The 67,834-nt window shown below is 36.4% G+C and overlaps 1 protein-coding gene across 1 annotated transcript; it reads left to right on the top strand.

The window, feature by feature from the left end:
- The first annotated feature begins 7,423 nt into the window (after positions 1 to 7,423).
- Positions 7,424 to 31,312, top strand: LOC149082598 (tetraspanin-9-like). Its single transcript, XM_089235865.1, has 7 exons — positions 7,424 to 7,999; positions 15,169 to 15,366; positions 19,941 to 20,021; positions 20,822 to 20,920; positions 21,731 to 21,826; positions 27,102 to 27,185; positions 30,782 to 31,312. The coding sequence occupies exons 1-7, from the start codon at positions 7,598 to 7,600 to the stop codon at positions 30,848 to 30,850; spliced, it is 1,029 nt and encodes a 342-aa protein (XP_089091991.1). The 5' UTR covers positions 7,424 to 7,597; the 3' UTR covers positions 30,851 to 31,312.
- The last annotated feature ends 36,522 nt before the right edge of the window (positions 31,313 to 67,834 follow it).

The following is a 67,834-nucleotide window of genomic DNA, read 5'->3' as shown; positions in this document are numbered from 1 at the left end:
TGTATTTGCATCGTGGCTGCCAAAGAAAGCATTTCTATGAAATTTCAGCATGTGTAAGAACACCGAAAAAAAAACCATGAAAACAAAAACGAAAGTGTCCAAATATATTTGTTTTTTAATATGTTCGAGTCGGGCATGCGGTCGAAAAAAAATATATATATATATCCGGTCAAAATTTTTACATGCCCAGGGTATGTCGAGAAATAGACGCTCCGTAATATATAATATATAACTTCACCATCGCGCGACATTCTGCATGTGGAATGACCATATATATGACCAGTATTTTACAAGACATGGTTTTCTTTTAATTGGAGCTTTTGAAAATAATTCTCTTTTAATTTTATGAAATTCGTTTGATAAAAAGTAGAGTCTGGCTCGATTAACCGATTAATCGGAGGAATTAATCGATCAATTGTTAATCGCAATTAAACAACAGCAAGTTGAGTTAATCGACTCGACTAATCCGATTAAAACTTTTATTTAAAGTTTGTGAATTAACTTAATTTGTTTTTAAGAAACTGATTAGATGTCTTACAAATTCTTCCTGTATATAAAATTTTGGATAAATGATTATATTTCAACGAGGGACTATATTGGGATAAATCGAGAAGCTAGCCATACTTACATGAGGCAACTATAATTTTTTATGGGCAGTATATTTATATGTTATCATGAATAATTGGTTCTTTATTGTTCTTATTGGGTTACTGTATTTTTGATATAGTTTAGATATTTATCGGAAATTCGTATTTTTTTTATGGCTTATGTCTTTTCCAGACACCTCGTTGGGCATTTTCGCTGTAGTGGCCTTTGCATTTGAAAGCAAAAGTATTTCAATCATTATGTCCTTCAAACTCTTTTCGTCAAGTCGATCCAACGAAAACTACTTCTTAACCATACATGCAGTTCGTACACTCTTCTAACGAACCGGCACATGCCGGAATGTGAGTTCTGAGTGTATTTGTTGCCCTAACTAACGCATCTATGTTGTCGAGTTGTTCAGTGTTTGTGCTGCCATCTGTCTTCTATTTCCCGAAGTAAAGATGGAAACGCTTGAATTTTCATGTTATGTCATTATCGTGTTGTAGGTCTGCCTGCTCTTTGCGGCGAGTTTTGTTCCAACGAAAACTGATAATTTCGTTTCATATTTAGTTTGATGGAAGTTTTAGAAAAAGTTTAGAATCAAAATTTATTAATCGTTAATCTCACAATTGAACAAAACAAATTTTCGTATTGTTGGGAAGCATCAGCTCCTTTTTCTCACAAGTGCTGTTTGGTAGGAGTTTCTAAGAAAACACGCAACAGTATGATCGAAAGTAGTTTCGAAATCGAGCTTGCCTGAAAATAACCGATTAAAAAAAGAAGAGATTCAAGGAAAAAAATTACAGGTTTTGACAAAATTATGTTAAGCATATTACATTGCTTCAAGTAGGCAGCCTTAATTTCTTAATCTATTCCTACATTTGTTTACATCTGTCGAATAGGGGCGTGAAATGAATAAAATATTGTTTATCATCAAATAAGATATTGTTCATCATTTTTTTTCTTTAATGCAAAATACTTTTTGTAAGCCTTTCGGGCACCAAATTGCTGCTCGCGAGATCTTGATGGTGCTCTCTGGGATACGATGTATATGTATGAGATTTTTCTCCCATTGAGAAAATAAATGCTCCCTCTAGGGAAGGCCCGTATGGCGAATCATATTCGCCGGGCCGCTTGAGTTACTAATTCTTTATCATCAATTAATATTATATGGTTGCGAAAAATATTCGAAAAAAAATTCAATTAATCAGTCGATCAATCGTTTGAGCATATTTGATTAACCAGTTAAAAATTTTAAGCGATTCTCAGCCCTAATTAAAAGTAATTCAATGGAATCAAGTTGGTATCAAATTCATTTGAGGAATTAAATTAATGACTTAAAATTTTCTAGGGGATTTTTTAGCTCCTTCTTCGGAAGCCGTCCCTGTCTGAATGAGACTAGCATAGGAATACAACAACCTTGAAGCCATGACGAAGTCCCTTCTGGTAGTTTTCGAATTCTAAATCGCAATCGAAAACTTCGAGATCGACAACTATATTCTTATGGACATCTTATTTTCAGCCACCTCGTTGGGCATTTTGTATGCTGTGACATTTGTATTTGTATTTGAATTCATGGTCATCATAAAGCATTATTACTCGATTACAAACTCTCATAATCGAATACTGTAAACACTAGAAATCATCATTATCAACTAATGATTAACTCGTGGCATACGAAAAAACCACAATATTTTGATGCAAAATGACTATCTCCGTCGAACTTCTGACATTTACCCTAATTAATTAAGATTATTAATAACCTCATAGTTTAATGATGAATAATTTTGCATATTTAAATAGTAACATTCTTTCATTAATGATACTCATATTGCAAACATGACCTTTATTTTTAATACAATAATTCAGTTTTATCCCCAAATGAAGAATCTGGCATTAGAGTTGCATAACCGTTATGACACTAATTAACAAAATATCATTCGATCTACGAGTCCATCATCAATAGGAAAAAGGTTTTAATTACCATCCCCTGTAAGAGAAAAAAAAAATTATATATAATATCTATCATCAGTTACCGTATTACAATATCAAGTTATAATTACAATTGCATCACATAGGAACCTCGTGACCTCGTCGATCGACACACCCTTGCCGTTTGACCCGATCTTCGGACATCATCTGGATGTTGATCAGTATCATTTACTCGGGGGATATAGTATTTTTCTCTCTGGTAATGGATTCGGATAGAATGTCCTTAAAATATCCAACCTGAGGTGACCCGGTTTCGTTACTGAAATACCATTTCCGTTCTCCATTAACACGAGGGTACAATCCCTGTTGATAAAAATATTAATCCGAATACAAGAATAATCGAAATACACGAGTTATCAACGAATATGTTCATATCCGTTCGCGTTATTTGAGTATATATATCAATCACCAATATATCCTTGCAAAGTATTACAAGGCTTAACTGCAAATAGCCATGGCTAATAAACACAGGAAATGATAGTCTCTGGAATGACCGGAATGGCAGTCATCCACGGATGTACAGGCTGTTATTAATAATGAAGTTAGAAGTTTGGTATAGATTTCTTTTTCTCCACAATGCTGTAAAGAATCAAAACTACACACACGTGGAGGATTATCATAATAATATTTCATTATCTCAAGTCGCATTTTTTGGAAATCCATTAATGTCCATCCCGTTTAATTTTTATACCTTCCGCTACACTGACTTGAATTTGAAGTTTCGAGTGCTAGAGGAAATTCGATTTAGGGATGAGAAAAACCATTGTTATAATGATGAGATTATTTATGGAGACGGGGGTTAAATTATCTGATATCGATTGACGTCTGTGGAATTCCTGATAATGACGTTTGTTAACGAGATTGATTGATTGGCTACTGAAAAGAAGAGAAGACAGAGAGATGGGGGAAAAAGAAGCTAAAAAACATGTGTCTCCCACGTTTTCATTATCAGCTCCGACAATGGCGTCAGCGCACGAAAAATTTGGAAATTCGTCCATTGTTATAGATGATTTCGAAAAGAAATTCTTTCACGAATATCATCTTTTAATACACTGCTGGCCACCGTAAATGCAACACCCTGAAGAAAGCATGCAAATAATATGAAATTTACAACATGCATTAGCGGAGGTGAGATATGCAAATGATTAGAATTTCAGCGCAGACGCACATCACGCGCGCCTGTGGCGCCACTTCAAAGCGCTATTTAAGGCTTGGAGATTTCGACGATTTGAAGTACGGCAATTGTGTTTTTCTTGTGGTTTTTTCAAAAAAACGATCAATTATGCCTCGTAGAAAACAGCGATCATCTTTTGATCAAGTATCCGAGTTCGACAGAGGAAGGATAGTGGTCTACCGAGATTGTGGATTATCTTTCAGGGAAATCGGTAGTCGTGTTGGACGAAACCAAACAACTGTAATGCGGATATGTGATCGTTGGATGCAGGAGGGTACGACGGACCGACGTGTTCGATCGCATCCACCTCAGTGCACCACTTCACGTGATGACAGGCGTATTGTGCGTATGGCAGTGACGGATCGCTCAGCCACATCACGAACCATAGCACAGCACATTCAGTCTGTACCGCATCATCCAGTGTCTGCGCGTACCATTCGACGCCGTTTACAGCAGAGTGGTCTGTCCGCAAGACGTCCACTGCTTCGTCTACCCTTGACGCAGAACCACAGACGTCTCCGCCGACAATGGTGCGATGAAAGAAGGATGTGGACGGCACAATGGAATGAAATTGTCTTTACTGACGAGTCACGCTTCTGTCTGCAACACCACGATGGTCGGATTCGAGTCTGGAGACACCGTGGAGGGAGGATGCTGAACAGCTGCGTTATGCACCGTCACACTGGTCCTGCACCGGGTATTATGGTATGGGGCGGTATTGGATATCACTCTCGCACTCCTCTAGTACGCATTACCGGTACTTTAAAAAGCCAGCGCTACATCTCCGAGGTGTTGGAGCCAGTTGTCCTTCCTTACCTTCAGGGCTTGCCCACAGCCATATTTCAACAGGATAATGCGCGACCACAAGTGGCACGCATTGTCCAAAGGTTCTTCGTCAATCGCCAGATTGAATTGCTTCCCTGGCCAGCTCGCTCTCCGGATCTTTCGCCGATAGAAAACATGTGGTCCATGGTTGCTCAACGATTGACCCAGATTACATCTCCAGCTGCCACACCAGATCAACTTTGGCAACGCGTGGAAGCTGCTTGGTCTGCTGTACCCCAAGAACACATCCAAAGTCTCTTTGAATCAATGCCGAGGCGTGTGGCAGCGGTGATCTCCAACAATGGCGGCTACTCTGGCTACTGATTTTGGCAGGAACCACACTTCACAGAAGTCTATAAATTTAATCATTTGATGCTTGGTCAACATGTTATCTACAAAATAAATATTGTTGCGATATCTCTTGTCTTTCTTGGTGTTGCAATTTGGGTGGCCAGCAGTGTACATGTGAAGATTGTAAAATCATTGCCTTTTTGATCTAAAAATTTCTTTTCAATTGCATAGTACCCTCACCCTCATGCTTATAATAGGTGTTTCAAAAAGAATCACCCGATTTGAAATGCGCATATTACGAAAAATATTGAACTTAGACACTTAAGATTAATTTTATATTAATGTCTAATTATGTCTAATCATATAATCATAAAGTTTTTACAAACCAAATTAAAGGTTGATCAGGTTTTGTCAAATTAAGGTTTTCATCAAATTAAAGGTGCTCAATATGCCCCCCCCCCTTGGGATGCACGGCATATGTCTATACGGTAGTAAAATTCGTCCCAAACTTTTGCGAGCATGATTTCATCCACTACGAGTTGATTTCTGTCGACTACGTGCGAAACTCTGTCGGATGGGCTCCACATTTTCGTCTGACATGAGGGAACGGCAAGGGGATCTCCCATTACACAGACAGCCCGTGCCTCGGAATTGTTTATACCATCGTCTAATGCTTTGAGTGGTAGGAAGTTCAACACCAGGGTATTGTCGAAGAAACGCACGATGAAGAGTTGTTAGGGACTTACACTTTGCGAAGCTTATAACACTAAACGATTTATGTTGATTTATGGTGTGCAGTCACCATCTTGACAAACACTGAAGTGGCGGCCGAAGGAAGAGCGTTAGCGCTACCTGTCGGCAACTGCGTGAAACTCGAGATTTCCCTATTTCTACCTATACGTTATTCGACAAAAACGGATTAAAAGCTGAATAGTTATGATTTTTTAAATCGAATGATCCTTTTTGAAACACCCTGTATATTATTTTATCAGAAATATGTGAAACTCCATGAATTCGTGGCACGTTTAAGCCTTCAACAAATACCTGATTGAAGCTTTAATTTTTTACGAGATTATTTCAATAAAGAAATTTCAAAATTAACAATGAGTCTTCTTCATCGGTTGCCATAAATTTAGTTTCCTGAAGCACTTTTAGGAGTATTCGATACAAAATGAATAGAAATAAGTATATTGAAGTATATGATAAATCCCCCTATGAACAATACTTCTGGCAGTTCATTTTTTTAACAATACTTATTCTAGCAGTTCATTTTTTAACAATAGCTCTGCTGGCAGTTTAGTTTTTTCAACAATATTTCTTCTGACAGTTTATTTTTTAGATAATAAATTGATAAAATGATAGTAAATTTCTAAAAAATATATATTTTATAATCCGGGATCGACTTTGACAGGAGAGGGCCCTGGGCAAAGTAGTAATATGGTGTCCCCTGGGGACACCACATAAATTTGGGGTTAAAGATACTTTCCTAAATTAGTGTATATATATATATTGTTTATATTTCGAGGCTCTTAAATTTATGAGGCCCTGAAAAATTGCTCCACTTACCCAGGCAGAAATTTGGCTTTGCTTTTGATAGCTGTATTGTAGAAAAATTGAATTTCTAATAGTTTTGATCTATAAATGTTTCTTTTTGCAACAATTGATTTTTAAACAATACATTTCTTTTGACAGCTATTTTCTAAAAAAATTTCTCCTGGCAGTATAATGTGGAAAGCCTTTCTTGATTTCTAAACAAAGTGCATTCCAAGAAAAGTCTTTCTAATCATGGTTTCTTTTGATTTATTGATTTTTAAATATTTCTTTTCATGACAACTTATTTAAAATGTCAATCATTTAAATGACAATTAATTAAAACAAAGCTTTTATTTAAAAAAAAAAAGTTTTTTACAACAACAGTTTTTAATCAACGAGTATGGGACAAATTCTTCTACGGCGTCTCAAACACCGCTCAATTACTACTATTTTCCCTTCGAATACTGTACACGTGAAATTTCAACGACTAATTGCACAAACTATTTTAGTGGCGATTGTCAACAATGACGGTTGAAAAAAGAATAGAGGCTTCTCGTTCTGTATTTGCTGACTACGATTTACACAAAAATTCATAGTGGCATCTAGAGTATTTGCCATTCTGGAAGAAACAATTCTGTGCCGAAATCGGTTCCAATGCATGTCTGAAAAACTAATTTTATGAGGGATTTTTGTAAAATGGATCATTAACTCTGAAGAATCAAACGGGCTCAAAGTGTGTGAGGTTTTTATTTTCATAGAGTCCTGAATGTTCGGTTGAACGTTATTCTGAACGAAAAATAGTATTTACAAATTAGCAAACGAAGTACTTCTCAATACTTTTTTTTCCCACTCTGTTGAGTATCTAGAAAGAGTATCTCTTTTACTCTATCAGTGAAAACAGAGCAGAATTAATTCTATTCTTATCGGTAGGGAAAAAATCGTATATTATTTTTATCTAATGTTTCCTAGGGCAACTGTTATGATAAGCAAAACAGGAGGAGAGGCCTCGCAAAATAAGCGAGGCTGTCTGCACTTTGCACATGTTGAATGCAGGACCGAAATTATCACTCAAAATCACCTTTGAGGAGAAAGGAAAAAAAGGCATAAAAATAACACAAAGACACTCAGAAAGAAAGAGAGACACATCCAATATCTGTTATTGTCAAGGTACTTTGTTGCTTCTTTTTTCTTCTCCAAATGGAACCGAGCAAAGGTGAGAATCACGGAGTCGACATCGTCATCTCCGAACATGATCCAGTCGCGGAACAGAAAGATTGCGATCTCCAAGAGGTATCTTTAGCTGATGACAAAGCGGTAAATGCTGCACCAACTGCGCCAGAATTGACAGAAGAAGCAGAAGAGCAGAACGTAAACAACAGAACAGCGACAATTCCTGTCCAAAGGCGGAAATCCATCGAGTTACAGAAAATCGACATCATCGATCACCCGAAATCGGTTGAGGCTGACAGAACCGATATTCCACCGAAACCACCGAGAGAATCTTTCACGAAACCCGAAGTCATATACGCTCCAGAGAGACTCGCCAACAAAATGGGCTGCCTCAAGTGTGCGTTACTGGTGATTACTTTCCCACTGATGGTAAGTACCAAAAATCACGCGATCATTCATACAAAGCAACGTTGGGTGTCTCTCATTCGGTCATGATTACGGAATCTTTTACTTTCAGATTGCATACTGCATGGATTAGAGCAAGTGTGATCAACATTCTGATGAGCGCGGCCATTTGAGTGATGTTTTAGCTGTTCACAGGCACTAATGAAATTAGATGTCACTAAATTACCCATTTAGTACCATAATGTAAATTTCTTTCTTCTTACGTTGGGAATTCCTAGGAATTCTGTACGCCTAGAAATTCAGAAAATATTAATAGAAGTCTGGAAATATGCGCAGGAGATTTGCGTGTGCTTGAAAATGCACAAAGGTATTTTATAAAAAAGCTTACGTATTTTGCAGAAAAGCTTATGCATCTGAAGAAATTTAAGGGGAACTTATGTACATCCAGAAATTTGTAAGGGGTTTGACCATGCTTCGAAATGCGTCGGGGGAGTTTGTTTATTAAGGGTCCTTACTGCTAGTAAAGGGTTTGCTTTTTCAGGGGTATTTATTGCTAGTAGGGGATTTAATGTGTGAGGTCTTTTTTTTTCTACCCCAGCGCTGTGAAGATATTTGTAATGAATTCCGTACCGTAAACACGGGCTACTTTGGCCCCTGATAGTCATCCTTTGTCCCAAAACGTTAAAATAGTACTCTAATTACTGAAGAAAATAATTTTCGGAACAAGTTTTTGTCGGATGAATTTCTACAGTATTTAGAGTAGGTTTCGTCATATTGCCGTTTTGGAACAAAGAAGAACCCCCCCTCTCCCCCAGGGCCGAAACAACCCGTGTTGACGGTACAAAATTTGATGGATCCTCACTATGCGGTAAAGCACATACACCTCGTCCACATTCCTCTTCCGAATTTCCAGCGAATTGGTACATGATGTAATGTGCGTGTTGTTAACTTAACGTGTAGTTTGTTACTATGTTACGCTAGTTATGTGTAGTGCTGCCAACTGACATCAAATTTTCAGACTATGCATAAAGTGTAATGATTGAGGACTGGAACCGTTGTAGATCTGTTGCTCTCTGTGGCGAGACTTTTTAACTTTTTAACCAGGTGATCGGCTCGCATTTGCGCCTCGAAGTTGGAGGGGGCGAGGGGTGTGAGGAAAAAGAGTTGAAAAACAACAGAAAAGACCACTCTTTATAGATATCGCCTCTCGAGCTTCTTGGTGATACCTATAAAAACCACACACACACTTCTTCTCACGCTTTCTTCCAGATTCTCTTGTAGAAATACTACATAGTTTTATTATTTTTTCTCTGTCTTTGTCTGTGCTGTACCTGATCACGTTCAATTGACGTCACTCCAACACTATAGGGTGTTGCGGGATTCTTTAATTTATTCTTGGCTTCTGTGTTGGCGTTAGGCATATTAATATTTACATTTTCTTTAAGTGACCAATAATAATTCCACCGGATTTTTTTAAATATTTTTGTGCGTATTTAAATAAAAAGAATCAGTGGCAATTTCACCAAAACTTTTGGAAGACTTCATCTTGGGTACCTGAAGCATAAGAGAACAAGCTCTTGAGCAAAAAAAAAACTCTTGGATAATAACTATTATAAGTAATGGAATCTCGTTCTCCAAATTCTCTTGTTCCTAGAACCCCTTTATCATCCAGTATCGGGGGGGGGGGGGAAATCATTACTTTGTACGTTGGAATAACGGCAGCCTTTGCTGGATTAATTGCGTAATTACCCGTTATTCCGTCCTTTAACGGTTATTGACTTTGATTGCGACAAGGTACGAAGCTGAAAAAAAAAGACCAAAAAAGGTCCTTTTCCATCTAATGTTGAAATGAATTGTAGTGCCGTTCTTAGAAAAAAGGGAGGAGATACCATTAAAACAGTCTTATATACAGTAAGCTACTGGTTACAAGTGTCCTCAACGAGTTCCATACTTTACGGCGACTACGAAGTGATTTATAATCAACGGTAGAGAAGTTAATTAATAATAATTAGTTTGGTCGGTCATAATGATGATGAATAGGTCGGTTCTGCGTCTCTCGCAACACTTCACGCAGACGAAAGTTATTTTTTTCCCCAAAAGCCTTTGGATCTCAATTACGGTATAACAAATGAACTTTACAATTTAAAAATAGCGCGGTAAAAATGGCCATACGTAGTACAGTGAAATACAGGTTGTTAAGTCATACCCTTATATACCCGTTACTTCTTGAACCTCTTGATGGTACAAACCATACCTTAAAAAAAAAAAAAATTACCCACTTAACGTGCCCATTTTAGACATGTCATTTCTTCCACTAGGGGCCGTATATGTACTGAGATAGAACGAACTGGTTCAAAAGATAAAGGTGTGTATATAACTTTACATCCTATATATACACTGGTGTTCAGTAATTAAGAGGTTAGGACTTTCTAGAATTTCTAGAAAAATATCGGACAGAATTTAATGGAACTTGATGAAATGTAAAATAGATAGACAGGAATTCATATCATACAATTGTGAAGAAACCCAATCATGATCGTGGGTAATGATCCCGGAATTTCAGGCACTAAAAATTCCCGAAATGGGCAGGCAAAAGGGCACTAAAAGTGCCTAAATCAGGCATTAAAAAAGAATATATTTATAATTAATTCACAAAAAAGGAAAAGTAACTAAAACCTATGATCTTTAAGTTTCGAAAACTGGCTAAAAATTCACCGCACTCACTGAATCTGCTGTTCCAATAATACTGTAGATTAGAATAAGGCGTGGAACTAGAAAAAAGGTGTGGAAAATAATTAGAAAATATATGTAAAAATATTACGAAAAAATGAGAAAGTAGACGCCGATGAAAATGGTACACGAAATTTACAATTCGGAATTAGTTCATAATCACGAGCCGGAAGATAATCTCCAGACAAATGTATAATATGGCTTCTAACGTTTTTCAAAAAACCATCATGAAACCACGGGAAATTCCGATGAGCATTAGTGAAAGTTGGGACCACGAAAATAAGTCGTGCTAAGCGGGAAAACGTACAGTGGGAACGTTATAAGCGGGATTCGCTGTATAGAAATGACGCCAAAAGAAATGCGGTGGGAAGTCTTTTTAGAAAATCGTCCAAGTAGGAATGAATGATTCTCGCCATACCGAAAATGTCAACGTTAAAGACTTGAAATATGCAGGAAAAATGGAAAATGTAGCATTTTACATCATTTGCATAAATTTTTAGCATTCTACATCATTTGCATAAATTTTTAGCATTCTACATCATTTGCATAAATTTTTAGCATTTTACATCATTTGCATAAATTTTTAGCATTCTACATCATTTGCATAAATGTTTAGCATTTTTACATCGAAAGAAGCAAACTTATAGGCATATGGAGAAATGACGCCAAAATTTCATATTACCGGGCAAAATTTTTACATGCCCTGAGTATGTCGGACAATAATGTCCAGGCCATTGTATATACTGCAAAAAAAAAGGTAAAGATATCGCATGCGTCGACCTGCTATATCCGATGGCAATAGGTGAAATGGTCTTCTTCAGTGACGTGACGAGCTTCGTGCGGAGGCCTTGTTCTATAGGACCGAGCCCCTTAATACTTTTATAAACATTAATAACTTACCCCTTAATAAATATTATTAACTTGGATAAAAACTCCTGGAATAATCTTGTAAAGTTTTGCATTTTCGAAAATTACTTACATAATGGCATCGATATATTTAATCAGATCAAAGGTATACCCATGGGCACTTGCTTCTCTAGTGTTTTTGCAAATATTTTTCTACATTTCCATGAAGCTAAAATTTTCACTAAACATAAAATCATGGGCTTTAGATATATCGATGATCTCATTATTTTTAATTTTTAGAATTTTCTTGATTTTAGCGGTGAAATTTACCCTACGGATTTGACACTCAAGAAAACCAATCACAACCCCCCTATCTACGGACTTCCTGGATCTTATAATTTGCTTATCTAATAACATAGCTTTTATTGGTATTTTCGACAAAAGGAAAGAATTTCAATTTAAAGTCAATTTTCTGACTAATTTCAATTCTAATATTAGTATTACCGTTTTGAAAAATATATTTTTTGGACAACTTTCAAGAATCAAAAAAACTTGCAATAATGCTAAAGATTTTTTAGAAGCATATTCTGAATTTTTAAATATCTTGAGTGGCAACGGATTTCCATCTTCTTTTCTGGGTTTCAAAATTTCACCCAAACACTTCTAATAGTCAATTCAGGAGGCACGCTTTTAAAATTTTATATATATATATATATATATATATATATATAGAGAGAGAGAGATACGATGTGTGAGAAAGTGAAGAATGTGTGTAAAGGGTGCGAAGATCAGAGAGTGAGAAGAGTTGGGGATGGGATTGATTGTGAACGATATTGAGACACTGAATAGCTTTAAACTGTTTTTCCAATGATTTGCATAAGCATTTAGGGACACAATGTCATTTTGTCCATTGTTCCTCTTTCTCAGCGACCCCTTTGAAAGTTACAATGGTCTACGTCCATTCAAGGGAGTTAAACATTTTCTTACACCAGCTCTTATTTTTGGGCTGGGAGCTGCCCAGTCCCTTTCAAACTGAAATTACCATAAAATACGTACGTACTGTAGCACAGTACTACGTACAAAAAAAAATAGCTGGGTTCTTGGAAGGAAAAAAAAGAGAAAAAGAGGGTCTCAAAAAGGCAATTTGAAAACTTTCAGTGCCTCGGATTATCCGGATTTTTTCGGGGGCTCGGATTTTCGAGACTCTACTATAACTATAAGTCCCTGTGGCATTTAACCCGTTTCATCACCAAAGCAGTTATTTTGGTTCCTCTGACCGATTCTCGGAGGTGTGCGACGATCTGCAATTGCCGTCCCGACTGCATTCTTGGGCATGCTCAGATCTGCGGTTATGATGAGCTGGCCCATCGGCAGTGTAACATCACTTCTAAGATAACCGACCATAAGAATTTAGCTCTATGTGAACGAACATTGTTTTGTCTTTTAGGGTGCAGCCTGAAAGATGCACATAGAGCTTTAAAGTTTTCTCTCTGTACCGCTCCAATGTCAAAGGAGCCTCTTTCAAATACATGGAATGGTGAGAGCACACCCAATATGTGTCTGCCGAGATTATTACACCTTGACTACCATTATAATTCCTATTCCTGATATTGGAGAAATTGCATAATCACATACTTAAAACTACATCCACTTCATTATTATAACATAAACTTTCCAGTTTCGGTTCAGTTCAATGTATTATTGAGACTTTCAGAAATAATTTTTTATTGTATAAATTTCGAATACACCAGTGCAGGATACTTGTTGAAAAACAATACAATGACTGCAATGTCTTCAAGATCCGGTTACGGTAATAGTGCGATAAGGCCATGGACTGTAAAAATTGCAATCATTTCTTATTTTCTTCGAATACAAACAGTGAAAGATAAGTTCGTAAATGGAGTCAGTTAAATAAGCTCATGGTAAGTATTGACTACAGTTTACACAACCTGATAAGCATTTAGTTTGTTTCAGCTTAGCTCAGGCACCGAAAAAAATCCTAATTCGACTTTTTTTTTTGCGCGTGTAGTTGCAATGCAACTTAGATAACGGGATAGTGAAGTGATTATGCTCGATCAGATGCAACGTGTGAAATATTAATTCGGGAGAAATATAGAAATCAATTTTTTTTATACCGCTCTCCTTTGAAAAATGTCAATTAATAAGATTTGGGATCCTCGGCTATCTTGGAAAACATTCACCCCGTAGCATTTGGATGAAAATCCACCGAGGTAACGATAATGGAAATTATTGATTCTTGCTATTTTTTAAATGCTAGAAATAACTGTCTTGAAAATAATATTAAAATGGTAGTAAAAAGTGACGATAAGTGATCTAAGTCACATATTATAGCCTTGGCTCTCTCTCCCCCCTCGTAAGTTATATAGGGTTGAAAATACTTTGCTACAGGGTGTTCCAAAATTGACAGGTCATTTGAAAAATGAATGGAAATTGAATGGGAAGCGATAGCAACGCTACGTTTGGTGCATTGGGCGGGGTAGCCCGGATCGATAAGATACTCACCTAAAGTACCAAAGGATGCTTAGAGGTATCGCGAGTTCAGTACCTGATTCGTCCTTGTCAGAAAACGTGCTGACGCGGGATACAACAGAACCGGCGACAACATAACCACTACACAGAAAATGATTGCTACCTCAGGTAGCTACCCGCATCGAGGGATTAACGCACCAACCTCTCGGTAGCAAAATTTCGTTAACAGATGGCGTTCTAATCTGGAAAACTAAACTATGGTATTTGTAAAATTTTAACTGAAAGACTTTCATTGGTTTATGCGAATTTTGTGCTGAGACTACACCATGTTGCTGTTGCAATTGGTGGATATCTTGAAAATATTGTATTTCAGTTTTTTTTCAGACTGCTGCTACTGAAGTACTACTAAACAATACATATACCTCGCCCATACTCCTCTATGCAATCTCTAACGAATGAGTACATGCTGGAATGTGCGTATATGTGTTGTGTGAACTAACATGAAGTATGTTTCTGTGTGTAATTGTTGTTACTGCACTGCTATCTGCCATCTCTTTCTCCAACTATGAGTCAAATGTAATTCTTGAACATTTGTGGATTGCAGCCCCATCTGTTACAAAATTTTTAAACTAATTTTGAAATTCTGTCTGAAAATTAACCGTTTTCCCGAACACGATGCAGCGACCGGTGCATTTCTATGACTTCTTCTGTTTTATTTAATTTTCAACAATGACCTGTGAATTTCAGGATACCCTCTATACACTTTGATATTTCCACAAGTCAGCGGTTCTCAACCGGTGCTCCGCAGATCCCTTGGGCATCCGTGTTAAATCCTCAGGGATTCCGCGGCAGCTTGATAAAAATACAAAAAAAAAGAAACAGTAAATTTTCGAAAAAAAAAAAATAAGCATTTTTGAATAAAATAATAATAAATCAGTACCTTTGATGAATAAATGAAAAATAGACCTACGAGGCTCCTCCATAGAAATTATATACCAGAAAGGGCTCCGCGAGTCAAAAAAGGTCGAGAACCGCTGCTATAAGGTAATCGAGAAATCTTTTCGATATTTTAATAATGAATGAGTTCAAAAACAGGGTGACAATAAAAATATCGTTATTATCTGCAGATTATTGGCATAGTCCTGATAGGCGTGGCAGCATGGCTGAAAGCAGATCCAGATTTCTGGAATATCCGAACAGGGATGGACCTGTCGCAGTTTTCATCGTCGGCCAACATAGTGATAGCAGTTGGCATACTGGTCGTTGTCATCGGTTTCATCGGATTCTGCGGTGCCTCCAGAGAAAATTCCTGTTTGCTGATGACGGTAACTATAAGAAAATCCTCTTTCTTTTTTCAAAATGCTACATAAATCCATTGTATTCACCATGTATTCATGTTGGTCGTAAATCCTCTCGATCTATAGAGGAGGATCCCATAATTTCCCTTGCCGCATTGTATAAGTGATAACGTAAGTGATCTCTGGAACAGCACCTCAGGCTATTTAAGTGCCCTGTAAATGTGCCACTTGAGTATCTGGCACTGTGACGCGGGAGACTTAATTTATAAATGTGCCACGGACCATTTGAGTGATGTGGTAATATGTCACGGGTCACGCAAGTGATGTTGTACTGCACTACAGGTCACTTAACACTTTCACTCCCATCGGGACATACATTCTCCATACATGTTCTAAAATCTACAAGTAGTGAAAGGGTTAAATGATCTGGAAATTTACCGCTTGGTTAATTTTTACAAACTTATGTTTGAGGTCGCGGGTGATTTAGCCTGCGGGCCATAGGTTGAGCATGTATGATTTAGAACAGGGATTGCCATCTTCTCTATATTCGAGGGCCAACGTAATGGTCAGCTGCAGCGTCAAGGGCCACACTAAGAGTAACAATCCGTCGTATAAGCCCCATCAGTATAATGTCCCTGAGTACTCGAAAATCTGCCTCCGCCACAGGACCGTCTTAAGAGCATCATGGGCCCCCCCCCCCACGGGCCAAGTGATTTTTCTGAGGCCCTACAAGGCAAATTCTCAAAAATTTCAACCAGATCTCATTTTTGTGAGGACTCTAATCTTGAGGCCCCCGGGAAGTGCCCAGGTGGGCCCATGCCTTGAGACGACACTGCTCCGCCATAAGTAGTATGATTAAGCACTGGCAATTTCGTCGTTGAAGTTTCACCCTGGGCGTGGAATTCTTCCACTTCTTCTTAAACTGATATGTATTTATTTTTTGTCTGGTTCTGTTCCCACCTAGATGCAATGCATAGAAAATTGGAGTCTCGTCCGCAAATTATTTAATCTAATTATATGCATAGTTTGAATTTCATATACAATTTTGTTTTGCGACTGAACACCCAAGGAATCAATCCACGGCGTTTATTATGGAAATCGTGCCAAAAACCAGTCGTGTGGGCAGTGTTGACTATCCATAAACGCGTGATGGTACCAAGATAAGATAGATCAACTTCGCATGAACCAGGCAGATCACTGGTTGAAAATTATGCTGCATAATTACGGGTGGAAGACCCACACTTGTTGCTTCTGTACGAATTCCATCCGGGCTCGAGCTGTGCCCATGGGTAAAACAGTGATAATAAAGCTTCTTTCATCGTGCGACATTGTACCAGTGAATGCAATGGCGTAGAAGCGAAAAGATCCATAAAACGTGAAAAATGAATCGAATAACGTGCGGCGATCAATTTCTTTGAAAGTACTTTTTTAAAAGTATACCTTTGAATAGTACAAAATGGGCATGGCAAACACATGATAGAACATCTATTCTCCCAATATTAATGTTAGTATAAGAAGACTGCCCATTTCAGTCATGTTTCGCATGTTTTGCAATCACATTAGTTGAATATCCCTGTACTAATACTCTTCATACTACTGTTGTTGTAGGTAGAACTTCATTTTACCACTAACCTACGATATTCAGAACATCTATATTTTGTGAATTTAAGAGTCTTAACAAGATGAGAAAAGTCACGAAATTTCAACAACGTGAGATAAACCATTTGGTTGTAACTGCATGTCAAAGTAGCTTAGCGGTCAAAATGCTTCCGTCGTTCTAATGTTAAAATCTCAAAATTTGTTTGAGGGGTCGTATACATAAAAATAAAGAAATTACCTTTTTATACAGTCTCCGTGTACAGATTCATTCTTATCCTATTGATATGCAGATCCCACTCTGCAACGTCAGGTGCAACAATTTTCATATTTTTAATTGCAATATTGATTGAGATACTAATTATACAGGGTTCCCTGTAAGTCCTAATACGGCCTTTATCTCATTAGCTGTTCGTGGTAGAAGTGTGGTTGTAGTTTGAGAAATGCTCCAAATGTGTTCAAAATCACCCTGTGCCAGTTTTAAGAGTGAAAATACAGCGTGTCATAAAAAGAAAAGAAATCTACATCATTTTTATATGGACATCCTGTCCTAAAAAACCCAATTACAAAGTTTTATTCATGTCTCTCCAGAGGCCATAAAGAAAATTCTACGTTTCCTAGTGCAATATTCACTGAGATCTTCGAATTTAAAAACCATAGAAATGTATGAGAAGAAGAGCATAAATGAGGGAAAAAGTGTAGTCCGTTAGTTTTTGCTGTACTTTCACAACTTTTCCCCGTTTTTGAACTCAAATATCTCAGTGAATATTGCACTTAGAAACGTTGAATTTTCTTTGTTGTTCTCAGAAGAGACAGGGCAACAAATTTCTAATTGAGTTTTTAGGACAGGGTTGTTCATACAAGAGTTTAGAATTTTTTTATTTTGTAACACGCCGTATCTTCACTCTAAAAACTGGTACAAAATGATTTTCGAACACATTTTGAACATTTTGTTAAATTGGAACCATAACTCTATGGCTAACGTTTGATGATATAAAGCCCGCATTAGAACTCACGGGAAACCCTGTATAAAATGACTGTTTTGGCTAATGAACTCAATCACTTCACAATGAATAGAAATTGAAATTTATAACAATTATATTCTGACAATTACAGAATTTGTACAACTTTGAATTTATTTTACGTCTCGTAATTTGTAAATCACGCCCTCAGACATTTGCGATAAATACTGAAAACTTCATCTTCGTTAATATTGCATTTAAAAATATGCAATTTGTTGAAGGCGGCGAAAGTCCAGCTTTAACAAGTCCCTAAATGCATCCTCCAAAGACAAAAAATCCATTGCATGTCTAGCTTAACTACATTGCTATTTATTTTGGTAATTTTCAGAGTCGCTTTTACACTTCACTAAGACAAATACAAATACAACGCCACAACAGGCAAATTGCCCAACGAGGTGGCTGACTTAAAAACATCATGGATCCACGAGCCATTTTTTGGAGGCCCTACCTACTACTGCTACACCACACATTATCCGCTATGCAACGTTTGGATGTTGGACTAATACCCATCCAACATCTCACCAAAATTGTTGTGCTATTGAGGAATGAATTCGATATAAACAAACGCGTTTGTGTGAAGACAACAAACTATCAGTCAACAAAAGTGACTAACATCACATGACATGTTTCTTCTCAACGTAGGTAACGTGGAATAAAAAATATATCATTACATTGAATTATAAGCGATATAAAACAGTTAATAAATACTGCATTGTTCAACAAAAATGCAAATTTCGTAAATCTTAATTGCAAATTTTGCGTGGTAAGCATTATCTAAATACATGAATTTCAGTGTTTTACCATTGCATCTCAGGTTGCTATACTTGCGTTATTATCAACGTAGCATAAGTAACAAAAGCGCCAATCGATGTCAAAAATGTTACAATTGGTAATTTTTACCATATTTCCAGCTGACTTCTCTGTCGATTATTACCTTCAAAAACTGCGATTTACAATCTTTTACCCCCCGTTTAGAATAGACGCGGTCTTCGTAGATGTTCCTATAGATGTCTCTTAGATGTCTTGTTGAGAAAAGGGTATTCGTGATGACGAAATTATGGTTCCAAACAAGCAGCAGATACCATACGGCATGAAACCCGGTATTGTGGCTACATGCTCTACGTTTCCGAAAACGCTGGGATGAAATATTAGAACTGACAGCAAGAGAAACAAGTTAAAGAATTGATAAGTAAACATAATGAGTATCGGCACTGGAAAAGCATTCTGAAGTTGCCGGACGATACTTAGTTTCCGTTTGTGCTGGTAAAACATGACGTCGATATTTTCCTCAGATATACGTAGATTCATCAGATAGATTCATCAGATAGATTTCCTCATTCACAGATCTTATTGGGAACGAATCTAATATGAAGCAAATGCGTTCACTTAGATAATTGTACACAAACGAAAGTACTGTAGTCTCACCGACCACTACGAAGAATATCGATAAACTTGAGGGATTAATTATGACACCAAAATTATAATGCATGCGGTTGGAGTCATCGTAGCCGCTAACGTGATTACATGCCATTGTGTCATGCGATGTTATAATATTTAAGAAAAAAAGAAATAATAGCATTTTGCATATTTCATGAAAGTACTGCATGGATGTGTACACTGTACAAGACCTTCAAAATACAGACATCTGTCAGAAAACATGAACACAATATGGTTAATGGGTAACCTTATTTTCACGCTATCATGCATTCTACATCAGAGAGAGTAACTTCAGAAATACTATGGCTAAATTGCAACTTTTTTTTCGTCATTGATGATTGTTTTCTGGTTCTCCTGAATGGCTCGCCACGTACTCCAGGGTGGAAACAATTATTCCGTAACAAAATGTTTTCTTTCCAATTTCACATACGATGTAGTTTCAGGAGTTTCGTGGTTTTTTTTTAATGTCATTTCATTGGTCAATGAATAAAAGTGTAAAAACGTTCACACAATTCACTCATTCAAAATTTCATTTTTTTATTTCAGTATTGCGTTATAGGTCTAATTCTAGTGATACTGGAAGCAACAGCTGTCGGAGTGGTTTGGTCGGCAACAAACAACCCACAAGTAAGGAAAAAATGACTTGCATACATACAGGGTGCCCCGTAAGTCTTAGTTCGGACTTTATCTCATCAACCGTTGGTCATAGACGTATGATTCGAATTTGAAAAAAAGGTTCGAAACGTGTTCACTTGTACCAGTTTCGAGAGTGAAAATATAATTGTCATAAAATAAAAGAAATCTAAATTTCTATAATGTCCTCTTCCCCCGTCTTGTTTCTCCGAATTAGAAAGTTGTTCCCTGCCTGTCCTGGGTCCAACGAAAACATTTTCATGTTTCTAAGTGCAACATTCGCTGAGGTATTCAAATTTCAAAAGAGGGTGAAAAGTTTGGGAAGATCAGCATAAATGAGGGAAAGAAGCATTGTCCATTAGTTAATAAATGTTCTTTCCCAACTTTTCTCTAATTTTCGAACTCAAATGTTTCAACGGAGATTGCACTTAGAAACGTGGAATTTTCTTTACTGGGTCTCAGGTGAGGCATATATGGCAACAATTTTTTAATTGAGTTTATTAGGACAGGTTTCCATATAAGAAATTAGTTTTTACTTCATTTTATGTCACACTGTAAAAACCCAAACCCAAACTGGTATCCACCCAAAACTGAGTTATCCCTCCCAAAACTGGTATAGGGTGATTTTTCAACACATTTAGAGAATTTTGTAAATTAGAACTACACCTCTACGATGAATGGTTGATGAGAAAAAAAAGGCCGAATCCGGACTACAGGACTCTCTGTACATTCCTAATTGAATGCTTGTATTCCAACATTTTATGGATACCTATTTTCATTTATGTCCTTGATAGATGCGAGACAAATTGGCAGACGCCCTGCAGAAAGGAATCGATGGTCTAGAAGATAAGAATTTGCCTGTGGGTAACCTAATAAACATCGTGCAAGAGAAGGTAACGTTATTTTTCATTTGATCAATATGCTATATCTCTCGAAAAATAATTTCAGTTTAAACATGCGAGAAACAAATTATATGTGGCAACGGATTCGCGTGCCCGGAATCACCCTTGACTTTAGAATTAATACATATTTTTGGTGGGAGGGGGGGAGGGTTAAGTCAATATACAAAAATCATTCGCACACATGCTTACAGAATGTGCAGAAATGCTAAAAAATATCACCTCAAAACTATTCGCGCAATAAATAAAATTTTAATAAAATTAATTAACAGGAGAGATAATTTCAGGAGGAATAAAAATTTGAAATAGGTGAAAGGAATAGTTTCAGAATTGATGGAAGAAATCATTTTTTGATGAATGAAAATTCAGAACTAATGAAAGACAAAATTTCATAATGAATGGATATTAAACATGAAAAAAAAATTCAAAATTAATAAAAAAAAATTGAAATTAATGGGAGAAATAATTTCAGAATTCATAAAGGAATTAGTTTCGGAATTGATGAAAGAAAAAGTTCCTGAATAGCGATAAAAAAATAATTTTAGAATGACCGAGAGAAAAGTTTCTATGGACTTTTATGTAGCGTCCTCTATCGACAAAAATTTAAACTGATTTTTTTCTTTTTTTTGTACCATAAGAAATCCTTTTTCTCGTGAGAATAACTTTTTTCTTACAAACAGGCATTCAAATATATCAATTCCTTCAATTTTATGAATTTTTCAAAATATTTACGAATTTATTGGACACCCTGTAAAATAATAGATATCATTCAATATCATTATTTTTTCTTTCCATTTTATGTAGCTCGAATGTTGTGGCGTCAAAGGACTTGCTGACTATGCAGACAAACAACTCCCGAATTCTTGTACGGATAAAAGTACTGGTTATCCTTACAGCGAGGTACTGTATTAAAATACTACAATTGTTTTGATGCACCCATCCTTCGGGGCTGAAGCGGAATGCGTCTAATACTTTTTAATGCATTTTTGTTCAAGTTCCATATAGGACCTCTCTGAAGGGCTACCTACTGATGTAATTTATTCCAATCTGGTGCATTTCCCCCCCCCCCCCTCACATTTTCGCTCACCTTTATTCACCCTTTAAGCGGCAATGACGAGATATCACACCTCCATGAAAGCCTCTTATTTTAGCATTGACAAGCCCAGATGTTTTGTAAAGTTCATTTCTCAATGGAAAACTTTTCCCTATAGTTTTCTCCTGCCTAAAATCGGAGAAGAAAGCCTACTTCATTAAAAAAGATATGGCATTTTGAAAGGGAGGTTTAGTAATTTCTAATTGCCGCTTAAAGGGTTAAGAAGGGGGATACCTCTCCTCGGAGTGCCAGTTTTCTAAAAAATGGGATACGAGCATCATGGAGTAGGGGTGTTACGCTCTTTCCAGTACCAGGGCAAATATGAGCTATTTCTGCCGCTCGCAAGACGGGGAAACCGGTATACATAGGATAACTCTCTCAGCCACCTCGTTGGTCATTTTGCCTGTTGTGGCGTTGTATTTGTATTTGTATAACTGTATGATCTGCAATTTTATTCGCATACTCCTGTAGAATTTTGATTTTTTTTTTATGTCGGGTTTTCCCTAAAATTCAACAAAACACTTGAATTTCTGAAATCAAGATAATTTTCATGATTCATAAATTAATGCTTTTGGCATTTTTATTTTTAATTGTGATTAGCAACTTTACCTACTTTTGTCAATTTGTTTGACTGCGATTGGAAACTTTACTGGTCTTTGATAATTTTTTGGCTGTAATTGTTGACTTCACTTGAATTTGACACAATTTTTGCGATAACACTGTTCCACAAGAAATTTTTTTTTTCATATGGAAATATCTGTTTCTAACGGTTTATGGTGTAGAAAATTCAAATATGAAAATATAAATTTTTTTATCAGACATAGTTTTTTAGTTATTCAACAATGTAGGCCTAATTTAATTGATATACACACATTATATACACCGAAGAGCCAAAAGTCATGGGATACCTCTTTATATCGTGTGGGATCTCCTTTTACCCATCGAAGTGCAGCAATATTAAGAGTAAGAGGTATCCCATGACTTTTGGCACTTCAGTGTACAAGCCAGGCACAAAAATTACCTTTATTCTTCCTCATTTTGTAAATGACAACATGATGACGTTCTGCAATGTTATTTGGGCTTAATGAATGCTTTTAAATTCGAATACGAGACACAGGAATAAATATTTCTTTTTTTATATCTGCCTCAAAATATAGTCTAAAGCAGGGGTCGGCGCTGTCGTGAAAGAGGGACACTTCCTGTAATCTATGAGTGAATATCTGAATTCGTTGGATTCTATTTTCGGGAGAAAAAAAAACTGATTGAATATTCGTCTGGGTGTGTAGGCCTATAACTACATGCAAAACTGAATGAAAAATTGTATCTATTGGGAAATTCAACAAAATGACGATATAATATATATATATATATATATATAATTATGCAAACAAAAAAAAAAGCACGACAGTGATATTGGCAAGGAAAATTTCTTGGAAATCGCGCCAAAGTTTTCTTGAGCTCGCCATGGATTTTTGATAATGGTAACCAATATTTTTTCTAATTTAAAAATTTCAAACGAATATACATTGGTTCAAACCGGTATTTTTTCAGTATCTTTTTCGAAATCATAAAAAAAATTGAAATATTCTATATAAATGATCATCAGAAACCTCCGATGTATGGGTACTATATTTTGCGGCGAAGGAATACACTCTCTACCTTTCTCTTCACTGCAAAGTTAACCTGAAACAAACTATAGTAATCATAGGTTTATCATAAAGTCACGTAAAAGTTATAAATCGCATGCAGTGCCATCTTTTGGTAAGATTCAATACAAAATCTGCACAGCGTCCCAAATATCAAACTCAATTTGGTTCTGGGCCATTGGCTCCAAAATTACCTCTTAAGAGGGCCGCCAGTTATTAAAATTTACCAACCAAAAAATCTGTTGATTAAGAATGAAAATTTTGTTGATTTTGCTTTAAAAATTTAAAACAAAATTTTAAAACATTTCAAAACTTGCTCAGTAGGAATTGTAGGGAAGTGAAAGAATCATAAATATACAATAAAACTGATTCTAGCTACCTACCAACCAAAATTTTTATTGATCAACTCTGTTGACACATAGAAAAATAATCGAGGTTATTAACTCTTCTTGATGTGTTTGGCACAAATCCAATTCCCACTTTAATTTGTCCTTGCCTGAAAAATATGCGTTGCTAGCTGATCTTTTTCTTGAAATTGGGTATTAAAGTCATTCAAAAGTCCCGCAATATCAATTAAGAATGCACACTCGTATCATTATGAAACGAAAAATCTTGATGTTTCACTTCTAGGAATAGTTTTACTGAGAATTAACAAGCAGAAACAAAAATAATGTTTGAAATTTTACGGCAAGGCAACCAATATATTTCTTTGTAATGAGGCAGCCATTTGAATCTACTCTCCGAGTCTGAGAGAAATTGTGAGAATAAGCGCAGCTTGAGGCCTCTGGATCAGGTGAAATTCAAAGTGTTCGTTTCATTCTTGAAGCGCTGCTGCTTATTACTAACTCTTTATAGCAAAGGACCTGTTGATAAATGACGTAATAAAAACATTGTAGTTCAAAAGTTTTCTGGATGCATTTCCTTCAATTTTTTTGCTAGTCCTGAAGCAAAATGTATATTTTTGCCAGCCATTGCTGACGTACCACCCTTTCTCACTGCTACGAGTGTTTGTTCAAAAGAAGTTGATATTTTTCCTCAGTGAATAATTTGATGCATTTTGCCATGGCACCGGAAATATCTTCCCCCTTTTTGTGGTTTCATGAATAGAAAATATTTCTGAAAATTCTTCAGTGATGTACATATTGTCATCGCAAACTCGAAGAAACAGCGTCATTTGACCATGTGTTGAATACCTGAAATTTCATTGAGTGCTATTGAAAAACACTGTACATTTCAAGACATTGCTTCCAACTTGGCACGCAACTTTTCACATATTGCTGTTATTCTTTCGGCCATACGTCTCGGTGTAAAAATATCATGAAATGCTTGCACATATTTAAGACACGTTTTCTGCATCATTTATCGTTCATTTCTTAGCTACTGAACCGTCGCTAAAAAGCTCGTCGTTTTTGATGTAAATATACTTCATACTTTTTATGAATAAAAAAATTATTCGAAATTTCTTTTTTGATTTGAAGGGGGAAAAACCATTATGTTTTGTAGCTAGTTGGGACGTCGCGGGCCGGGATTTTGACACCTTTGGTGTAAAGGGAGTTGTTCTTCATATTGGGAACGTAATACTTTCTGTTACAAACGCCTATATAAACACGACTAAAGAGTCATACGATAATTTGAAAGATATGCACGAATTTGTGAAATTTAATAAGCACAAATGCAAATATGCAGTGATTTGAAAGTAATTTCCATGATATTAGGTATGCAACAAGACTACACCGAAATTGGATGTTTTCTGCGTGAGTGGAATATCCGGGGAAGAAATTTCCAGTACGAAAGAAAGATTTGGCCTCAACGGATATATGGAAAGTGAGAAGAAAAAATATGCACAATAAGAAATTGGTAGGCAGTGATGACGTCCTGCTGCCCGCCCCCCTTCATATTAAGATAGGTCATATGAAACAGTTTATCAAAGCCATGAATCCATCTGGAAAGGAGTTTGTACTTCTCACAAAAGTTTCCTCGTCTGTCGGCCGCAAAAATTAAAGAGAGTGTGCTTGTGGGTTCCCCAAATTGGAGAACTTCAGAAAGACACACATATTTTGAACAATGCCTGGCACCGAAAGAGAGAAAAGTGCATGGGTATGTTTCAAGAATGTAACGCAAAATTTTCTAGGAAAGAAAAGAGCTAACAAGTGTGAAGAATGGGTGCAACAGCTGATAAATGCATTCGGGTGTTTAGGATGCAACATGTCTCTAAAATTGCATTTCTTATATTCATATCTGCATTATTTCCCCGAGAATTGCAGTGATGTTTTTAATGAACATGGTGTGAAAGATTTCATGAAGACATAATAACCATAGAAAAGCGGTATGAAAGGAAATAGATGCTTGCAATGTTTGCTGAAACATTATTTGACAGAGCAAACGTGATCACAGAAGCGAGAGAAAATAAAGCTTTTTAAATTCTTGAGGAAAACATAGATTAGTTGATATTTTCTATCAGTATATAACTTTTTTTTTATAAAATTTATATGATATAATTCTGTTCTGGAATGTTGCGATACAATTTTAAAAGTGACTATAATAATCATTATCACATATTTTTACACACACTTGCATAGATACACAAAAAAATAAAAAATCTGAAATCGCTTATTACTTGAAAACTATGATGGAGACACGGAGAAACAAATCACAGATTTGAATACAAGAGGCATAAGAATCGCGGCTGCTACACCTATAAAAATGGTTTGTAGAACAGTGTAATTGGCGTCGATCAATTTCCGGTATTTTTATGAAGCAAATATGGTCAATCTAGGACTCTAGGTATACAGGGTATTACACTGTAAGTACTAATGCGGTCTTTATCTCAACAACGTTCGTTGTAGAGTTATGGTTTTATGTAAAGAATGCTCAAAATGCATTCATAAATCACCCTGTACTAGTTTCGGAGCTAAAAATACAATTTATCGCAAAATAAAAAATCTAGATTTTCATAAAGTATCCCCCCCCCGTTCCCTAACTACACTGTATTTCCAAAAGTTGTACAAGGTAATTTTTGAACGCATTTTGAGACTTTTTAAAATTGAAATCATACCTCTACGGCGAACGGTTCATGAAATAAAGACCGCATTGGAATTTACAGGACAACCTGTATATCGTGTTTTGGGGAAGCCTATATCGATACTTTTATAACGAAACACCCGGATAGATCCTCTTTGCTGTCCGCAACTGGACTACGGGCCGAAAACTGCGCAATTCTGCGCTCGAGAGTCTTTACTGCGCATAAAATTAAGTTGTGATCTTTTCTATTATCACCTGAAGAAATAAATTGAATATCATCATTTTTTATAATATAAATTGTTTTTGATAATATAATTTTTTTTTCCTGAAAACACTGGACAACCATTTTATAAAGAATTACAAAATTGTTTTGTTATCAATCGATCATCAATTAATAGATTGAATTTTGTTTTAGGGTTGTTTGGACAAACTATTGAATTACTTGAAATCGAAAGCGTCTTTGATTGGTGGAATCACTGTTGCCATCCTTCTACTGCAGGTAATTTTGTTCATACTTCGTAGTTTCGATATATCATTAAGAATGGCGTCGTTTAAAGTGATAAATTACACGCATGTTACGGTAAATCCAGTTATTATGCATTCTTACCAGTCGTCTTGGTAAGTTTGATAAATTCATCACTTTTGTCGGTGATTATGCGTAACATCCAAGCGTCGTTGGTAAATTTGATGAAAACTTGAAATTTATCGTCTTCATCTGCGATTATGTATAATACCCTGTGTAATTGGCGAGTTTGATAACCATGAAAAATGTTCCAAATAAAATACGTGTGTGATGGAAATCGGATACCTATATAATGATAACAAATTTTACGATCGTACCCGATACAATGTTGCATTACATGTATGAATTATCATACATAGTATATACGATTTATTATGTTTACAATGGACGCGACACTTGGTTGTTATGCGCCGGAAAGAGTGATTTATTTAGGCAAATTTATCAAATTCACCAACGATGTTGGGATATTATGCGAAAATCACCGGTTAAAGTGATAAATTTAGGGAAATTTATAAAACTTGCCGCGAAATTATCGGTGATTATGCATAATAACCAAATTAATAGCATTTACCGTGACATATATATTTAAAAAGACGATAGATTCTTTCTCTACGGTTTCTTTAAATCAAGTAGGGCTATACTTAAAAACTGGAATCTGTCAACCATAGATATAATGAGCCTAACCATCACGAGCACCATCTATGAATATGGAAGACCACCCATTTGAAAATTCTGACGTGCGCTCAAACGTTAATATGTTATTCATAATCCCCGACAATTTTGGTAAGTTTGATAAATTTCCCTAAATTTAGCACTTTTACTGGCAATTATGCATAATTCCCACAAGCGTCATTGGTAAATTTACTATATACTTGAAAATTTATCACTTCAGCCGGCGATTATACATAATGTCCAAGCGTCGTTGTAAAACGACAAATCGTAAATTCACCACATTTTATGGTTATTATCCATAATCAGTATTTAGTATTGGTAAATATAATAACTCGGTCTCACTGCCGTGCTAAGATTTATTATTTAGATGACCGCGCTTTTGATCGAGAATCTGAACCGGATATAATGAACGCTGATTTAACGAATTTTTCCGAACATTCCAGAAACAAATTTTATTCGTCGAATTCTCAAATCGGACCTCGATGCAACAAACTCGTATTTAACAAAATTTACGACCGTACCTCGGTATAACTTTCATTTAACCAATTTTTTGATTTCACGAATTTTTAAAAGCTTCTATGGGTATACAATCAAAGACCCCAATTTCATAAACTCTTATTTATCATCTCATGATAATGAGATAGGAATCGATAGAAATATCGATTTGCCCGGAGGCGTTATTCTATCCTATACCTAAGATTTTAATATGCAGTTACGCTCATTGGCTAAGATCATAATTACGTCACTGAAAAGTGAGGCAAGCTGTGGTTCTTTTTATGATTATCGCACTATCTGGATTGGCACTCAACTAAAACTTGCTTGTACTATTATGGTTTTATGTACGAGCAATTTTTTGAAATACGGGTTCCGACTGTCTCACTCAAATGGAAATCGAAAAAATAACCCACAAAACTCTTCTTTGCTATTCATAAGCCAATATAAAACCGACAATTATGCAATAATCACCGGATTTATTACGTTATATTGCGTGATAAATGTGATAAATCTGGTTATTATGCATAATAGCGGGTTGTAATGCAAATCACCGGCCATTTTGCTAACTTTTATGAATTTCCCTAAATTTATCACTTTTACCGGTGATTATGCATAACATCCAAGCGTCGTTGGTAAACATGATAAATTGTTCTAAATTCATCGCATTTGATAAATTTCATGTATTTATCAAATTAACCAGGTACGCTTGTGCTTCTTATCATGCACATCTCCAGTAAATTTGAGTATTTTTTTATATTCATCAAATTTACTAACTATGCTCGAGTATTATGCATAATCGCCGCAAAAAATTATCAAACTTATGGAGACGATCAGCAATTAAATCGATTAGTTATGCATTATAACCGAACCGATTTATTACATTTGCTATAACATATAATACTAAAACATTTTGAGCCCTCTTCCCTCTTTCGTTTTTGGCCCCACCTCCGCTTTTAGTGACGTAATAGTGATCTCGGCCAATGCGCGTAACCCCGTGTTAAAATCCTAGGTGTAGGATGGAATAATGCTGCCCGGGGGTGGGGACATGATGCTCTTAAGCCTGATTTGTTCTCAAGATGGATGTTGTGGTTTTCTTCTTCTATGGTTGTTAATCGTAGATAATTCATGCCACAATGAGAGAGTTGGGGTCGTGACTATATCTGATTTTTAAAAATGCATCTTGGGTTCTTCTTTTCTGCGAATTTTCGCTGCGATCTGTCAAAGCGTGTAAAGATGTGTAGAACAAAATCAAATAAATACTCGGGTGTTTCTATCTCTGGTGAAAAGAAAGATACAACTGTCACAGAAGGAAAAAATACACTGCAAGCCTAAACCATTGTGGGTCTCTCTCTCTCTTGCTTATTTATATTTATCTGGAGAGATACCGAAGGGGCATCTGGAGGTACAGCCTCTGCTGTGGGGGAGAAGATGGCGTGTTGGTGTGGGTGCAAAAGAGACATTACTTATGTCAACACCCTCCGCTATCGGCTATTCGAATTCAGAAACCACCCCATCCTACGAACTCGGCAAGAAATAAATAATTTTAAGAAAAGGGGGGGGGGTGCCTGGAACCGTAACCTACACCCATAAAGAGAGCCTCTCACAACGGTATCGGCGCTGTCGTGAAAGAGGGACACTTCCTGTAATCTATGAGTGAATATCTGAATTCGTTGGATTCTATTTTCGGGAGAAAAAAAAACTGATTGAATATTCGTCTGGGTGTGTAGGCCTATAACTACATGCAAAACTGAATGGAAAATTGTATCTATTGGGAAATTCAACAAAATGACGATATAACATATATATATATATAATTATGCAACCAAAAAAAAAGCACGACAGTGATATTGGCGAGGAAAATTTCTTGGAAATCGCGCCAAAGTTTTCTTGAGCTCGCCATGGATTTTTGATAATGGTAACCAATATTTTTTTATAATTTAAAAATTTTAAACGAATATACATTGGTTCAAAACGGTATTTTTTCAGTATCTTTTTCGAAATCATAAAAAAAATTGAAATATTCTATATAAATGATCATCAGAAACCTCCGATGTATGGGAACTATATTTTGCGGCGAAGGAATACACTCTCTACCTTTCTCTTCACTGCAAAGTTAACCTGAAACAAACTATAGTAACCATAGGTTTATCATAAAGTCACGTAAAAGTTATAAATCGCATGCAGTGCCATCGTTTGGTAAGATTCAATACAAAATCTGCACAGCGTCCCAAATAAATTATGTGGCCTATTCACCAAATCTGCTGCCCGAACCCAAGGCGTTCTCCGGATATTTTTTTCTTGAAAAACCGTCAGTCCATTTTAGGACATTCTTGTGTTAAACATTACTCTTAATATTATGTGATTATATGACGTGATCGTAAATTTTTGTATACTCTTTTTTATAGTTTGGTGGATTATCATTGGCTCTTCTATTCTTTTGCGCCATTAGACAAGGTGGTAGTAAAGTCTTCTAACTGGAAAAAAAATGCTTGTTGATATGAACTATTTTGATTGCTTGGTTTTTGATATCATTGCGGGAACAAATATTATTATTTTCATCGTGAAATTGTTGCTTTTATTGTATGTCGTTTTTTTTTACATTCATTACCGAAATTGTATGTTTTATCAGACTGGTGTTAATAAATAAGTTTTTCTGTGATTTTCGCCTCTTTTTTTTTACCTTGAAACTTCGAATCGAAAACTCCTTGAAAGAAATACCATGGAACACATCGGAGATACGAGTTGTGTTCGAACCTTTTCCTAATTGTAAAATCAATATCAAAGCTTGGTTTTCTTTTGTGAACGTTTTCTGATACCTTGTGACGCGTGTTTTTGTATGAAAGTATTTTTTTGTCTTTTCTTTATAAGAAAAAAAAATAGATCCCATTATTCTTGTTCAATAAAAGATAAGACGACGAAATGCTGCTTGAAATCTACCATGTTTTTTGTGTCAGTTACTTGATATTGGTTACACGTATACAGGGCGATGGTAAACTCTTTCCGCAAAGATAGAAGGATGATAACAGGCATCGAACAACAATATTTGTAATGTAATCTAGGATAGCATTCCAGTAAAAATGCCAGGCTGTATGCGGATGTGTGGGCATCGTACTAGACCCTCATCATTTGCATATATATGGTGTATATCACTGGAGTGTACATCACCAATTAGTGAACTATATGTCATTACAGATTGTCCACCATGGAGCCAATTGATGAATTATGAAACGCAATGAGCCTGTTGTTAACGTATACACCAACCAGCAAAGGTTGATGAGTTAAACTTTGATCCAGAAGAATACGGGCACAGGAAAAACAAATAACTATCCACCCATCGGAAGATCTGCATCAACACCAAGTATCTATCGAGAATAAACAAGATAAAGAAATAGGAGACCGAAGAACTCATATATATATACAGATGGCTCGAAAACTATCGCAGGAACAGCAGCAGCATATGCAGTAGCGAAATATCATAGGACCATCTAGTGCTGGAGTAGTATACGAAGCTAGAAAACGACAATAGTATCTTCCAAGCTAAATTATTAGCGTTACATATGGCGATCATGAAAGCTCAAGAACTTCAACAAGCAACTATAATCTATAGCGAAAGCCTTTCAAGTATATACGCAATAGAGAACCCTATGTCTAACCACGAGATGGCAAGGGATATTCTGGCGGTCCTCCACAAAAGCCTGCGAATTAGCATATCTTGGATCAAAGGACGTGGGTGAGTAGGGGAACGAAGAAGCAGACGCAACGGCAAAAGCAGCGGTAATCAATAGAGCGCAATTAATCAAAATATTATTACCAACATCGATAGCAAAAAAAAAAGGCAAGTAAAGAAATAATCTATGGCAAACCGGATGGAATGATGTGAAAACAAGAAGAAGTATCCACAAAATAGTACTAAGTTTCATGCGAAGCAAAAACTTGGAGCAGAGAGCTTGTATTTTTTACAACCAATCAGGGATTCTTTTGAAATTACCTTCATTGCTTAAAAAAAACGAAAAACTTTTGTGAAAAATCGGTACTCCTATCCACTATTCAACGACATGTAAATTAATCCCACATCTAAAGTACATGGCTATGCCCGCTGCTAAAAATGTCACACTCTGGATCAGAGAGATCTTCAAAAACAAAAGGGGAGTGAATAAAGTCAAGAAATTTATTAGGTGAATATGACCTAAAGACAATGAAGACAAAGTGAACCCACAGATGTCATTCCAACCAATAGTACAAGTACAGGCTACACCACATCGCCGTTCTCAAAGAAAAAAAAGAAAGTGATCAACTATAAAGAAGACTGGTGGAAAAAGAACAGTATAATGACGTAGAAATTAAATTTTGAAGCTGAACCCGATTATTATTCTATATCAGATTCATTATTTATATGAATATTTATGATTTCAATATACAATTTATTATTTTCATATTCGAATTAAGATTTAACATGCAATATAGAATTATATATTTGCGTTATGATTGTATATGTAGATTAGGCCCGTAACTAGGCTGGGGTCTCCAAGACAAATGTGGTCCCCCCACAAAAGCATACACTTATTTTGCATACAAATAACCCTTTCAAAGGAGCCCCAAGAAAAAGTACCCCGAAAAGACACGCTACGATCCTGACGTAGATCATGATCTAGTTACTTGATTTTATACGTACATTGTGATTTTATACTTCTTATGGTTATATTACATTTTGTAAAATGTATGCTTTTATATATAAAAACATTTCCAGAGGTACATAGTCCGTGAGGATAATGAACCGATATTTCTATATGGCGATGTGGCCTGGGTATCCCTAGATTTAACAGACTCTCATCGTGAGTATCCAGGTTCGAACTCCATTGGCGGCACAGTGGTGATTGGTTGAGGTTGCCTTTTTATGTTTTCCAACTTGAAATTGGTCTCCCCTTCGATTTTTAAAAAAATATGGGATGTTGCACTTCAGAGAATACACTGTATTTATATGATTTACGTAGATTTGAATAGCATAAAAATGTCATTTATTGTTTACCAACTTACTTTCTTATCATAGTTGAAGAATGCGTGGCAATCTGGCTCCTCTACACATGTATTTCCCTCCAAAATGAAGGGTCAAAAATCCTGCTTGCTCAGCATATCAAGAAATAGGAGACACGTGTACCTTTGAGCCATTCTGCTGGTAATTATCGAAACTTCATGAACAGTTCACAAGTAAAAAATCGAATGTTTAGGAGTTGCTTAGAAGAGTCAATGCCGAAATGAGCTCAAAATATAATAAAGTAATACGTTTTGCTTGAAAGCTACACTGCCAAATAAAGGGTTGAGAAAAAATAGACGGCCACATTGGCGATAAAACGAGAAGTCCGTTATTGAACAATGTTTCATTCTAAATTACCCTATAACAACAATTAAACATCAACCGATAATATCGGCTTGAACGCCATCGATTCAACCTTGTGAGAAGTTATTAAAGATTACAATTAAGGAACTGAATCACATGCCGAATCAGATAACTTCCTATGATTTGTTTCGATCGCGTCTTTCCTTTTACCATAATGACTTTTCAGACTTCATAAAAGAATTTTGATTGGCGTAATTGTAGTGATGTCATTGAACAGAAACATCAATCAGGTATTACGGTATCTCCGAAGGTACTTCAAATGGTTCATAGGCTTTTTCTCTTCCAATCACCGTGTTCCAACTAATAACATAATTTTTTTTTTAAGGACCAGTATTTTTAGGACCAGAGACGACCTTTGCCAAGACTCTATTGGAAGTCTGCTTTTGGAATTAAAAAAAAGCTATTTATCGAAAACTTTTAATGAAGGATAGAAATAATTTTTTTATGTTCCGCGAATTTTTTACCCTTTATCACCAAGCTCGGAATAGCCCGCAAATGATGCTGTTACTTATCACCGAAAGCGGAATAATCCGTCCGCACCGAAAGTCACTTAGTTCCAAATTTTAGATAATCTACGATTTGTGTCTAGAAGTAAAGAAAAATAATTGGAAGCTACAATTTAACTCGGCTCCTTGAACCTTCGTATATCGGGGGTGCCGTAGATGAAACGTTAACCACTCATACCCCACCATCATCGCTCTTCCAGTTAAATGCAGTAGTGCATTGAAGCCATGGCTGGTATAAGAGAATAGGGTTGATGACAATTTAAAAGTCACCTCACATAATCTATAATATAGCGAAAATTTTGAAAAAGAAATGTAGCTGGAAGTACATCTTCACCCCAGGAGTTAGTTACCAGTCACCTCCACAGGAACGAATGGATAACATATATATTAATGATAATTGACGCTAACTGATTATACGTGATAATATGATTCTATATGAATAAATGATGATAAAGTCACACCATAGATGAGAAAAATGCTGAAGATGCAACGTGTTAATATTGATGCGATTAATTTAATGCTTAATGAATATGATAATGAAGATATGTAAATAATGATGAATAATCAACTTGAGGTTAAATACGGAATATAATATGGGTAAGTCGTAAAGTATTTGCAATGGCATATGAAGTGCATCAGTTCTGACAGTACCAGAAGAGAAACATTTGCCATAAAATACAAGTACATGTCACAGAGGCGGACCATTGGGACTAGACATTTCAAGAAAATTTTTAGCCATGTCAAGTCTAAAAGTATCAATGCTATTGTAATTGGAGATTTCACGAAGGTGTTCATTTTCAGAGTTGAGAAGAAAATCATAGCAGTGTGAGAGCTTTTTGGCATAATTTATGATCGTTTCAATCTTGGTATCTCTACGTATATGCTTCTTTCTGATGAACCAATGGGAACCTGGTAGAACTTCGGAGCGTTACGTTATGTTTATATAAAATTATACCAAGTTACTTATATGTATCAGATGGATGAATGAAACAGCTAAAATGAAAACAGTTTTTCTAGTTCTCTTCAAGTCTTTACCTGTACAAATGGCGTTCTTTCCGGAATAGACGGATTCTTCCACGTTATTTAGCTCATAAGAAAAAAAAAAACCAATCGATATCCAAAGCCCTATATTCATAATTGAAGAGGGAAGAACAATACAACTTAGGAACAGAAGAAAAAAAAAAGAAACAAATAGCGTCAATTAATATTAAAAGAACGAGCGTACTGCCCACTCGATCCACGCACTTCCTTAACCTTCGACATTGTTCTGGCCGCGGCAATACCCTTTTCTTTCTTTTGCATCTACCCCACATAAGAATAACTAAACGGAATCAATTCGTTATATACGGAAGAGGAATATCACTATTTTATATTTCAAAAAAAAAAAAAAAAAAAATTGAACATGTTCAATACACCCTAGTATTATTAGGGGTGACACTTGAACCCATCTGATAGCCCTTTTAACGTCAGCGATTAAACGTATTTCCAATCATAAATAATAGCCCTATATAAGACTATAATATATAATAATAAAAAAAAACTTAGGAGCAATTATTATTGCTCGAAAGAAAAATTAGGAATTTTTTGGAGAAGGTACAGGAAAAAGCCATTGATTAACGAGGCTTTGATTTCAACGTGAGCTGACGATAGTGAAATGAAATATTTAAAAAAAAAACGTGGAAATTATATATATGAGAGAATGAGAGAGATTAATTTTCCCTTTAATTTGAAGTAAAAGGAAAAAACGCGGTCTGGTCATTCGTCGTTGTTGGTATTATTATGGATGGTGTCATTCGGACCTTGAGGCTATGGGAGAAATACTAAAAGAAAGCGAAAACTCCTTTTTATCCTCAATTATTTCTGTCTCGTCATCGAATACATGATGACCCTTAGGGCTCTGGTTACTAGTCTTTTTTTTTTTCCACCTGTGCTGGTCATCATCCCGAAACCCACTCGCGAATTGAACCTTTAGAACTTCCTAATTTAGTTCTGCTATAAGATGTATTATGTATTTAGAGAGAGAAAAGCGTAGGTAGATTCTTTTCCGAGGAGAAAGTATTGGTGGTCTTTTCTTTTAGCTGGTCTTTTTGTGTGTGTGTTGGAACGTTCCTGGTTCAATGTACTTCGGTATTGAAAAAAAACACACACACACTTTTATTTTTCCCCCTTGATTTAGCATCGGTGTTTAATCAATTTTGACTAATCAGCAAATTAATTTGGTTTCATGTAGGATTCTGAATTTTTTATTGAAAATATTGTTTTGTGAAATGAGTATCATTTATAAAAATTAGCGCGAATATATAGTCAAACTCGGTTGTATAAGAACACCGTAGCTATAACGGCACTAATTGGTTGTCTCAGCTGATTCCAACTGAGCAGTGGTTCTCGAACTTTTGCCACCTGCTGTAAGGGAGTCTCAGTCATTGTTTGTCTGTGACTACCCAGAATAGTCTCGAACAGACCCACACATCAATGTGAAAATCTCACTGCAACGCCTCTGACAAACGTTGGTGACACCCCTAGGAGCCGCAGCACACACTTTGAAAAATATGACCATAGAAAATAATTTAATGAGCGTTGCGTATAGCGTCGATACAAAAGCTACGGAATCGGACATACAATTTCTCAAAGCGTTTGCTTCCGTTTTTATGGCATTTTTCCAAGAAATTTCTATAACTGGAGCTCATCACATTGAACAGCTCACCATCAAAGGAGAACGCATGTTTCTACTCGGACATTTACCAGAAACTAAACGCAGCATTTGCAACTTATATGACAATATTTTATAGGAGAACTCATCAGTACTCGCCAAGTACGAAATCGCACATAAGCAACAGGTACTCTTAAATATTCTGGGAAGCACCTCGGAAATCGTAAGCCGCATTGAACATTAAAATATCAGACACACCTCACTTCACATCTCAGAGAGATATCGATGTATATAAGCCGCAGGATGAAGATGCCTGATGCCTGGTTTGGTGGCACCTATTAAATTAGTACATGAAATGCATTTGAAGGTCTTGTCCCTGTTAGTAGCATTAGTTTAAAAAAAAATGTTCCCCATTGAAATTAAATTACAATATACGTGCAAAAGAGGAAGAGGATTTGACTTTGATTTGGTCCCACATGCGTTTTTGGTTCCAAATTAGCATTTTTTCTCGGCATGATTTTATCCATGAAGTAATGCCTCAAAGTGCTTCCATCAATTGATATTATTTCGAGTAGCAGAAAATAAAAAAACTGGAGTTTCAAATTGCTTCAAGATATCGAGAATTTATAGTTATAAGCGGGGGACTTACCAACGTTTGCTTGTTATTTGATATTTTTCTGGCACCGATCCGATTAGAAACAACCGGCAGAGAACGTTCCACATTAATAAATATCTGTGAATTGTGGTCAGCCGTGGGTGTCCATAATTTGTGAGTTGAAATTCTGGTAACCCGATTTCAGCCACATTCAAAGGACACATAGTAGGTTAAAAATAAAATTACCAACTAATGAAATATAATACATGTATTCACAGAGTATCATAAAGGAAAGTAAAATCTATCGACTTAGGTGTGTATCATATCATTCTATTTTGTCATACCTTTCTTTCTCTGTCCATCCACAAACCCAGTATTAAAGAAAAGACTTCAAAGGAAAGACTGAAAACAATAATAAATCAAGTACAGTTGATATAAGGAAAGTTCGAGAGAAGGAAGTTCGAAGCAACGATATTGTTATTCAATTATAAACATTACGCAGCTGCCAAGAAACAAAGCGAATGAAAATTTCTGGTTATATCTTTAACACGTTCAAAGACCCTTGAGTGACCCTCTTTAACCTCTCTGTCACACATGTGTATAACCTTTACTAAAATAAGCATCTACTGATTTTCTAATTAGGGTCTTTGATATCATAGACACTTTACTTGTATAACTATTTCGTGTTGCTTCTAGAAATAGAAACGTCTTTAAGTAAAGAAAAGTAGAATAAGTAGTTTGTCTCTAAAACGTGGCACGCCCAGGCACGATAGAAGCTTCTAGAGAGAGAAACTTGTCTTATTCCATCACAACTATTGACGCCTTTCTTCTGAGAAGACACGAAAATAAAATATACAAGAAAACACTTTTTTCCCCCAATGGATTACTTGCATTCTTTGGATATTTTCTTTCAAACAAGAAACAATAGGCAGTATTTTTAGTTCGCGGGAAATGAACGTTAGTTATATAATTACTGTAACTTCATATTACAATATCATTAGTCATACGGATGGGAATGTATTTACAGTTATTCGACGAGGTCGTTTAACCGCTTCTAGGCCCTTTGGCTCGCATCAAAGTACCGTCCACAGCGATTCAGAATCAGCTTCTGATCATTAAGAATACTTTTGTGATGTGATGCGGACATTGTTGAAAAGTGGGTGTCGTAAATCTCTACCGCCAAAATGAGAAGGTTGATAAAACGCGTCAAGACAAACAATACTTGCGATGGAAAGTAATGTCGTAAATATTGTCTGAGGCTTTCATGCCCGGCGTTAAATGACTTGCAAACGGTTTCCGGGTAATTAGGCCATGGTCTAGGAGATTTTCTTCCGATGAAGGTGCATCCCACTTAGGTCCCGGTACTTCAGTGGCGTAGAGAGTCGAGATGTGCTCCCAATGAATGCCAGAGAGAAAATGACCTCGACAACTAATCGCCGCCAGACACCACTTGCAGCCAATTAGCGCACAATACATCCACAGAAGCCAACCAATGCGGTTCTTCTGCAGCCGATCTAAGAAAGAAGCCGTTCTTCTGCAGGCGATAAGTCTCAGAAGTGCATATAGAGAACAAGTCAATGACAGTAGATGCACGAAGCCTTTCTCGCTTGCCGCGGAGACTTACTTCCAAATAACCTCAGATGATGCCTACCACAGATGTGGGCGAAACGTCACTAAGAAAATCTCCTAGACCATGGACTAGTAACCCGGAAACCATTTGCAAGTCAATGTCGTAAATGACTTCTATGTTCATCGCATTCTAACATGAATATCAAGTTACTGGTGCCAAAAAAGAGATAAAAAGTTCTTAAAGTAACCCCGGATGTGAAAAGGGGAAAATATCCCCTCACTCCCACACACTTTTACTGCCATCCAAGCATCCACGGCGGAGAATTATTACTCAACTATTGTGTCCTTAAGGAGGTGTGGTGACGCTCTCACCACACTTGTTTTGGGACTCTATGAGAGACACACGAATTCTGAGAAATGAATATGCGCACCATTTTCCATATGCCTGAGGAGTTCCGTGCCTTTACCCATAAGCATCACTTCCAGCTATACATTGCCAAATAAAAACAAAATTACTTTGGTATGCTCCTTAAGCTCAAAATCATCCAATATTGTCGACAGAATTTGCGGGGGAAAAAAGAATGTTTCTTGATAGAACCATCTTGAATCGAAATCCGATCTCGATATGAATCGGATCGTGCCTTGTCCCACAACATGTTTCAAAACAAGCTCCCCATCCAAGCACGTGGTAAGTATAATCTATCAAAGAAAAAACAATGCCTTCAGGCAATTTTATTCGATTCAGTGAAAATGTCCACGTTATATGCGATTTCCCAACAATAGCCATTTTTCCCCCCCGACTCGTAACTCCCCTAATATAATAATAATAATAATATAAGACAGTTTTCTTGCCGATCCATTTCTTTGAGGTCATTGAATTTCATCGGATTTCGCAAGTTAATTCTCTATATAACGATATTATCTTATTACTTCCAATACGTTTTTTTTCTCTCTCTCTCTCTTATAGTAGGTCTAGTCAGTCCCTATCATTCGTCCATTTTCATTTTATGATGACTTTCTGATCGCGAAATTGTTTGCTACTTAATTCAATGGATGGAAATTCTATTGTGTGGATTTGGAAATTTTGTTTGGAAAAATTCGCGTTCTAAATCTTTATAATTCTCTGCAGAAATAAAAGGAAATATCTTTTGTTCATTGTCTTTTTTAGTCTGTGCTGAAGGTCATTGGATAGTGAATAAGTCGGGACACACAAACACACACACAAAGATCATTGAGTGTCATCTGGAACATTATCCGATCAAAGTCTGGTTCTAGGCTGTGTTAGGGAAAGTGTATACCAAGGGTGCTCAACCTTAAGGAGCATGCGGGCCACTTCATCAGGTTGCAGACTTGTCACTTGAGTGATCTGTGAACGCTTCGCGGATCACCTGGGCGATCTATAATTGTGCCACGAACCACTTAAGCGATCTAGAAATGTGCCGCAGGCCACTTGAATGATCTGTGACTATGTCGTGGGGGTATGCCTGGTCAATTCCATATCACTGTACTGAGAGCCGCTAAGTGCTCTAGCGCTATGTCACAGGTCACTTGAGTGATCTGTAGATGTGCCGCCGTCCACTTAAGTGGTCTGGGACTTTGCAGAGGATAAGTCAAATGATCTGTGAATGTGCCACGGGCCACTTGAATGATCTAGAACTGTGCCATGGGTAACTTAAGAGATGGGAACTTGCATTGAGGGGTGCCGAGAACTGTGCCGCAGGTCACTTAAGAGTTTTCCGTGGATCACTTAAGCTATTTGGGACAGTGTAGAGGATAACTCAAATGATCTGTGAATATGCCACAGGTTTTGAACCTTTGACAGCTAATGGGACATATATACATGTCGCACTAAAATTTCAAAAATTGCTACTGAAACAAAAATTATTCGGAAACTAATTGTAATACAGTCGAATCCCACGTAAGTGGTCTTTAAATTTGCCGCTGGTCCATTAAGTTATCTGTAAATGTGCCGCTGGTCCATTAAGTTATCTGTAAATGTGCCGGGGGTGACTCAAGGGATCTGTAATTCTGCCGCTGGCCTATTAAGCTATAGTCGAATCCCGTTTCAACGAATACCATTAAAGCGAAAATCTCGTTTTAACGAACACTTTTCTAATCCCCCAGATAAGTTTACATAGGAACAATGCAAAAACCTTGAATTTCTTCATAACGAAATTTCGTTATAACGAAGTGATTTCTCTGGTCTCTTAGAGTTCGTTATAATGGGATTCGACTGTATCTATAAATGTGTGTGCCGTTTGTTTTAATTTCAACAAAATTAGGTTTGAAGTCGTAGGCCACATCAAATGGCTCCAAAAGCCGGATTCGGCCCGCGACCATACGTTGTTCATGAATGGTGTATGTAATTTAGTACCGGTTTCTCTCCCGTTTGGTTATTTTTGTTGCATTTCATGCTCTTGGATTTTCATCTAACCATTGAATGAGGTTGATCCACAATGAAGCAATTCCTGAAGGACATCGATATACTATAGACATGTTATGAATTGATATTTTTAACATGGTAACATATTATTTTAATACAACATGCTATTTAATTCAAAGTATGTTTCCATCACGAACGGTTCAAAAAATAAAAGGTTTATAATTATATGCCTTCGTATGTGTCACGGTAAAAGCCCGTAATGCAAACGTTCGTAAGCATAATTAATTAATAATTGATAATTTTTTTGAAACTTGCTGTCTCTATCATTCAGGGAATGTGTAATCAATTAGCAATTTAAAGAACAGAAAATTAATTAATTACAGTGAAACCTCAATATAACGACACTCTGCTGACTAAAAAAAGATATCGTTGTACACATTTTGTGACACACTGTACTTTCACTCTCAAAACTGGTACAGGGTAATTTTTGAACGCCTTTTGAGCATTTTTTTTAAATTGAAACTATACTTTTACGACGGACGGTTGATGAGATAAAGGTAGCATCAACACTTACAGGACACCCTGTATATGAACGTGTGACTCATGGGAGGTCAAAATGCTTTGGAGTCTGGGACCCAGAAATCATTGAGACGCCTGTGCAAAAACAATGTTAAACAAAATAAAAAAACGAAATGAACGAGTTCTTACCTTATTATGAAACAATTCTTCGTCTCAGCTTCTCCGCTTCAACTTGTTGCCATCTCTTCATTTATAATTAATTTTTTAAAATAAACTTTTAACACTGAAATATAATTATATTAATATTTATGTAATATTTATACTCTCGATCTTTCGGCTTGACTTATTTCTGAGAAGACGTTGCCCTCTTGAGTACCACTGGCTCTCGCTGATCTTTGTATCTTCTATGGCAGCAGTTCTCAACCGATGCTCCCAGGAGTACTAAGGGCTCCGTGTGAACTCCCAGGGGACCCGCAGCAGCTCGAGGGGAAAAAACCAGTACATTTGAGAAAAATAATTATTAATATTTTTGAATAATAACAATAAATCAGTAACTTTGATGAATAAATAAAAAATACGCCTACGGGCTCCGTCATAAAAATTATATACCGGGAAGGGCTCCGTGGGTCAAGAAAAGTTGAGAACTGCTGTTCTACGGGATCAAAAATCGGGATCGGGTTTTTTACAAGTCGAGATTTCGAGATGATGATGAGAGCGGAAATTTTGATTAAGTAATTAAGTATTGATAATTTTTGTTACATGTATACGATACACAGTCTATATACAAGAATTAAGTGGTAATTATTGTATTAAGTAATTAATTAATCCGAAATTTAATAAATTTGGATATTTTATTTCAAATGAGATAAATTGCAAAAAAAAAAAGTTATATATATTCTCCTTGAAAGCAAGAGACTGCTATAATGAGAGTAAAACAATTTCAGACAAAAGGAACATATTTGTTGGCAGCAGCAGAGTAAATGTAATTTTTACAACATCGTTCGATATCGGTCGTGCATTGATTTCTGAAGTATTTCCGTCATTCTCAATATTTCTTCAACGTTTCTATGTCGGACCAATACCGATCCCACATTCTACCAAAACTGCTGTGTTACTGGGGAATGAATTCGAAATAAACTAACTCGCTCCGGTGAATAATAGAATAGCACTTAACATTGCGTGACCATTTTCTTCTCCACAGAGGCAAGAACAATAAAGGCTTCCAATAAAAAATATATATCTGCATTGAATTATAAAAAACCATATAAAATAACTAAAATTACTGCATTTTCATCAAAAAATGCAAATTTTGTAAATCTGAACAACATATTTTATGAAATAAGCGTTATTTAGCCAAATTATTTACAGTCTTATTGTTGGATATCGATCTTCAAAGTTCAACCGGAATCACTAAAAGTATTATTCCTAACATTCACACAAGATGTTATCTCAGGTTGTTTTACTTGGGTGATTATCAGTGCAGCATACGTCACAAAAGCACCAATCGATTTCAAAATGTTGCGATTGATAATTTTTACCACATTCCCAGCTGACATGTATATGACTTCTCTGTCGATTATTGCTCTCAAAAGCTTGTGTGTGTATGAGTTACAATACATCTCCACCCGTTTAGAATGTATTCGATCTTCGTAGATGTTTCTATAAATGTCTCTGATGTGTTTTTGCGAAGAGGGTATTCGTGAACACAAAATTATGGTTCCATACAAAGAGCAGATACTATACAACATGAGGCACGTCACTGTTGCTACACGCACTGCGTTTCCGAAAACTTTGGTATAAAATATCAGAACTGACAGCAACAGAAATAAATGAAAAAATTCTTTTGTGAACAGAATGAATAACGGCGCTGAAAAAGCATTCTGCAGTTGCCGTACGATGCCTAGCATCCGTTTGTGCTGGTCAAACATGACTTCAATACTTTGGTCGGAGATATCGTTGACAGATCTTCTTCTGAACGAATCTAACATGGAGAAAATGCGTTCGCTGAAAGAATTGTACGCATACAAAAGTAGCGAAGGGAAAGCGTAAGTAATGCAAAGAGTAGTTGTCTTTCCGAGCACTACGAGGAATATCGATAAACTTGAGGGATTAATGACGATACCAAAAGTATAAAATGTGAGGTTGAAGCCATCGGGATTCGTAATGAGAGTAACGATGTCTATCCCCACAGCAGCGAACGACAAGACCAGTGAAAAAAGCATTAATTTACAAGACATACTGTTTCGTGATGGAAAATCGTCTTTTCGGATGAGTTTACTTAGATCGTTCTGAAGTGCCACAATCTTGTTAGATTGGATCTGGGCTGATAACCAGATGCCAAAACAAATTAACGCGATAAACATTGAGGAAATACGGATGACGTTAAGTTTATTTCGGAACAAGCTCACCATCCGGAGTGCGAACACGTAAGTGAAACACATCAGGTAAAAAACCGCAAATTTAGAGCAAAATATCTTCTGGTGAATCTTTTCTTTAGAGTTCGTATCGATACCACACAATCCCAAAAAATGTACAACGCGTCGATTCTGTTGATCACTTCTAGCATCGCCAGCACCAGCATTTTTCAGTTCCATTGAGAACTGGTTGGATTCGACTCCACTTTTTTTCGATTCCGAACTACTTACAATATCCATAATATTGATAACATCCGCACTGATATTATTTGAAAGCTCTACTGTTGTTACTGATGGAACAAAATTTTTTGAAGTATGAGATGATTTGATCTAACCTTGAAGGAAGTAAAAGGGTGAATGGCATATATTAATCCTTTCATCGCTATTACTATGTCACCGGCAGTAATGACATCCCGCTACACTTACACGGATGCATTTCCTTCCGTGGCCATTTCATAATTTTTTATGGTGATTGCTGAAACAGTCTTTGTTGTGAGTTAAAAATAATCATGATTTCTAGGATCGTCAAATTCTAGATTATAGGATGGGCGGGAGGGGGGAGTTGTACAAAAATCGAAACCACAACAGGCAAAATTCCGGACAAGGAGGCTGGAAAAGGTAAAAGGAGAAATAAAAGGAGATGAAAATAAACAGTATTAGAAAAAAGCCCATAAAATTATGGTTGCCGTTGCGTAAATACAGCTACCCAAAAATAACCAGAAAGGGTAATTAAACAACTAAAATATCTGCTCATAGAAATAATGGTTGTCATTCTTTAAATATGGATAGCTTCTCGATTATTACCACCATCTTATCATATTTCCTTTCGAAGGTATCTATCGCTAGAGAATTCACGACATCAGAAGGTAAGCTATTCCACGCATTCACAGCCCGGTTGGAGGAAAAATACCCTGCTACAAAAACATACCTATAATTATCCCTAACTAGTCGATACTGGTGTCCTCGATTCGAAGTATTTGAACGATCCATAATTGATGTTTTTATTCTTTCATGATTTAATTTAGTTAAACACGTTCAGTAATGAAAGATCATTCTTCTCAAGATTATTTCAGTACGATATATGGTATATGAAAATTTTCATCATAATTTTTTAAATTAAATTAAATATTATATCAGATTTTGGTTCATAACAATCAACAATATATAGAAAATATATTAAAATCTCGTAATAAAACAATAATAACGCAATCATATTTCAAACTCAAGTAAAGTGCCAAAAATAGCAAAATAGCGTAATAATTTATCATTCTCAATTGAGAATACAGATAACAAGACAAAATGATTATACCGTATAATTTTCACAGACGTACTTTTTCTCTGGTGAATGAATATACATATTTATACTTTTTTATAATTAAAAAGTATATCCAACGGTTCAAAAGATAAAGAATGTATAGCGTGTCTCAAAAGCATGGGGGAACGAGTATTTTTTTGAATAAAATATGAGCGAAAGTAACATTCATAATAGTTTCAACAAACAATTGCAGAACTAATTAACATACACCATTGAAATAATTTTGACATGAATAACAATATTCCAACTTCAGTTATAACAAAAATAAAAGGAAAAAACGCTGTCCCAAAAGTGTAAGGGGGAAATGTATAAAATAGCCATTTCTCATAGAAGTTTAACAAATTTGCATAAAGTTGTATTACACATAAACAGTGCAACTTCAGTGTCTTAATAACTTTTATTCTTCATTTAATTGTAAAAATGCCACGCAACGTTCTTTCTTTTTTTTTTCTGAAGAGACCTTGAATGTATTGCGACTTGAAGTTAATGCATAGAATGATTCTCAAATTTTCAGGGAAATTAATATGAGTGAGATTTAATTATTTGCAAAGTCTCACTAAGAAATAGTGATTTATTGTAAAGAAAAACTGCACGGCCAAGAACAACAACAGAGGGGGGGGGGGAGAGATGGCCACTTTTGCTTTCATCGTAAAAGTCACCACTACGTGAAGTTTTTCGGCATATCGACAGATGGCTGGAACTATTAGTGGCATGGTTTGGGAACAGATGTATTAAAATACCTCGGCGTGTACCCAGATTCTAGACTAACTTGGATTCCACATATAGAAAAACAAACCGATAAAATCAATAGGCTTCTTCTCCAGGTCCAAAACATCAGCGAAGCGAAATGGGGGAATCAGGTACCGACACCGACGAGTTCTCTATTGGACAATAGCAACAAGAATAATGGCTTACGCGATACCTATTTGGCACGCAAGCGCAACCAACTCTATGAAACAGAAATTAGACTCAGCTCAACGTAATTTGTTATTGTACATATATCAGAGGAGCGTACCATACAACACCAAATAGTGCACTATATGTCATTACAGGTTGTCCGCCTTGGATCCTATGGATGAATCATGAAACACAAATGGGACTATTGTTACGTCTACACCAGTGTTTTCCAAAGTGGGCAATATCGCCCTGTGGTGGGCAATGGAATAGTCCAGGGTCCGGGGGCGATACAAGCTGCACATTCAACATAGGAGCTTATGGGTTCACTTGAGTCGGAGGGCGAAGAGATTAAAAAAAATTCTGATGAAGGGGGGCGATGAAACAAAATGTTTGGGAAACTATGGTCTACACCGACCAGCAAAGATTAGTGCGTTAATCTTTGCTCCAGAAGAGTATCAGCGACGGGAAAAACAAATAACTATCCATCCATCGAAATCTGCATCAACACCAAGTATCTATCGGGAATAACAAAGACAAAGAAATAGGAGGCCAAAGAACTCATATATACACAGATGGCTTGAAAACTATCTCCGGAACATCATCAGCATATATAGTAGCGAAAGATCATAAGATCATCGAGTGCTGGAGTAGTAAGCTAGAAAACGACAATAGTATCTTCCAAGCTGAATTACTAGCGTTATGGCAACCATTAAAGCTCAGAACTCCAACAAGCAACTATAATCTATAGCGAAAGCCTTTCAAGCATATATTTAATACAGAGCTCAATGACCATCCATGACTAGGGATATTCGGCAGGCCCTCCACAAGAGCCATAGATTCGCATATCTAGGATCAAAGCGAAAGTGGGTGAGTGCGCTATACACACAAACATTTCACCAAGGATCTCTTCAACCCATGACACGTGGGCCAAATGTGGCCCGTATATGACAAAAGACGTCACTATCCCTAAACTAAACTAAACTTGGATGTACCAACTTAATTAACTGTCGTATTAATTTTGGAGATAAACTTGATATTATCTGTCGTATTAACAAGGGATAGTGACGTCTTTCCTCATATACTCCCTCACTCAGCCAGTTTTCGGTATCAGTCAAATGTGGCCCTCCGAGCTTTTCGCTGTGGCCTGCCGACCATTTTTAGAAAATATAGCTACTTCACGTAAAAACACGAATAAATTCCGAAATAAAATTCGTTAAAAGAGCTCTGGCAGCACTTCCATGAGATACGCCTCTGCACTGTTCGTCATAAACGTCATTCAGACTACCTTGCAAGTTTTGAAACACAGTATCCTGTTTCGCTTCTGTTTATTTTGGCGTAGAATCTTTCTGATTGGCTCACAAATACAGCATAATGATTGGATGTGGGGCATAGAAATCGCCAATTCTGAGCCTGATCATTTCTTTTCCTCACAACGATGATACTGGCACGAGCGGGGAATTTTTTTTCCCTGAATATTCTGAGGGAAAATGGACTACTTACTGACGTCACAAGCAGAGTGCGGAGCCCTTCTATCTCTAGGAGGTGCTGGCTCTGGCCAAATCACATACTGCTGTATTTACGAGTTGTGAGATACTCTTTCCAGATTTGATAGTAACGCTGTGCATTCGGTACATTAAAAGGGCCGTCGTAACGAATTCGGCGGACCCGGAGAGAAAACACTTTTGAAAGTCTATGATTTCTTATACGCTACATATTTCGGGAGGATAAATTCGCCATCCAAAAGGTATACATTATTACAGAATTTACACCTTAATGAAATAAATAATTAGAATTATTGAAAGAAATAATTTCATAATTGATGAAAATTTATAATTAATGAGAAAATAGTTGCAAAATTCCCGTTAGAAATAATTTCAGAAATGTCAAGATTAATTTCCGAATCATCAAGAGAGTTTCCGAATTGTTAAAAGTTATTCATGAAAAAAATTAAGCATTTTTGAAGGAAAAAATTTCATAATTTATGAAAACTTAAAATTAATGAAAAAATCATTTTGGAATTATCGGGACAAATTAACGATTTAATGAAAGAAATAAGTTATTAAAAGTAATTAATTAATAAATGAAGGGAAGTTATTTGCAAGTCAATAAAAATTCAAATTTAATGAAAGAAATAAATTCAACGTAAATAAAAGTATTCAACAATTTATTTATTAACCGATGAGTTGATGGCCCGCGTTCTTCATGGAAAGTTTAATTTTGCCCGCAATGTCTGAAAGTTTGAAGACCCATGCATTACATATACTCTATTGCAAACTAGCATTTGTTCCTTTTTTCCCAACAGAAATTTGAGAAGAAAAATAAAACAATGTAAGAGAGAACGTCAATGGGTTTCGCGAGCAGCTTCCATCAAAATTCAGTTCATAAGAAAAATCCCTATTCATCAGTAAATATACTTGTGCAGAGCAAACATAATGAAGAGGGTCAATAAAAAAAAGCAGCGGGGGTGGCTCGAAGTAGGTTATGAAGTTATAATGCTACTGGCTGGGGCTTCAATTACCATTGTCTGAGTTTAGTACTTTCTCGTGAACTCTGCTGCTAAGAAAACAATCGTTATACGTGTATATGCTCGAGTACAGGGAAAGGGCATCTCCGAGATTCGATCAACCAGTCTGGTCAATAGTGATCTGGAGATCTAGATCTCAGAGCCCAGAAAGTTCATCTGTAAGTACTACATCGCTGCCCTTGCGTTCTACTAGATGACGATTGGCAGAAATTTTGTATGTTGTTGCCATATCTTTGTTACATGTCAGATTATCTAACGATTTTGCTATAAATAAGGCTTTCTTCTTGCTAAATAAAAGCAATAGAAAGAGAATTTTTTGCACTACTTTTTTAAAATCCAATTTCTGGTGCGTATTTTGAGATTTTTTGATTCCTCATTTACACTAAAGCTTCGATTAACCGTCACCGTCCGGGCCAGGGCAGTGACGGATAACAGAAATCCCTTAATACATATGTACAGTAACGTGATTTCACTATGGGCTTAGGACGAGAATGAAAATAAAATCCTTTAAAAGTGAATAATACATACATATTGCATTTGATTTAACAAACACACACACACGAAATGATCAATATAAGGACAGCCTTGGCAGTGGCGACATTGAAAATAGCGTCTTTTATAGTGTATTTTTTCCAAAATTCTTTGACAGTCATCAGATGAAAGCGAGCCTACAATGAAAGCTTTTCTGTAACATTGCTTCATATTTTCAATCATGGCCTGGTCCATAGGCTGTATAAGTGAAGTTATATTCGCTGGGAGAAAGAGGCATGCTATTTTGCATGCGTCCATTATCTGACGATGGTAATCATCACTTTCGAGTTCAGAAGACGGGTGTGTCGGGGCATTGTCCATTAACAGCAGTGTTTCCTGCGGCAACTTTTTTTCAGCCGAATGAGCTCTAACTCGAGACAAGAAAACGTTTTTGTGTTCCATTCTGAAAAAAAAAAATGATTGGCCCATCCAAGCACTTTTTTGGGCATAATAGTTCGCAGACAATGCGTTAATGTTTAAATTTTTGAAAGCACGTGTTTTTTTTACCGATTATAAGCAGAGGTAATCTATGATTGCCGGTGGCATTTGCACATACCATAGCAGTGATCCGATCTTTTGGACCTTAAAATCTGGGCTGTTTTTTCCGTATTTTTTTTTAGACTATGACGGATAACAGAAACTGACTGTTAAACGAGTGACGGTTAGTGGAAGTTTTACTGTATATAAAAAATATAAACGCCCAGAACCACTGGAATATCTAGAGGAGCACACACACGCGGCTAATATGCTCTGAAACACGTACTCGGTAGCAAAAGCTCTCAATTACAGCGTAAGCGAGAAATAAATTCCTCAATTCTGGGAGCTCTGGAGTGTGTTGTTCTACTACTTGAAATGAAAATTTCACAACAGATCAATTGAAATAATACGTTTGCTATTTATTGGAAAAAATACCGTGTTTCCCCGAAAATAAGATCCTATCTTACATTATTCTTTCCCCAAAAGATGCATTTAGGCTTAATTTCAGGTTATGCCCTATTTTTCCGAAGTACAAAAAAAGCTACATTAATAATCTAAAAATTTCTACGAATTTCAGCTTGAATTTATTACTACTCTATTTGCTGTAGAACCGTTGAGCAGCTTGATCTCTCATTCTCATGTCCAGCAATAGAGTCTGTAGGGTTCGTTTTCAATGAATAATTGCCACACACAATCATAAGCACTCTCTGCCACTTTTATATATAATATTTGGTTTAATCATACTTTGTCATAATAAACGTTATACTATTAACACGTCCTCCTCGCTTACAGCGAGCCTTTGAAATTACCTCCTGAGTCCACAGGAGCCACTCTCTAACTAACCGAAAACACACCAAGCTTCTTTTCTCTTCGTCGAGGGCCTTTCTCCCCCACCCACGCTTTCTACTCCCATCACGCTCCTTCCCAATGGGGGAAAACCTTACAGAGTCCTCAAAAAATTAACATTTCTTGTCAATGTAACCTTCTCGTAGACTTTAGCAATACAGCTGCCACTGATTTGATCACTGCGTAAGCCTTTAAAGTGGGCCCTGTCCTTCAATAGCTTGTTTAACAGGCCTACATGTCACGAGTGTCAAGATAGGAAGACATTTTTGCGAGAATCCAACCTCTGGAGACGTTTATATTCTGTGTAAAGCACCAATTATGAACTTACAATTAATTAATAGTGTCATTTGAACTAAGTACATATGTCTATCATATTATTGGCATGATAGTATTTATGCGACTGTCCTCGATAAGACAAGTGGAAAAATGTGCAATAACATAATAATGAATACGTAGTCTGACTGTCTGACTGAGGTAGATGCATGTCGACTGTGGTAACAGACATAATAAATACATCCGTGGGACTAACGATTTTAATAAGGGCTAATTTTCGGGGTAGGGCTAAAATCAGAAGCATAATGAAAAATCGTGCTAGTGCTTATTTTTTGGTCATAGTTTTTGGGGAACACGGTGGTATTAAAATCTGTCGATAGATGGCACTGGTGCACACATATATCTAGATATATAAATATAAACACATATAAATATTGAATATAATTACATATTTTAGTGTTTAAATATACAGCACTAAAACTGCTCAACGTGTCCACCGTTCATTTTGAGTAGTGTGCTCTAATTGCACAGGACAGAATTCAGCGCCATGTTGCGGACATTTCGGCAGACTACGTTCAGAAAATATGGTTTTGCGATTAGAGTACATTGTGTGAAAAGAAATAAGGTGGGGGGTACCATATATTGAGCAGTATTAGTTCTGTATGTTAACTATACAGTCAATAATGCCAAGTTAAAGAAGCTTCTGTGGTACCTTGAAAAGAACCTACACTTATTACATATTTAGTAAGTAGTCATGTATATTTTTCCCACAATACTTCACTTGACCATATCAAATCTCTATTATTTCACGTCTCTGTAGCTCACTGGTATAACTGCCATAACTTGATTTCTTCCAGTAGTCCCCTGAAAAATATCCATGGGTAAAAAGTAGCTAAATGTTCCCTGACGAGAATCACTGATCTATAGCCTATAATTCCAGATTATATACATACACAGCCGAAAAACTCGTCAAAGGCAGGTAAAGTTGAAATTTACAGCCAGAAAAATGTCACGAAGCTGGGCTGGAAGAGATCTCGGCAACGGGATAAGTCCAGTGGCAAAGTTCTGGCGTTCATTCATTCACCCAGGAAAAATGTCAAAGGCAAGTAAAATTGCCAATTACAACCGAAAAAATTGTGAAAGAAATAAAGTTGTTTGTCAGAGCCAAAAAAATAATTGTCAAAGACGAATAAAGTTGCACAATTACGACCAAGATATTGTCAAAGACAATTAAAGTTGTCAATCGGAGCAAAAAAAGTTGGCAAGCGAAGTTGCTATTTACGGCCAAAAAAATTTCAAAGGCAGTTAGAATTACCATTTAAAGCCAAAAAATTGTGAAAGGCAGGTGGAGTTACCATCTACAGCCAAAAAATTGTCAAAGGTAGGTAGTGCTACCATATACAGCCAAACAGGTATGAAAGTAAAGTAAAGTAAATATGGCAATTGAAACCAAAAAAAAAAAAATTGCCAAAGATGAGTAAAGTTGCCAGTTAAAACTAAAACAAGTAAAGTTGCCAATCACAGGAAAAAAAATTGTCAAAGGCAATTAAAGTTGTCAATCACAGACAAACAAATTGTCAATCACAGACAAGTAAAGTTGATAACTATCGCTGAGATTGGTCACAAATCGCCAATCGCGAAAAATCATGGGTACTGCAAGTCAAAATGTAAATTCACCAAAAAAAAATAAGATCATATGTTTGACAAATATGTGACGGACAATAATAGACAATAATTATTAATCCTCAATTCCAAAAACTCAACTAAGCCTTGATGAAAATATAAGGGAAAAAAACGGGACATTTTTTGTGAAAACTTTGGGACGGTCAAAATTACGGGAATGTCCCATAAAATGCGGGTCATATGGTCACTCTTTATGTACAAATTTCTGGCCAGCGGGAAAGTGCTTTGCTACTGTATAGCATAGCTCTCTTAGAGTCATTGAGAAATGAAGTAGATCATAATTCTCAAAGTTTCTGAACGATCTGATATTGATAGGCTTAATACACACTAAAAAAACGCAAAAGTATGCCTTGAATTTTAGAAGTTATCAATAGAGAATATGTATTTCATCAGCTGAAGTATATAAAACGCACTATAATTTTGAGTCTAGACCGTAAGAAAAAAAAGTTTGTAAAACAAAAGAAAAGCTCTGTTTCGGGTCAATGAGTGTACGCATACCTGTCATTTTCCTGATAAGCTTATGACACTTTCCATATCGACACGTATTCGTCGGACCATATTAGACATTGATTATGTGTGAAATCACAAGCCGTGGCGTCATGACCGAGGTGTGCGTGCTGCTTATTCGTGCGTATTGAACTGAATTTCGAGTGGGTGAATTCGGCCTTTTATTCAGTTGAAGGTGAAAGCTGGAAAAAATTCACCGAAGAAAAATGCAGTCGAATCCCGTTATAACGAAGAGACCGGAGAAATCATTTCGTTATAAAGGAATTCCGGGTCTTGGCATTGTTCCTATATAAAATTACCTGGAGGATTGTAAAAGTGTTCGTTAAAATGAGATTTTCGCTTTAACGGTATTCGTTAAAACGGGATTCGACTGTATTGAACGTGCGGCACTGAAAAACACCCTATTCGGTCCCTTAGTACCTGTGAGGTAATCTTCGTACCATCTCTAGGTAGCACAGGGTGGTTATAAATAAACTGATACCACTCCGACGTACGTAGCGCCCATTCTGATGGAGGTATTTCGATTAAACTTAGTATATATGGTATTATATGGGGAAAGAGATTCATTAGAAAAAGAAAAAGTTCAATTTTTGACCACCAGGTGAAAAAGTGGTGTTTTTTTACCACATTTATATTTTTCCCATGGTCCATAACGTTCATGCATACAACATACCAAGTTTCAATGAAATATGACCACTACAACGAGGTCGGAGTAGTGTCAGTATAATTAAACTGACACTACCCCAACCAATGTAGCGCCCGTTGTGGGTGGACATATTTCATAGAAACTTGGTATATACAGTAAACCCCTCAGATGCGGTCACCCCACTTTTACGGCCAAATAATAATCCCCTCTTGTGTAATAAAAGTATGCATTTCAAACTCACAAGTATCTGATTCACGGTCACCCCTCTTTTTACTGTCGAATTTTTTTGTCCCACCGGCGTCCTCAAAAGAGAGGCTTTATTGAATTCACGTTATTTGGACTGGGAAAAATATAACTGCGGTAAAAAGCATCACTTTTCCACCTGGTGGTCGAAAATTGAACTATTTGTTTTTTATTGAATCTTTATTTCCCCCCATATATCCTATATAATTTTATACCAAGTTTCATCAAAATACCTCCCCCACAACGGGCGCTACGTACGTCTGAATAGTGACAGTTTATTTGTAACCACCCTGTACCTCCGTGCCTGAGAGTATTCTGGACATAATATCGACTGAGCCTGCCTGCTTTCGAACCAATGAACCCTTGGAGCGTTATTAGTGGTATATCAGATGAATTCCTTATTGATCGAGACTCCCGCGCCTTACTAAAAGTATAATACATCCATGGGCATAAGGAATGCTTCGGTAGAATATGACCACACCATCACTCCTTTTTGATTGGATATTCGATGACATATGGAATCACCCGAACCTCTTTTAATAGTGAACTGGAACATTAAATGATAAATATAAATAAAAAATAGCACAAATATTCAGGACAAGCACATTCTACGCTTCGTATGCGGTTCTTTCTCTCATTTCGGGTTATTTTGGAATTAAAATACCTCAGCAAATATTGCACTTGAAAACATCGAATTTTCTTTTTTGTTGGGCCCAGGAGAGACAGGCCAACAACTTTCTAGTTGGAGGACAGGGTGAGCAAATAAACAGCTAATTTTTTTTATTATAATAATTGTATAACACCTTGCAATATGAATGACGTATCTGGGGTCTACGCGTTATTTGGATAATTTTTCTGCAATTGGAAGTGTGCTTCTAGGATCAACGGTTAGCGAGTTATTCCAGGATAAAGAACCATTCTTATGCTTTCGGTATAATATAATGCAAATATTTTCCCTCAAGCATGCGAAATGCAATAAAGCTCGTATAAAAGCCTGTATACCGGGTGTCCTATAAGCGCTAATGCGGCCTTTATCTCACCAACCATTTGCAGTAGAGGTATGGCGATTTGAAAAATGCTCAAAAAGCGTTCAAAAATTACCCTATACCAGTTTCGAGAGCGAAAATATGGTGTGTAACAAAATAAATCATCTAAACTTTTATACGCCCCCCCCCCTTGTCCTCTAACTACCACTCAGAAAATTGTTGTCCCATGTCTTTTCTAAGTCCAACAAAAAAGATCCTATGCTTTTAACTGCAATATTCACTGAGATATTCGAATTCAAAAATCAGAGAATAGTTAGAAAAAAGACATCACAAACGTGGGAAAGGAGCGTTCTCTTAGTTTTTGCTGTTATTCCCCAACTTTTCTCCGATTTTTGAATTAAAATGTGTCAGTGAATATTACAGTTAAAGACAGGGGGTTGTTTTTGTTTGGCTCAGAAAAGGCAGGGCAAAATCTCTCTAACCTAAAGTTAGAGGGCAAGAAGACCGTATAAAATGTTAGATTTTTTTTTTTTTAGTGGCACACTGTATTCTCCCTATCAAAACTGGTACAGGGTAATTTTTGAACGTCTTTTCAAGATTTCTCAAATTAGAATCATACCTTTACGACGGAGGGTTGATGGGATAACGTCCTCATTAGCACTACACCGCCAATCGACTGCTTTTACAAGGGGACACCAGTATAGATTGGTGAGGGATAATGCAAGGTTATGGTGTCTCAGGGAATTTTTCTCTAATAGGGTTGTTAATAAATGGAATAGCTTACCCCCGGAGGTAGTAAATTGTAACACAATTGACACGTTTAAAAAGAAATACGATAAACATGTTGGGGTAAATCGAGAAGCTATCCATACTTAGAATAAGACAACCATAAGTATTCTTTATGGACCTTGTATAATATTTTATCACGTGTATATATTGTTTATAATTTTTGTTAATTGCATTTGGGTTGCTGTATTTTTTAAATATATGGCATCCATATTTTTATGGGCGTCTTTTTCTCAGCCACCTCGTTGGGCATTTTGCCTGTTGTGGCGTTGTATTTGTATTTATAGAACACCCTGTATATCTGAACGGACTGAAAAAATGGAAAAAAGAATTAATCAAGGTCCTCGACAAGAAAATTCGCAAAACGTAATAGCTCTATTCTTTCCGTTGAGTTGTATACCGTAAATAGAAGGAGAGCCCTCATTCATGCATAATAATTCTTTATTTATTCTTCGCCTTCTTCCTCCATCTTCTAATGTTATGTAGTATTTATATATCCCACGCGTTTTTCGATTTCACGGGCCACACCTGCAAAACAAGAAAACGCCTTCACGGTCAACGAAGTTGAATGTGATACGATTTGACTCAATTTCGCTTCTCGGTTTTGTTTTCCTTTTGATCTCCGCTTGAATCTATTCATAGGCGTGAGAATGAAACCAAGTTCACTAATCTCGTATCCGTTCATTAAATTATCAATGTAACGAAATATTACGTAGACATAAATTATCATCACGGCAGTTAAAATAAACATGTGTTATGGTTCTTGAGAAATATTTAAAATAAAGAACTCGATTTTTTTTTGTTTAATCGTGACAAATTGGATTCTTGCTTGTTTCGCCGGATAAAAATGGATTAATGAAAGTTAAACATTTCATAACAAATTCATGAATTTACGCCTACATTGAAATTCCGTCATGAAGCATGGTTTAATCCTCACAAATCGGATAGAAATGTTTTTCAGATCAATGTGTTCAGGGAAAAAGAAAAATCTTTTTTTTTGTATTCGAGTTTTTAAGTATGAAATATTTAAATGAGATGAAAAACGTAATTCCTTATAAATTTGTTTATGCAAATTTAATTTTTCCAGCTATGTTCTGTTGTTGTTATTATTATTATTATTATTATTTTCAACTGATACGAATATTAAATTTTGATAATACACTGCTGGCCACCGTAAATGCAACACCCCGAAGGAAACATGCAAATAATATGAAATTTACAACATGCATTAGCGGAGGTGAGATATGCAAATGATTAGAATTTCAGCGCAGACGCACATCACGCGCGCCTGTGGCGCCACTTCAAAGCGCTATTTAAGGCTCGGAGATTTCGACGATTTGAAGTACGGCAATTGTGTTTTTCTTGTGGTTTTTTCAAAAAAACGATCAATTATGCCTCGTAGAAAACAGCGATCATCTTTTGATCAAGTATCCGAGTTCGACAGAGGAAGGATAGTGGCCTACCGAGATTGTGGATTATCTTTCAGGGAAATCGGTAGTCGTGTTGGACGAAACCAAACAACTGTAATGCGGATATGCGATCGTTGGATGCAGGAGGGTACGACGGACCGACGTGTTCGATCGCATCCACCTCAGTGCACCACTTCACGTGATGACAGGCGTATTGTGCGTATGGCAGTGACGGATCGCTCAGCCACATCACGAACCATAGCACAGCACATTCAGTCTGTACCGCATCATCCAGTGTCTGCGCGTACCATTCGACGCCGTTTACAGCAGAGTGGTCTGTCCGCAAGACGTCCATTGCTTCGTCTACCCTTGACGCAGAACCACAGGCGTCTCCGCCGCCAATGGTGCGATGAAAGAAGGATGTGGACGGCACAATGGAATGAAATTGTCTTTACTGACGAGTCACGCTTCTGTCTGCAACACCACGATGGTCGGATTCGAGTCTGGAGTCACCGTGGAGAGAGGATGCTGAACAGCTGCGTTATGCACCGCCACACTGGTCCTGCACCGGGTATTATGGTATGGGGCGGTATTGGATATCACTCTCGCACTCCTCTAGTACGCATTGCCAGTACTTTAAAAAGCCAGCGCTACATCTCCGAGGTGTTGGAGCCAGTTGTCCTTCCTTACCTTCAGGGCTTGCCCACAGCCATATTTCAACAGGATAATGCGCGACCACACGTGGCACGCATTGTCCAAAGGTTCTTCGTCAATCGCCAGATTGAATTGCTTCCCTGGCCAGCTCGCTCTACGGATCTTTCGCCGATAGAAAACATGTGGTCCATGGTTGCTCAACGATTGATCCAGATTACATCCCCAGCTGCCACACCAGATCAACTTTGGCAACGCGTGGAAGCTGCTTGGTCTGCTGTACCCCAAGAACACATCCAAAGTCTCTTTGAATCAATGCCGAGGCGTGTGGCAGCGGTGATCTCCAACAATGGCGGCTACTCTGGCTACTGATTTTGGCAGGAACCACACTTCACAGAAGTCTATAAATTTAATCATTTGATGCTTGGTCAACATGTTATCTACAAAATAAATATTGTTGCGATATCTCTTGTCTTTCTTGGTGTTGCAATTTGGGTGGCCAGCAGTGTTTATGATGCAAATAATTTTATAAAAAGACCTGACAAATCTATGAAGATAGCTATATAGACGCTAATGCAGAACAGGGTGTATTTAAAAGCAGAAATATTAAATTAAAATAAATTAAAAATCAAAGGGCATGATGGAGTTAGTTCCATTTTTGAACTTTTGAGTCAAAGTCCACTTTCTTTTTAACATAAAATATTTCCCTCGTTTTGTGTAAAACTGGGATTACACTATAAAAGTTTGGTAAAAGTTATTTCATAAAACTTGAAAAATGCAAGAAAAATTTCCCCACTAAGCGTGCCGGTTGCCAAACAATAGGCTTATTGGTTGTTTTTCTCAAGTTTTGTAAAATATATTTTATCAAACTTTTATAGTGTAATCCCGGTCCAAGACGTAAGCACAACATTATGAGGAGAGACAGGGCAAAAAACTTTTTAATTTTGTTTTTGAGGACAGGGTGTCCGTATAAAAAGTTTTTGTATTTTAATAACTAAACAACCCCTTTTAATATGAATGACGTCTGCACGTTATTTGGATACTTTTTTCTAAGTATGCCTCTCTATGATCAACGGTTCACCAGTAAAATTTGGCCTAGGGCGCAACTTAAAAATGTGACCTAACTTTCCTTATTAACCCTGTATATAAATATATATAATAAAATATTCTAGGGAACCACTGATGTGAATTGGGGAAGGGAGTTGCGGGTGACAAAAGTTTGAGAACCACTGGTCTCGGGGCAGCGCTGTCTTAAAAGCATCAAAGGCCCCCGGGCAAGTGATTTTTCTGAGACCCTACTTTTCGAATTCTTGAAAATATTCATCTGTTCTTACATTTTTGTAAGGCTCCTTCTCCTCTTGAGGCCCCCATGCGTTAAGTTGGCTTATCTAAGAGGCACTGAATCGAAACTTTGGAGCCATGTCGAGCCGAGATGCTCGTAAGAAAAGGAAAAATTGTACTCCTACATGAAATGTTCTCTCCAAATTTTTTTTTAGATATAAGGGGCACATATTCTCTCTTTTTTTTTTTAATTTTTATTTTACCTTCACAGACCAGTTGTACTGCGCACAGAATTTCGATATCTGTACGGAATCACGCAATAGCTTGCTACACTACCTTGTACAATACAGGAAATTTTTTCTACCCAGCAAAAAACTGTAGACCGAAGAATTCTAAGACGTCCATTTTTCGTCAATTTATTCATCATGAAAAAAATGGTTCGCCTTTTCTAGATACTTTTGTTCAATACCAATAAACGGGTAAAAGTAAAATTTTATTAACAAAACTATGCCTCTTACAAAATATAGAAAATAGCAAGACAATAAAGTATTTAAATTATGATTATATTCAATTTAAATAAACATCATTGATCAGGAACCTCTTTTGCCACCTATCAATTAAAAACACAACTGTTGGAATTTTTCGATCGGAATTGGTGGTGACCGGTTCTCGATTAATATGCCCATAATCAAAATAATATGATATCAACTGAATGTTTTATAAACGATAATATAAATTAATTAAAATACTGAGTTTGCTTTGAAATTTGAAAAGTGGTTATTTTTATATGGCGAAAGTAATATAAGTTATGTGTGCATAATTCTAGTTCATATGTATTTTATGTTGTAATTGAAAAATGTGAGTGTGTAGATTTATTCGCATTTTGGTTAAATTATTTTACAATATAGACACAACTGTTGAAATTTTACGGCAAATTTGATATTTGAATTACTATTATTGCTTTCAAAATATTTAATTGATTACCATATTATATATTTTTTTTTTATACGATACACTAATCGAAAACCGGTCACTAATTGCAATCGAAAAATTTATAACGGTTGTGTTCTTATTTTACAGGTGGCAGCAAAAGTTCCAGTTCAATGATATTTCTTATAATAAGATAGGATATACCCCCCCCCCCTCCCCCAAAAGCTGCCGCGGAACGCCAGTTGGAAATCTATGTGTTTTGAGTTTCCAACTTATAATGTTTTCTAGGCTGCATTGACAGAAAAGTATAAACATAGAATATTAAAATTTTAATTCAATGTCTATGCATGAAAAGGACTATTAAGCCACTTGGGAAACGAAAAACTGTTCAGAGTCACATTAAAAATTAGAAAGGTACATACCTAAAGATTGCACTTTTAAGCCAAATTTATGGTGCTAGTTCCCAAATAAATAACTTATAATAAGGAAAAATTTGTGTAAAGCCTCTTTTACCTTCTATTCGGTGACAGAAAAAAAAGTCTCCCGAAATATTATCAAATATTAGAAGAAAAATGTTTTTTTAATTATTATTGGTTCTCACGCGGACTTACGACACTCCTGTCTTAACGCATACTTATGATAAATATCCATAGAGATTGAAGCAAAAAACATTGCGTTTAAATATAATTCCTTTTTTCAAGAGGATAAAAATCTCAAAAGTATTTAAAAAAGAACAAATTTGGAAAAAGTCGTGAGTTAATAAAAAGGCACAAAATGCTTTTATGATACTTATTATTCCTCACTAATAGTCTAAATCCCGTCAGAGAACTTCAAAAGCGCCATCTTTTCCCCCTCAATTACGGCTGTCAATTCGCGACCTCCTAATTAACATTCCGCTAAGGGAGCTCGTTCTCAAAACTTCGGTACTGGTAATTAACCTGCAATTACGAAATTACGGAAGCTTAAATGACGGAGTGCATTTCAGCATATTAAAGATGGGGGGCGGAGGAGAAGAATTGCTATTTTAATCCAGCTGCGATCAGTCTTCCCAATGAATACGAAATAAAGAGCTTTTTATATCTGAAACAAAGAGGCTTTTCAATTCCACTGAACTCTCGTGAGACAAGGTACTCAGTGTCAAGTCAAGGAAGCAGCATTAATTAAATAGCATTTACATTAAATGGGTAGTTTCAATGATGGGATTTGGAAATGTGTATCGCAGTTTTAGCCTACTTAATTTTCATAAAAGTTGCGTATTTATCACTGGCGTAATATCGAATACTAATGAGTTGAAAATTCAGAACATCTAACAGTAGGTTAGTATAAATGTTTTCTTGAAATTATTAATATTTTCATTGTTTACAATTTTTAGATACGATCATCTGATTATATGACCCACACGTCTTGAGACACCCGATGCTACATTCGTATGAAATGGAATGTTAATTGGCGTATATAACCTGCGTGTCTGAAAAATTACTCAAGGATACATTGATTTTCTTTCCTTTCCGAAATTTGTGATAGTGTCTACATAACGAACCACCAATTTAATAACTTCATGTTGAGTTCTTGGCCATATCCCTCCTCCTCTGCTCCTTTTAAAAAAAGGGTACCGCAGACAGGAGCAGCCTCACATGCAGGGATTGAATATAATGGTAACAGATACCATAACTTTTGTCCCCAGAGCGGCCACCAAACCCTGGGAATTTCCACAGAATAATGCTTTCCTTCATTTTCACATGACCCACAGTTCATGTTAAAACACTTGGTGTTAGAGCAATGGGCATAATTTGCTTAGGCTCTTCCCTTTTGGGACGCCAAAGGATGATGATGATGATGACGAACCACCGGATATAACGGAAGACATTTTCGACCCCCATATCTCCGGATGATCTCTTATTACGTCGGGTATAATGAACCGAACCTTGGGTTGCTTCAAGTTTCTTATATTGATGTTTGTTATAAGCTCAAAGTCCTAGCGTTTTTAAGCTTGATGTTTGTTATATCTAAAGAAAGAGTAGCAAGATGTTATCCTCCAAAAATTTTGAATACATTTGTCTCAACCAGAGACCTTTATTAAACCAAACGGACCCTCACGTTAATATTCCTGAGGAACTTCTTACATATAGGGGACGCGCTGGACGGCAAAACAAAAATTGCATGAGGACCGTGGCAGACCATATGGTGACATCACGGGTCCCCAAAATCCGAAATTGTATCAATTTAAACAAGCAACATGGTTCAAAATATTGCATATAAGGATAAGAACATCAGAAAACAAAATATATATAAAATAAAATGGTGCAAAAACTCTGTACAAACAATTAAATTTGTGAATTGTGCATAACATAACTGTATAGAACAGAAATAAAAGAAAATACGTCATTAAAAAGCTGGCTTAAGCACATTGGTAGGGAAAGTAATGCAAGGCGTCTCAACCAGAGTCTCATAACGATAAAAAAAAAAATTGCGACGGAGTGCAATTATATATCAAAGCCGCAATAAATTATTAGAAGTTACAACAGTTGACTACTCATCGCCTTTCGCGCTTCTTGGCGATACCTTAAAAATTTCTTTTCACTCTCTCTCAAACGCACACTAGCTCTCTTTTTCTGAAAACTAGTTGTTTCTCTTCCTTTGTCTGTATCGCACTTGATCATGTGCGTTGTTTGAATCACGTCAATCTAAGACTGCGGATTTCATTGATCCGCCAGTATAAAAAGGTTGTAAAACATTGTAACACAAGTACATGTAGTTTTTTACAGTGGTACAGCTGTTGCCACGTACATTGAACTTAAGAGGACCGAATACACTCCCATTTACGAAAAAATTAATAAATGAATTGCTCACCGCAGAGATAAATTTCACCGTATTCTGTCAAAAAATATCCTATTGTCCGTTAGTTTTAACTACATTCATATCCAACGCACCAAATTGTAATTGTAGAAATTCTGTGGTCAACATAAGAACATAGTAACTGTTATTGGGACGCATAAAATTTACATCGGTGTGTGTAGCATGAAAAATTAACAATTTTTGTTATTCAGACATTGTTCATTTTCATGCTGCTCACCGGTTTATAAGGAACAGCGAATTTTACTTGAAGAACTAGAACGAATAGTTTTGTATTTATTTCACAGGTGGCAGCAGCTGCCCCAGCACGAAGCTGCTTTTTGCATAAACAACAACAGAGAGTATTGTTACGCCTAAGAACTCTAGCTGCCATCTACAAAACATTAAAAAACAATCACATCGCAATGTGCTTTTTGCCGCTGAATATCCAGTTGCCATTTGGTTTCAAGTTTAACTATATTCGTGAAAACTTAATTCCTTTAAGTTTTGCGGCAAACATAAAAACATAGTAACCGGTACAATTTGTTGCATAAAATTTACACCGGTGTGCAGCATACAAATAACTAGTTTTTGATATCATATCACATATTGTCAATTTTTATGCTGCTCACCGGTTTAAAACCAACAATAAATTTTACTTCAAGATACCAATACTCGTTTAATAATGTATTTAGGTCGTTATTCGATTGATGGCAGCAGGTGCCGTAGCTCAGCGGTTTCTCTCTCACACGTATAATAATAGATAAACGTAATTGTAGAATGTGTTTTGGTCAGAAGGTTAGGAATATTTTCTTCCAGTTTTTTTCCCACCGGTTCAAAAATTATTTCTCCCATTCATGTTGGTCCATGCAATTTGACAACATCTTTCCAGCTGGTTTTATAAGTTCCACTCACTTAATCAATATAATTCATTTATATTCACTGACTTTAATAAAATTTATTTTTTGACATTCAATCACAAAAAAAGTTCCTTCTTCAATATAAAATTCAAAACACAACATGGCCATCTTCAATTCAGATAATAGATGGCAGACTTCACTGGTAGCCATTACAGACGTGTAACTAGAATCTTCCACTAAGGGGAATAGAAATTTATAGACACTTCACGTGCCAAGACTCGTAAGTATTTCACCGAGACCACATCAATCTGATACTGGCTGGAAGTACGAGTTGGGATGAGTTACGATATTTCAGTTGTTCGACTGACCGTAATTTCCGTTCAATCGTAAAAACGGAACTTTTTCGAATTTTTATTTCCGGGAACCTTTTTCTCCGGAAAATGTTCCCACCAAAGCAGAAAATTCAATGTGCAAACTGTAAACACAAAACATCGAAGGAATTGCGCTTTAAATTTCGAAATAGGTATTTTTATGAGCCCTATATACTTTAGAGTGCATGGTTATTTGTTTATAAATATGTAACCGGAAGTATACCGAAATAAGTATTACTGCAATGATGGGAGAAACATTCAAAGTGGTGTTTTGCATCTATATATTTCCATTGTATTCAGATAAATTTCCATACATACATAAGCATAGGCTACAGAATATATATATGACATAAACATTAGACGAGATATCATGTTATGCTTGTGTATGTTATATATGAATCTTTCTCAAGTAACTAGATAACGATTTCCCCAGAGGAAACATCTGGGATTTAGCTGATGATCTTGCAATATCTACCCACGGTTCTCATCCTGGAAAGACGCATGAAATAAATCTTTCGATATATATCCGATACTCCATAATATTTATTTAGATACACCGTTTCCCGTGTTTCGTAACTCCCTCAATATATATTTATAAAACACTTGTTCAAGGTGGAACGATTTTCCTGGGATAGTGTTGTATTCACTTATGGAATAATAACGCACAAAGCTTTAGTAGCTACATTTTACTGGTGCGGTTTAACCCTTAAAACGCTTCCATCATCTATGAATGATGAGTGTAGTAGCTACTACCATCAGTACTACGGTAACCGTACATGCACCTCGCACACATTCCTGTACGGAATTTCTAGTGAATCGGCACATGCCGGAATGTGTGTTTTGACTGTATGTGTTGCCCTAATATTATGTTGCCGAGTTGCTCTTGTTTCCTGTGTGTTCATATTCTGCCATCTATCTTCCATTTTCAAAAGTTAGAAATACTTGAATTTTCATGTTATGTCAGTATCGTGTTGTAAGTCTGCCTGCTCTCTGCGGAGAGGTTTTTTTCAAATAGGAGGCCGGCCCACATTCGCGCTTCAAAGCTGGAAAACCGCAGAAATCCAACTAGCTGCTTTATAAATCACACTCTGGTGATTTTTAAAGATGAATTTAATAAAAAGGCGTATAGGTGGCGTACGCATAAATGTGCTAGCTTTTTTTTTATTATTTGTCTATTTTCCTGCAGTTCTACTTGGTCTACTATGGGATGTTGCAGAAGAATTATTGTAATGGTAGAGTGTTTGCCTCCAATCATTACTGTATCCGTAATATGAGTTCGAGTCCAGATTTTGTGATCCTATCAACCTTTTTTTCGATTGCATTGAAGCTGAAAATTCAATATACTTCAGTCTAACATGAAAAGAGTCCCAATGAGTCGTAAATTAGCGGCGAAATGCAATAATTATACATACATACATACATATATAGTAGGATAAAAATACAAGAGCAATGAAGATAGAAAATGAAGAGGTAGGGAAAAGTATCTAAAGAAAACGTACCATAAGAAAAACGGGAAAAAAACGAATTATATGAGAGTGAAATAGATCCTATGTAGTGGGTCTTCATCAGGGGGAACCCCATGCATGGTTCGAAAAGTGTAGGCGCTTCTGAAGGCTGGCCATGCCTAAATGCATTAAAAATGCCAACCTTTGTCCCCCGACGCCTGCCTTCTCACAAACATGTTGGACGAAAAAAAGACAATGAAAAATGTTAAAAAATAGAAGACTTACTACTTCTACTACTTAACCGAACATGCATTTCGTACACATTCCTCTGAGAAATTTCTAACGAATCAGTTTATGTTGAAGCGTATTGTGTGAGTGTTTGTATATGCACGGCCCTGACGTACCTCTGCTGTTAGAGGTATGCTTATTTCGTGTTCCTGCTATTGCTGTGCTATCTGTGTTTCATATTTTGAAGTAAAGATGACAATTGCTTGAATTTTCATGTTATGTAAGCATCATGTTCAAGGTTTCGTGTTTCAGAATTACTGAACGACATAATTTTAGAATTTATGAAACAAATAATTTTAGAATCAGTGGAAAAACTAAATTATAAATCAATGGGAGAAATAATTTCGTAATTTGTGATAGGAATAATTTCACAATTAATAAAAGAATAACTGCATAATTATTAATGAAATGATTTCAGAAGTAATCAAAATTCATAATTAATAAAATAAATAAAATCTGAATAAATAGAAGTCTTCAATAATTTTTGCCCCTGCATATATATATATATATATATATATATATAACTCTCGGAAGACCCATCTGCCCCTTCTATTAAGAGGCCAGCGTAAATTACATGAGTGAGCCCCGGTAAAAAAAAATTCTGCATTCTTCTTATAATTATAAGAACCTGAGTATGAGTTGGTGGCCCGTGGGCTCCGTCGGCAATTTTAATTTGGCCCGCGATGTCTGATAATTTGAAGACCCCTACACACATTAACCAGTTCACCTGGTAGCTCCTCACGAATAGAGAAAACGGCACGCAAAGTACTGAATGAAGTCGCGTTAATCACGTAACTCACGAACCCTGAAACTCTTCAGACTCGGACAATGGAGCTGAAAACGTTCTTCGGTCGTGGCTTTCCAGTAGAATAAGCAGATGCGGCGACTGCTTGAGATAATCGAGCACAAATTATCCAACTTTCTCCTTAACCTAATAACATAATTGGTTTTTCCTGGCGTCAAAGAGATTCCTCACATCACTTATTATACCGAGTATGCAAGTTTGAATAATTTAAATAACTGATGAGTTACATTATGACGTCAAGAGCGAGTATCGTATTTCATTTAAGCAATTATATTGTTTAAAAGACCTATAGGTATTATTCATGGCTGAAGAGGCTGGAAAATCGAGCTGGTACTGACGTATTTCGAACATGAAATAATACCTGACCCGAAGGATCTTCACAAGGCTTGTTCCTCCCCCACCTACGCGCGAAATTTTACCGTCGAAAGGTGTCTACATTTCCTATTTAAATGTCCTTCTACTCGCCGTGTCCTTCCACGATTAAGATTTGTTAGGTGCTTAAACGCTAAGCACTCTTGACATTTACTGAACACCTCGTCATTCTTGTGTGGGAAAGCGTCACCTTTCCGCATCTAACAGTTCAAGATCTTTCACAAGTTACAGGAAGATAATTTAACACAGAAGAGAACATGACCGTCCTTGTTACGGATCATTCGACATGTGCTTCAAAAAAAATGTGGTTTTCTTCCATCCTCCATACAACAACTTTGCGGGAAAAACAATCTGTACGACTGGTCAGTGAACTGAATGGAGAGAGAAAGGAAAAACAAAAAAATCAATGTTACAATGAAATTCTATAAATGACTTTGAATAAATATCGTCGTTACTAATAATAATGAAC

The sequence above is a fragment of the Pholcus phalangioides genome, unplaced genomic scaffold, assembly GCF_987345545.1.
Source record: "Pholcus phalangioides strain wild (caught in Gottingen) unplaced genomic scaffold, Ppha-v1.0 ptg000009l_1, whole genome shotgun sequence".
Lineage (NCBI taxonomy): Eukaryota > Metazoa > Arthropoda > Arachnida > Araneae > Pholcidae > Pholcus > Pholcus phalangioides.
The sequence above is the reverse complement of the archived record's forward strand: the minus strand, read 5'-3'. Positions and strand labels throughout refer to the sequence as shown.

Coding starts and splice junctions, on each gene's coding strand:
- LOC149082598 (XM_089235865.1), top strand. CDS start 7,598: ATGGAACCGAGCAAAGGTGAGAATCACGGAGTCGACATCGTCATCTCC. Junction 15,367..19,940: donor ATTCCTGTTTGCTGATGACG/GTAACTATAAGA, acceptor TTTTTATTTCAG/TATTGCGTTATAGGTCTAAT. Junction 21,827..27,101: donor CTGGTTATCCTTACAGCGAG/GTACTGTATTAA, acceptor ATTTTGTTTTAG/GGTTGTTTGGACAAACTATT.